The sequence below is a fragment of the Muntiacus reevesi genome, chromosome 5 (assembly GCF_963930625.1).
Source record: "Muntiacus reevesi chromosome 5, mMunRee1.1, whole genome shotgun sequence".
Classification (NCBI taxonomy): Eukaryota; Metazoa; Chordata; class Mammalia; order Artiodactyla; family Cervidae; genus Muntiacus; species Muntiacus reevesi.
The window spans coordinates 5,479,273-5,540,376 of NC_089253.1; the positions used below are offsets into that span (position 1 = coordinate 5,479,273).

General features: G+C 37.3%; 1 protein-coding gene across 1 annotated transcript; it reads left to right on the forward strand.

The window, feature by feature from the left end:
* Positions 1-33,813: 33,813 nt before the first annotated feature.
* CHORDC1 (cysteine and histidine rich domain containing 1) lies at positions 33,814-57,561 on the forward strand. Its single transcript, XM_065936828.1, has 11 exons — positions 33,814-33,999; positions 37,358-37,407; positions 40,068-40,124; positions 41,362-41,519; positions 44,751-44,854; positions 45,489-45,547; positions 49,126-49,196; positions 50,168-50,273; positions 52,006-52,125; positions 52,766-52,828; positions 53,112-57,561. Exons 1-11 carry the CDS (start codon positions 33,936-33,938, stop codon positions 53,256-53,258), a joined length of 999 nt encoding a protein of 332 aa, XP_065792900.1. The 5' UTR covers positions 33,814-33,935; the 3' UTR covers positions 53,259-57,561.
* The last annotated feature ends 3,543 nt before the right edge of the window (positions 57,562-61,104 follow it).

Below are 61,104 nucleotides of genomic sequence, written 5' to 3' on the forward strand. Positions count from 1 at the left end.
CTATCAAAAACAAAAATCTTCAATCCCTTAGGACTGTCAAAGCAAATATATATTTTAACATGAAAGTACTACTCTATTGAGTTGAGAGACATGGACTATAGCCCACCAAACTCCTCGGTTCATGGAATTCTCCAAGCAAGAATGTAGATTGGGTTGCCATTCTCTTCTCCAGGGAATCTTCTCAACCCAGGGATCAAACCCGGGTCTCCTGCATTGCAGGCAAACGCTTTACCATCACAGGGAAGCTGTGGCTTCCCTGGTGACTCAGATTATAAAGAATATGCCTGCAATGCAGAAGACATGGGTTTGATCCCTGGGTTGAGAAGATTCCCTGGAGAAGAGAATGGCAACCCAATCCAGTATTCTTGCCTGAAGAATTCCATGGTCAGAGAACTGGAGGACTCCAGTTCATGGAGTCACAAAGAGTCGGACATGACTGAGCAACTAACATTTTCACTACTTTATTATTATTCAGAAAGCTGTGTTTTCTGAAATGTCTATTCACTTGCACTGAGGAAAGGTTTCCAGTTGACCATTTGCTCCCAGAAAAAGAAAAAATTGCTATGATTCTGAATTCTTCAAAAAGCTACTGGACTTTTCAGCCCTGAAACTAATTTCCATTCATCTCGAGAGCAATGAGGGAAAGCCAAGGAGGGCTGTTACAAAGCAGAGGCCAATTTAGAGAGAAAATCATCAGTAAGTTGTCATACTTCCTCCACCTCCTTTCAAGTATAGCACATTTCAAGTAAAGAACATTTGGAAGAGCCAAATGTTCTTCCTTGCTGAGGACTAATAAAAAGAACAAAATGTATGAAGTTTCACTGAAAATAGTTCTGAATTTAGACTGAATATAATTATGTATACCATGGTACAACATAACCATGCTTAGTCATTCATCATGGTTCCAGTTTTTGTATCATAAGAAGGAGAAATTCAAAAGAGGAAATTGTACCAAGTAGTAGGCATTTAACAGCAGTATGAAATTTTTGAAAGACAAAATAACTTCACGATTAAACTGAGGAATAGCATCCTCCGAATTGTATATATCCCCTGGATTGAAAGGAATGGAGGATCTTCTCTGTTTAAAAAATAATGGTGACTGTCTAGGTGCTGTAGATGCTACAGTAAACAAGAGACAGAAGTGTTGCTTTTTGTTACTTCACATTCAATAAATAAGCAAACGAGAAAGTAAACCTTTCTCTGCCTGCAATGCAGGAGACATGGATTAGATCCCTGGGTCGGAAAGATCCCCCAGAGGAGGAAATGTAAACTCACTCCGGTATTCTTTTTTCTTTTTTTTTTTCTATTTCCTATTCTTTTTTTTTAATTGAAGGATAATTGTTTTACAGAATTTTGTTGTTTTCTGTCAAACCTCAACATGAATCAGCCATGTGAAGTGAGTGAAGTCGCTCAGTCGTGTCTGACTCTTTGTAACCCCATGGACTGTAGCCTACCAGGCTTCTCCATCCATGGAATTTTCCAGGCAAGAATACTGGAGTGGGTTGCCATTTACTTCTCCCGGAGATCTTCCTGACCCAGGGATTGAACCGAGGTCTCCCACACTGCAGGCAGACGCTTTACCATCTGAGCCACCAGGGAAGTCATAGGTATACATATATCCCCTCCCTCTTGAAACTCCCTCACATCTCCCTCCCCAAACCTCCCTCTAGGATGGTACAGAGCCCCTGTTTGAGTTCCCTGAGACATACAGCAAATTTACATTGGTCATCTATTTTACGCATGGTAATGAAAGTTTCCACATTACTCTCCATACATCTCACCCTGTCCTCCCCTCTCCCCATGTCCATAAGTCTATTCTCTATGTCTGTTTCTCCATTGCTGCCCTGCAAATAAATTCTTCTGTACCATCTTTCTAGATACCATATATATGTGTTAGTATACGATATTTATCTTTCTCTTTCTGACTTACTTCACTCTGTATAATAGGTTCTATGTTCAACCACTTCATTAGAACTGACTCAAATGCATTCCTTTTCATGGCTGAGTAATATTCCATTGTGTATATGTACCACGACTTCTTTATCCATTCCTCTGGCAGTGGACATCTAGGTTGCTTCCATGTTCTAACTATTTTAAATAGTGCTGCAATGAACATTGGGGTACATGTGTCTCTTTCCATTTTGGTTTCCTCAGGGTATATGCCTGATAGGCCTATATTCTACAAGAATACTCCAGTATTCTTGCTTGGGAAACCCCATGGACAGAGGAGCCTGGTGGGCTATAGTCCATAGGGTCACAAAGAGTCATACACAACTGAGCAATGACTTCTCTAGAAACAGAGAAACAATATTGATTAGGGGGATGGGTAGCTATATAAACTACATATGCATGGAAATTATAGTCAAAAACATCCTGTTCTACTTCCCTGAGAGTCAGTGTGGCTTGTGCTCATTTACCCAAAATCCCAGTCACATTTACTCTCACGACGACATCAGGAGGAAAGGAAATATTTCACCCCACTGCACACTTACAAGACTTACCTTCCTTCATGTATCACCCATGCATGAGTTCTGTAAGGCCAAAATATCTTTACTCTTTCAAAAAAGTGTTGGTACTAAATTCACTAAATGCCTCATATCCTTGTTTTTACTGCAGTTTCTGTTAGAGTTTGTGTGAATGATGTGCCATTGTGGTAGTGACTGTGACTTCTCGTTGTATTTATGAAGCCACAGGATCTTTAAGTTATTCCTAGCTCTATGCTCATCTTTGTGATACTCAGTATGTCTGATCCTTCACCTGCCATCCTACTCACACTTAAGTTTCCTTTCAAAACAACCCCACTGTCCTTTCTGGAACACTCCCAGTAAAACCAGCAAACCCCTACGATCCTGGCAGCTTCCCCAAATATTAGTTTAACTGAAACTGGATTACTAGTGAGAAACCTTCCACAGCTCTCTCAAGTAGAAATTGTCAAGCTTTCTAGAAAACAAGAGCCATAATAATAGTGTATACATTTAGTGTATACTTCCTATGTACGCCCTACTGTACATGGACTCAATTCATGATTTAATTTCAAAGCCATATTTCATATAATTATTGTAGCAATCCTATGAGGTAAGCATTTTATTCATATTTTAGGGATGTAAAGCTGAGACAGAGAGAGGTTAATCCAGGTCATAGAAGTAGAGGGCAATGAGGCCAGCAGTGGAACCCAGGCAGCCTGGACCCAAAGCTGGAACTCTCAGGCAATGTCTTCTCCTGACCGGTTAGAAGTGGGGTGCAAGTTCTCACTGTTCTCACTGCCTGTCTGGTTTCACAGAAGCTCTGCCAGCCACTTTTCAAAACTCCTGTTCTTTGTTGTTTTCATCTACCAACCCCCTGTGCAATTTGTCTCATTCACTAAAGATTTTGGTATCCAGCTCAGGGTATTCCATTCCTTCTCTATTCCTACCACCATCTCAGGAAATTCAATGTCCACATAGATAATCTATCCAGCATCATATTTTAATCATTTCCAGACTTTCTTACTGTTAATTGTATAGTTCAGACCAACTCCACCAATCCCTAATAATTTATTGAAAAAATGTCCACTTTCAAAATTATAAACATTTCATTCTCTTATGGAAATTTCCACTTGCCTGCTCAGAACCCCAATTCTCACTGTTTTTCAATCTCTGAGCCTTCAGCTCCATTGATCACTCCCTTTCTTCCAAATATCAAACTTCATACACCTTTCTAATCTTTCATATCAGTTGTTTTGGTGCCAATTCACTAACTTCCCTTGTCCATTTATCCTTTTAAAGTCTCCAGTGAGGAAAGTCCCAACCCCAAATCCATCCATCTTTGTCATCAGTGTCCGTATCTATTCTCAGATAACTAAGCACTCATAAACGGATTGGTAACACATAAATGGGTTGATCACTTCAATCAACAACCACCTACACACAGTCAGTGTAACTCTCTGATCATCTTGATCTAATTTCCATAACATATATTCCAAACGTCTATATTCTTTACAAACTCTCATACCTTGTCCATGCACTTCAGACTCAGCAGCTGATTGCATTGTATTTAAATAAAATGCCTGGAGCCATCAGACAGGGATTCCTTCAATATTAGGCTGCCAAATCTGTCGTTAATCTGCAAGTATAACAATCTCCTTGTGCCTTTCTGATACAAAGAGGTGCACATTTCTCTTCTTCTTGAAGGCCATTCTGCATGTAATCTGAGTCTCAGTTCATCCCACATTTTTCAGAATCTATGCTAACGTTTAATGCTTTTATTGTCAGAGTATTTTTTTTTCTTTACTAAGACTCACAACAAGGTATCATATTGCGACCCATTATAAACACATTATGTGTGTGCATGCTCAGTCATGTCCAACTCTTTGCGATCCAGTGGACTGTAGCCTACCAGGCTCCTCTGTCCATGGGATTCTCCAGGCAAGAAAACTGGAGTGAGTGGTCGCTCCTTTCTCTAGGGGATCTTCCTGACCTAGAGATCGAGCCCACATCTCCTGTGTCCCCTGCACTGGCAGACGGATTCTTTACCACTGCGCCACCTGGGAAGCCCATTCACATCATATATACACAATATATAAATATCATGTGTAAATATATAAAATCTATCTCATTGTGGCTTGCAATTGACAGTTTGTACCAAAAAATTTTTTTGCAAATTACCTTACTAGGCATGATACACTGATATTTTATCATTTTTTTTTAATTAATACTGGTCACCATTCACTGAATTAATGTTACAACACATTAACAAGTCATAACCTACAGTTCAAACCACAGTGAATTATTCTATTCCCATACAAATTTATGTTTAAATTCTTTCTATCTAAAAATTTTTTTAAAAACTTTTATCTCCAATATTCTTTCAGGTCATGTCCTTCACTCATTTAAACTTATCAGAAAAGTTATTTTAATCTTCATTTTCTTGGTCCAATTAACTTCTCAGATCAATTTAAGCTTTTACTGCCCTACTCCGTGTGAAAACCACTTTCTTGAGTTTCAGTTAACTCTCTGTAACTAAATTCAGTGGACACATTTCTGCCTCACACTACTCAGTATCTCCGCAGCTTTTAGTGACTGAATATTCCTTCTCTGAAACATTGATTTTGCGTTGCTTTTCTGACACGGCATTCCACTGGATTTCCTCCCTTCTCTCTGCCTACCTCCTTTCAGCCTGTTTTCAGGGGCTCCCCTTTCAGACTCTCAAGCACGGGAGGCCCTCTGTTTACTCTTCTCCCTCAGCATCTCCTCCTCACTCTTTGGGCTTCCCAGGTGGAGCCGATGGTAATGAGTCCCCCTGCCGATGCAGGCGATGCAAGAGACCTAAGTTGGATCCCTGGATCGAGAAGATCCCCTGGAGGAGGGCATGAAAACCCACTCCAATATTCCTGCCTGGAGAATCCTAAGGACAGAGATGCCTAGCAGGCTGCAAAGAGTTGGGGGTCACAAAGAGTTGAACATGACTAAAGTGACAGCACAGCACACTTCAGCCTTTGCTCTAGGTCTCCCTTTTATTGTTTGAATTACAATCTTGATTTAGGAGACAAGAGAAATGTCCTATTTATAGGCTAGAAGCCTTTGGACATTAGCTGTGAAATAAGTCTTCCTATCCCAGAGAATACAGGAATATTTACAATAATTCAGAATTCAAAGCTTCTCCTGAATCACTTCCAGGCACATCCAATTACAGAACACAGAAATGCTGCCTTTTCTATTCAGTGCTCATGAACCTGACTGCTTCAGCACACTTAAGACGGACTGTATAATTTCTGGCATATCAAAGAATATCAAGATTTTCTCTGCATTTCCAATTTAGTTAAATTCAAAGTTTCCTTTTCTCCCTATAGGACTTATGTGTCCCTGGAAGTTAACAGCTTCTTTTGGATGTCAGCTGGAAGCCTTTGAATGTTACATGTTCAGTATCTGAGGAATAGATTTTCATGATGTATGAGTCATCACACCAACCTTTCTTAGCTTTGAAAATTCTGTGATATGTTCCAAGAGATTTGGCAATTTCTCCTCTCTTTAATTGCATTGCCTGGAGTGTGACCAGAAACTCTTTTTTAAATGTCTCAATGACAAAACAAAACTCAGCTTTATCTTCTAGTGTATTTTCTAAGCAGGCTCTGTAAATTATTTGGTTGATACTTTAAAAATAGGCAGATAATGCTCTAGCAACAAATACTTGCTCAATTTGTAATAAATTTTCATCCTACAGATCTATGTTATGCTCTTTTAAATCTAATATTTTTCACTTAAGTGTTGCATCCCAATATAATAATTTGTATGAATTTGGGGCTACAATTATGGTTCCAAAGTAATTTAAAATTCAATCTTCTGTTTGAATTTCAATCCACTTACAAATATCCTAGCTGAGTAAACAACTAGATACACTTAGACCTACAGCCTTAGGTTCACAGGCAAGGTGGACCACACTGTTACTGAAAGATGTATGCTTTTGTGGGTCTGGCTGCTTGCCGCTCCAAAACCAAGAGATAGACCAGATTGGTGAAAAGGAAAGTTCGCTTTATTCAGATGCCAGCATCTGAGGAGGGCAGGGTGGTGGACATCAGTCCAAAGGCCAATAACCCCTGAGAGCTTTTAGTGACCGAGTTGGAGGGCGGGGGATTACATGCAGAAGCAGTACAGTCATCTCAAACAGTCATCTTCAGATTGGTCGTCAGTGGTCTGAACAGTGTCATCTGTTGTCTTAGGTACAGTTAATCTTCAGTTCCAAGGTACATTTGTTCCCATTTTTGGGGGGCCAGTTCTCAGAATTGTGGCAGCTCACGTCCTGGGTACAGTCTGATCATCAGGTAGTTAACTTTTCCACCTGGTATTTTGGTATCTATAAGACAGCTCCCAGGATGTGACTCGAAATATCATCTATAACCCTGAGAAAGAACTAAAGGTCCATGACTATGCTTAACGCTTAATGCTTACTTTAGTATTATTTAGTCTCCTTTGACTGTTTTCCTTTGTTTCAGCATTTCTTACTTCTTTGATTAAGGACATTTTTTAACTACAGTGTTTCACAGGCAAAAGGCAGACAGAAGACAGGGTGGGGGGTGGGGGTGTGTCAAGGACCATACGATCCTGCTCCGTTTCAGCGTGACAAATTATTTCTTTACCAAGTTCTGTCATTAGGCTGTGAATGAAACTGCGATTATACAACGCCCCTCAATTTCAAAATGTTAAAATGTGGGAAAAAAAGTTAAAATGTGGAGACAATGTTTCTCTGAATCAAATTAAATATGTCCCTTACTAAAATCTACTGATTAAATTACTAAAATTGCATAGAATAAAGAACGTTTTGAACAATTGTTCCTTAAGCTGCTATGTAACTTAAAGTCATTCACATGCATTACCTTGTGCGTGTATGTAGCAGGGACTTCCCTGGCGGCTCAGCAGTAAAGAACCCACCAGTGATGCAGGAGACATGGGAGCCAGTTTGGGTCGGGAAGATCCCCCGGAAGAGAGCATGGCAACCCACTCCAGTACTCTTGCCCGGAAAATCCCATAACAGAGGAGCCTGGTGGGCTACAGTCCACAACATCGCAAAGAGTCGGACACCACTGGAGCAACTGAATATACACATACACATGTGTGTGTGATTAGAACTTAGGTAATATTAGATAATTAGAGTTAGATAATACAGCTTTGGGCTGTAAACATACACATATGTATGTATATATATTTGTATATAAATATATAGATTTTATATATTTATATATATAAATTTTATATTCAGTTATAAGTGTTCACATTTTATTGAAATTCATTCTATTTCCACCAGTTTCATCACTCTGATTACTCCTTCTGCCCCCAGGCTATCATTCTTTTTGGTTTTAAAATCACTAAACAAGTAAATCTTTCAAAGGATCAAGTGTATGCCATTTCTTCTCTGAAGATTTTAATCAAACAAATCATATTTGTATATCCTCTCTGTTATATTAACATTTAAATAGGCATAACAAATAAGACTATAAAGTAACTAAGGTATTATTTTATTAAAATAAGGTATTATTTTATAAGCATTTGGTTTCTATGGTTTAGTAGTTATGGGGACAAGCAAATATAAAATTATAGTGACATGCTGTTAATTAAATGGTTCAGATTTGGAGGAAGAAAAAGCCTAAATTATCAAGTCATCACTAAAAAAAGGTTAACTAAATTTTATATTTGCAATTTTTTTACTAACTAGTATTGATAAAAATGCATTCAGTGAAAAATATTTCATCAAATTTAAGTTCTATTGATCTATTTTTTTTTTATTTTTATTGGAGTATAGTTGATTTATAATGTTGTATTAGTTTCAGATATACAGCAAAGTGAATCAGTTATACACATAAATACATTCACTTTCTTTTAGATTCTTTTCCCATACAGGCCATTACAGAGTGTTTACTGAAGTTCCCTGTGCTATGTAGCAGGCTCTTAATAGTTATCTACTTTATATATGGTAGTGTATATATGTCAACCCCAATCTCCCAATTTATTCCTCCTCTCCCACCCACTGAACACCGTAAGCTAGTTTTCTACATCCTTGACTCTCCTTCGGTTTTGTAATAAGTTCATTTGTACCTTTTTTTAGATTCCACATATATGTGATATCATAGACATATGTCTTTTTGCATCTGACTTACTTACTTCAGTATTACAATCTCTAGGTCCATCCGTGTTACTGCAAATGGCGTTATTTTGTTCTTTTCATGGCCAAGTAACACTCTGCTGTGTAAATGCGTCACGCCTCCTTTATCCATCTCTCTGTTGATGGACTTTTAGGTTGGTTCCATGGCTACTGTAAATGAAAGATACATGCACACATTGAACATCAGGGTGCGTGTATCTTTTTGAATTATGGATTTCTCTGGGTATATGCTCAGGAGTGGAATTGTTGAGTCATATAATAGTTCTATTTTTAGCTTTTTAAAGGAATCTGCATAGTGGCTATATCAATTTACATTCCCATCAACACTATGGGAGACTTTCTTTTTTTCCACACCCTATCCAGGATTTATTGTTTGCAGTTTTTTTGATGCTAGTCATTCTGACTGGTGTGAGGTGCTACCTCAGTGTATTTTCTGGATTCGCCTTTCTCCAATAAATAGTGATGTTGAGCTTCTTTTCATGTGCTTTTTGGTCATCTGCATGTCTTCTTTGGAGAAATATTTATTTAGATTTTCTGCCCATTTTTTGACTGGGTTATTTTTTTTTATACTGAGCTACATGAGCTGTTTGTATATTTTGGAGTTTGATTACTTATTGGTTGCTTTGTTTGCAAATATTGTCTCCCATTCTGAGGGTTTTCTTTTGTTTTGTCAATATTATTTTTGAAATTATTAAAAATCAAACAAACAAACAAAACTACTCTTATCCTCTTTGGAATAATTCATGAATGTTAAAAGTGTCAAGTGACCACTTAAATATATTTAGAAACAATCTTTAAAGTATATCAATATAAGTCAAATAATTTCCAACTCTAGTAGGTTTATTTGACTTCTATACATTTAACTCCTGATTCTTTTTATGTTCAACATGGCTAGACAGGAAATAAAATCTCTACATTAAATTCAATACTTTTTCCAGTCCAACCTAGGGAAATGCATAAAAAGGTCAGTCATCCTGAAAGAGCCTCTCAAAAAAAATTGAAAATGCTTAGGTAGTGGAGTTTTTCCCAAAAATGCATTCAAATTTAGTCATTATAATGACCAGATAATTTCCCCAATTATGTATAATTTCCAAAAATGGTTGTGTTAGTGTACTGACTGGATTGGCAAAGGCGTATTAGATGGTAAAATGCAACCTGTAGAATCAGTTGACTAAAAGGTTGGCTCTGACCAGCCAATTGAATGATACTAATTTCCTTTTGGAGGAAACAATACTGAGTAAGAATTAAAGTCACAGGCTATTGAGTTAGATTGATTGATTTGAATGGTTTGTTGTTTAATCACTCAGTCATGTCTGACTCTTTGTGATCCCATGGACTGCAGCACGCCAGGCCTCCTTGTCCATCACCAACTCCAGGAGTTTACTCAAACTCATGTCCATTGAGTCGGTGATGCCATCCAACCATCTCATCCTCTGTCATCCCCTTCTCCTCCCACCTTCAATCTTTCCCAGTATCAGGGTCTTTTCAAATGAGTTGGCTCTTTACATCAGGTGGCCAAAGTATTGAAACTTCAGCTTCAGCATCAGTCCTTTCAATGAATATTCAGGACTGATTTCTTTTAGGATTGACTGGTTTGACCTCCTTGCTGTCCAAAGTATTCTCAAGAGTCTTCCCCAGCATCATAGTTTGAAAGCATCAATTCTTCAGTGCTCAGCTTTCTTTATGGTCCAACTTTCACATTGATACACGACTACTGGAAAAACCATAGCTTTGACTAGACAGACCTTTGTCAGCAAAGTAATGGCTCTGCTGTCTAGGTTTGTCATAGCTTTTCTTCCAAGGAGCAAGTGTCTTTTAATTTCATGCCTGCAGTCACCATCTGCAGTGATTTGGAGCCCAAGAAAATAAAGTCTGTCCCAGCTTCCATTTTTTTCCCCATCTATGTGCTATGATTTGAATGGTAGCTTCACCAATTATTAGTGGTGAGATCTTGAGCAAATTACTTAAACTGTCTGTCTTTTAGTTACTTCTATAAAGGAAGGAAAATAATAAATAAAACTCACCTTGTAAGCTTATTTGTATGAGTAAATGATTTAACACATGTAAAGAACCTAGAATAGAATCTGGAAATTTTAATAGTAAGCTTTTGATAATTGTTAGCGACTGATACTACAAATTTAATATGAATGTCTTGTTTTCTAAACTGGTTAATAAACTGCTCCAGGGCAGGGACTAAGCATTACTTTTACTTTCATTTCCAGTACTAGCAGGCAGTAGATTTTCAACAAACATTTGTTAATGTGCATATGTGCAGTCGCTCAGTCATGTCCAGCTCTTTGCAACCCTATGAACTGCAGCCTGCCTGACAAGAATACTGGAGTGGGTTCCCATTTCCTCCTCCAGGAATGCCTGTTAAATAACAATACAAAAATGCTTTGTGTTATATCTCAGAAGAACATTATATTACTAATTAGAATTCAGAATCTGATGACAAGGCTTCCATGTAAATCCTTCAGAATAATTGTACAAAAGTGAACACCTGTAGGTAAATTACATGTACCCATTTCTCCAAAAGTCTGTAGAAAAGTGTAGGCAGATATTTTCATGAAAGATTGTGCCGACTTTAAACAGTAAGATTCAAGATCAGCATTCCCCAAATGATTTTTATGATGTTTTATGTATTTATAAGGATTATTGTCTATAAGATTTTTTTAACTCTGTGATTTAATTTTTATATGATATTTAATGTAAGTGTATTTCATGTCTTGTGAAAACCATCTTAAATGTAAGAATGGCTTTATAAACTCAGTACCACTTGATGTTTATGAAAATAGTATAACGAGAGAGCTTTTAATTGTCAGAGTATAATAAAAAAATGGCCATTTATATATAACTAGTAAGTTGTGCCAAGTAAAAGCCAATTACATCAGTGTATTGACTACAAAAAATATTCAAAGTAGCTCAACAGGAAAAAGTTATGGCGACTTGAGTCACCACATAGTCATTTCAAACTAAAAGTAGTCCTTGTTTAAAAGATTTCATACCATTTTCAACCTGGGAAAATTGTTTATTTTGAACAAGACATTCATTCATTACATCAAATGAATTGTGTTAATATTAGTTTTACTGGCTTCATAGTTTTGCTTATACAAATACACCAGAGTTTTTTTTTTTTTTTTTTTTTTTTGATGTGGACCATTTTTAAAGACCATTGTTATTAGGTTGGTGCAAAAGTAATTGTGGTTTCAGACCATGAATTTTAAATCACTATAACTAGGCTCAAACACATCTTTCTTAATGAAAATATGAATCATTATAATCAACACATTTTTGCCAATGAGACATAAGTTTGCTTATTCCTGTAGCATAAAAATCCGTGCTTCAGGATTCAGTGAACTCTTGGAAAGCATTTTCTGCCTCCTGCTGGTTGTTGAAGATTTTCCCTGCAAAAAGTTATTGAGATACTTGAAGAAGTGGTAGCCTGTTGGCAAGAGGTCAGGTGAATATGGTGGATCAGACAAAACTTCACAGCCCAATTCGTCAACTTTTGAAGCATTGGTTGTGTGACATGCAGTCAGGCGTTGTTGTGGAGAAGTGGGCCCTTTGTGTTGACAAATGCCCGCTATAGGCATTGCAGTTTTCAGTGCATCTTATTGATTTCCTAGCATACTTCTCAGATGTGATGGTTTCACTGGGATTCAGAAAACTGTAGTGGATCAGACGGGCAGCAGACCACCAAACAGTGACTGTGACCGTTTTTTGGAGCAAGTTTGGCTTTGGGAAGTGCTTTGGAGCTTCTCCTCCTTCCAGCCACTGAACCGGTCACCCCTGGTTGTCATATAAAATCCACTTTTCGTCACACATCACAATCCGATCCAGAAACGGTTCATTGTTGTTGTGTAGAATAAGAGAAGAAAGAAAGTGTGAATGTCTCTCAGTCATGTCTGACTCTTTGCGACCCATGGATATACAATCCATGGGATTCTCCAGGCCAGAATATTGGAGTGGGTATCCTTTCCCTTCTCCAGGGGATCTTCCCAACCCACCAATCTAACCCACGTCTCCAGCATTGCAGGCAAATTCTTTACCAGCTGAGTCACAAGGGAAGCCCGTAGAATAAGAGAAGACAACTTCAAAATGATGATTTTTTTTTTCAATCAGCTCAAGAGGCTCCCCCACTTATCGAGCTTTTTTTGCTTTTCCAATTTGCTTCAAATGCCCAACGACCATAGAATGGTTGACGTTGGGTTCTTCAGCAGCCTCTCATGTAGTTGTAAGAGGATCAGCTTTGACGACGCCCACAGTTTGCCATTGTCAACTTCAGATGCCCCTCGTCTTCAGGGCTCTCATCTCCTTTGCAAACCTCGAGCCACTATTGCCCTGTCCTTTCCTTAGCAGTTCCTGGCCAGAGGCCTGGTTGATGTTGTGAGTTGTTTCTGCTGCTGTGTGACTCAGTCTGAACTCGAATAAGAAAATCACTCAAATTTGCTTTTTGTCTAACATCATTTCCATGTGCTAAGTCGCTTCAGCTGCATCCAGTTCTTTGTGACGCTATGGACTGTGGCCTTGCAGGCTCCTCTGTCCATGGGATTTCCCAGGGAAGAATACTGGAGTGGGTTGTCATTTCTTCCTCAGGGGAATCTTCCTGATCCAGGGACTGAACCCACGTCTCTTACATCTCCTGTATTAGTAGGCAGGTTCCTTACTGCCAGTTTTACCTGGGAAGCCCCATCATTTCCATAGTCTAAAATAAACATAAAATAAACAGCAAGTAATGTTATTAGCAAAAAAAAGCAAGAAGTGTACATTAAAATGATGTATAACATAACTACATGTATTAAGAATGCATTCCAATATCAAATGGTTAATTTTAACAATGGAAAAACTGCAATTGCATTTGCACCAACCTAATACACCATTACAACATACAACAGAGTTTTTATGTTGGTTGTTTGACCATGAGGCATGTGGGATCATAGCTCTGTGACCAGGGATCAAACCCACATCTCCTGCATTGGAAAGGGAAGTCTTATCCACTGGACCACCAGGGAAACCTTTAAGAACTTTAAATAAAAGAAAATGTTACTTCTTCCTATGCTTTACATATTTAAGTAATACAGTAGTGAAGAGTAATTTAAATAACCATTAGCAATATACATGAGTGCTTTCTCTTTAAAATGGTTCCTTACATTTCTCATGTGAGAAACACTGATTAAGATGATAACAAGGCCATTAACATCAGAAACAGTGTAATGGCTAGAAAGAATTTAGCAGTATTTTTAAAATATTGAATTGTTTCTGGACAATGAGATTTTTACCTTGACTATTATTCTCTTCTTTATAAGAAACACTGGCAAATGCCACATCCCTCAAAAACCATAGCTTTTGGGCCAAGTCCAACCTGCTACTTATTTTTGTAAGTGAAGTTTAATTGGAACACAGCCACACCCCTTCATTTTGTATTATTTATGACAGGTTCTGCCTGAATAACAGAGTTAAGTAGTTCTGACTGACAGAGACTACAAAACCAAAAATCTTTACCGAAAATATTTGCTAACCACAACTCTAGAATTTTCTCTTGTTCTTGGTATTAAACATACCTAAAATATCTTCACATAGCTCCACAGAACAGAATGGAGAATTTTAAAGAATGATCAACATAAATTATGTCCAACAGGTTTTTAAGAAAGGTGGAGGAAAAAAAAAAACAACACACAGTTCAACAGAAGAAAGATAATCTTTTCAAGAAATGGTCTTGGATCAACTGAACATGCATAGTCCAAAAAACAAAACAAAAGAAAACAAAACTACAACCTAGACCTTAAATGTTATGTAAATTTTTTTCAATTAATTTAAAATTCATCACAAACTTAAATGTAAAATACATCTGTAAAACTTTTAGGAAAAAATCTTCAGGATCTTGAGCTATGGGAAGAATTATTATACTTTATCCAAATCCATGATCCATAAAACAAAAAAATGATAAATTGGATCTCATCAAAATTTAAAACTTTTTTCCTATAAAAAACTCTGTTAAGAAATTTAAAAGATGAACTGTGATCTGCGAGGAAATATTAGCAAAGCTTACACAAGGACTAGTATCTAGAATACATAAAAGGCCAAAAATAAGTATCTGGATTATATAAAGAACTCTCAAAACTCACCAGTAAAACACAGTCCAGTTAGAAAATAGGCAAAAGACAAACATTTCAAAAAAGAGGAGATGTAAATGGTAAATAAAATTTGCCCTCTATATACCACCAAAAAAGATAATTGATGGCATGGGAAAAGATCTTCAACATGGCTTGCCATTAGAGAAATGAAAATTAAAACTATAATGAGATGATATGACATATCTACCAGAATGGCTAATGTTTAAAATGATGACAATAGCAAATGGTTACAAGCAAGTAGAGAAACTGAATCACTCCTACATTTCCAGTGGAGAGGTAGAATAGCATAGCTACGGTGAAACAGTTTGTGGATTTCTAAAGACTAAATATCCAACTACCATGTGCAAAGTTCCTTGAGTCCTGACCAACTCTTTTTCAACCCCATGGACTACCTGGTGGGTAGGTAGCCCACCAGGCTCCTCTGTCCATGAAATTCTCCAGGCAAACATACTGGAGTGGGTTGCCATTTCCTTCTCCAACTACCATATGACCCACCAATTGCATGCTTGGACAACTATCCCAGAGAAATGAGTACTTAAACTCATGCAAAGATCTGTAGGCAGAAGTTCACAGTAGCTTCATTTGTAAATGGATAAAAACTGGAAACAACCTAGATGTTCTTCAGTGGAGAAAAATTAAATGGGCTATGGCACATACATATTATGGAGTGCTAGTCAGGCATAAAAAGTGAATGCTGCTATATGCAACAACTTGGATAAGTCTCCAAGGAACTTTGACGAGTTAAAAAAAAATCAGTGCAAAGAGATAGAGGAAAACAATAGAATGGGAAAGATTAGAGATCTCTTCAAGAAAATTAGAGATACCAAGGGAAGATTTCATGCAAAGATGGGCACAATGAAGGACAGAAATAGTATAGACCTAATAGAAGCAGAAGGTATTAAGAAGAGGTGGCAAGAATACACAGAAGAACTATACAAAAAAGATCTTGATGACCCAGATAATCACGATGGTGTGTGGTCACTCACCTAGAGTTAGACATTCTGGAACGTGAAGTCAAGTGGACCTTAAGAAGCATCACTAGTAACAAAGCTAGTGGAGGTGATGGAATTCCAGTTGAGCTATTTCAAATCCGAAAAGATGATGCTGTGAAAGTGCTGCACTCAATATGCCAGCAAATTTGAAAACCTCAGCAGTGGCCACAGGACTGGGAAAGGTCAGTTTTCATTCCAATCACAATGAAGGGCAATGCCAAAGAATGTTCAAACTACCACACAACTGCACTCATCTCACATGCTAGCAAAGTAATACTCAAAATTCTCCAAGCCAGGCTTCAACAGTACATGAACTGAGAACTTCCAGAGGTTCAAGCTGGATTTAGAGAAGGCAGAGGAACCAGAGATCAAATGGCCAACATCTGTTGGATCATCAAAAAAGCAAGAGAGTTCCAGAAAAATATCTACTTCTGCTCTATTGACTATCAGAGCCTTTGACTGTTTGGATCAAAACAAACTGGAAAGTTTTTAAAGAGATGGGAATGCCAGACCACCTTACCTGATTCCTGAGAAACCTGTATGCAGGTCAAGAAGCAACAGTTAGAACTGGATATGGAAATACAGACTGGTTCCAAATAGGAAAAGGAGTACATTAAGGCTGTATATTGTCACCCTGCCTATTTAATTTATATGCAGAGTACATCATGTGAAATGCTGGGCTGGATGAAGCACAAACTAGAATCAAGATTGCCAGGAGAAATATTAATACCTCAGATGTGCAGATGATACTACCCTTATGGCAGAAAGTGAAGAAGAACTAAAGAGTCTCTTGAAGAAAGTGGAGAGTGAAAAAGCTGGATTAAAACTCAACATTCCAAAAACTAAGATCATGACATTCAGCCCCATCAGTTCAGTTCAATTCATTCACTTCAGGAGCTCGGTTGTGTCCTACTCTTTGCTACTCCGTGAACTGTAGCCTGTCAGGTTCATCTGTCCATGGGATTCTCCAGGCAAGAACACTGGAGCGGGTTGCCATGCCTTCCGACTATATATAAAATAGATAACTAATAAGGACCTACTGTATAGCACAGGGAATTCTACTCAGTACTCTATAATGATCTACATGGGGAAAAAAATTCAGAAAACAGTGAAGGTGTGTATAACTGATTCACTTTGCTATACAGCAGAAACTAACACATAGTAAACCAACTGTATTCTAGTCAATTATTTTTCAAAAAGTACAGTTTCTACTAAATGCACATCCCCTTTGCACCATTGTCAAGGTGAAAAATCGTAAGTCAAATCATTGTAAGTCAGGGACCATCCGTACATGTAAAACTGGAAAATTCTGAATAAGATGAGTGGGATTGTATCCATATCAATTTCCTCATCATGGTATTTGTGCTATAGATTTCCAAGACATCATCATGAGGACAAACCAGGTAAAGGTACATGGGAGCTAGCAATATTGTTTTTTTCACGGCTTAATCTTCAATTATCACAAAATAAAATTTAAGTATCTTAAAAGCGTGCTCCATAGAATAAAAGTATCTTTCAAATATTGTTCCTCCCCCTCTTTTTTTTTGAGCAGCCTTCTCTGTGAAATTTTAATACATAGCTTATTCAACAAATATGCACTGTGTATCCCCAGACCTATGTAATGACATTGTACTAGGCATGTAGCAATGAAAGCAAGACTTAACTCCAGCAACAAGAGAACACGTACCGAGCAGCTAGTAATAGCCAATATCCATCTGAAAGTGTCTTCAAATTAATTATACAAGTGCTATAAAACATTTTAGAACTTTGCCGTGCTAACTCCATAACTCCTGGATACTGTAGAAGAAACTTATTCTAAATGCTTTAGACAAAGCCCCAGAATATGAGCTCTGGATTCAGAATGCATGAGTTTGAATCAAGCCTTTGAGATCTACCAGCTGTGATAACTTGGGCAAGTAAGCTAACTCCCTTATGCCTCATTTTCCTAATCTGAAAACTTGGGGTAATAAAATATTCATTGCAGTTTTCCTGAGGGTTATTTAATATAAAGAGCTTGGAGAAGAGTAAGTACTGAATTTTTCTTGTTGTTGGAGATGGCAATGAATGTAAAAGAACAAAGCAATCCCATGTTCTCAGCTTTTACTAAAAATTGAGAAATCATATTTGGATGGTTCAATTGAAGTATAAGCATGCACATATTTAGACCTTATTTAGTTGGCTTTTGGTATTTTTAAAGAACCATGATTTTAGAAAATAAATATGGAATGCTGTAAGTATTACGAAAATACATGCTGATTGAAATACTACTGACCTTTGAACAATGTGGGTTGGGGGTTAGGGCCTCTCATCCTCTGCATGGTCAAAAATCCAAATATAACTGAGAGTTGGCTCTCTGTACTTGGAGTCCCTCCATATCTATAGCTTCCCAATGAACGATGCAACCAATCTCAGACTGTGTAGTACTGTAGTATTTACTATGGAAAAATCTGCTAAGCGGACCTGCAAAGTTCAAACCCATGGTGCTCAATGGTCAGCTCTACTCAGCTCTTGGAGTTGTAGTTGTAGTCACTGTCTTTCAGATATACTTATTTTTAATGATGTAAAATGAACTGAAATATTATGAAACAGATATGCAAAAGTTTAACCAAAGAAATAGTTGTACATGAGATTTTGAAAATGACACTGCTGTCAGTAAAATATTTGCAAAAATAGAGAGTGTTAAGGTCTTTAACACACTGGGAAGAGAAATATCTGGATTTCTTTTCTATCTTAGTATGAATAAATATCCTTGAGCAGGTCCTATTGCAGCCTGACACCCACTAGGGTGCCTAGCAAATGTTTTCTGCTTTCCTTCTTATTTATTTTTTTTCCTCTTCGTTATATTAGTTCCCTTTCTTTCCCATTTTCCAGCTTATTGAATTATTTTTCCAGAGAAGCAATATGTGTCGATAGAATATGTAATAGAGTCTGACAATGCTTCATAACATTTTTTACTTGCAAGATTTTTTGAAGGTCATCATTACTCCTATTATTTTACAGGTTAGTAAAATGTGACTGCATTTTATTAACAGAATCGAGTTACCTGTGTTGGTCATGTTACTTTATAATTTCTATTTTGCAATGACAAGTACTATATAAACTTGCTATTTTACTTGTCACACCAAGTAGCTAGAGTAAGGGCCATTAGACTCCTATCTGGCTCAACCACTGTATAAAATTACTCCCTAGGGTATATTTTTTTAATGTTGTTTCCAGATTGCTTTTGAATAACTGATGTGTTCACATTTCCCATCGGAAGATATTTCATAGCATGATTTTAGTATTAGAATATTTTTCCTGAAACTCTATTTAAAACTTTCTGTTCTTATAATATTATCTCAGTTTTCATCAGTCCTCTAAACACATTCTGTTTTGATTTTTATGAATTCCTCACTCAATTATCTCATGACCAACTGAGTAGTTTATCACTAATATTTCTTATAAAATAATAAATATTAATTCAACTGCTAAAAGAAATGGAGAAAAGCATAAGGATATGTTACTCAGAATCACAGATAATTGATAGAACATATTATTTTTAAACGTCTACTTAAATGATATCTATTGATGACTCATTTTGCAGACTTTAAGAAAAGGTGTCATAAATATAGCAAAACATTGAGTTAGAAACATCACTAGGACACAGAACGATTGAAAAATTAAGGAAGAATTGGCTTATCCACACAATAAACCAGCCATGGACATTAGCTTAATCTTAAATTATCTGAAGGTAATTGTTCTCTATATTTTTTTCTAAGATTAGCCAAGAAATAAATACATACTTGCAGTCTTTGAAATTTTTATGATTATGACTGGTACAAATGAAAGAGAAATAAATTTGTAACAGATAAAACTCTGGTTATAACATTATGATATATAAAATTTAATGCAAGTACATTGGGTTGGTGGAAATAATGACGACCAAATAAAATTTCCAACAGTAGGAGTTATAAATGATAATATTTTATACAGACAAAAGCCAGTAAATGGATCAACTCTTAGTTTAAAACCTTTATTTTAAAAAATCACTGGACTTCCCTAGTGGTACAGTACATAACAACCTGCCTTCCGAGTCAGGGGACAGGAGTTCAGTCCCTGGTTCGGGAAGATTCAAACCCCTGTGACCCTGAGCCCACACGCGGGAGCCCCCGGAGCCCACGCGCCCTTGAGCCCGCACCATGCAGCGAGGGGAGCGGCTGCAGTGAGCACCCCTAAGAGCAGCCGCTGCCCCTCGCAGCTGGAGAACGCCCGAGCAGAGCAACAAAGACCAAACACCGCCCAAAATAAAATCCGTGCATCCACCTGAAAGGAAACGGCGGAACGCTGAAGGGTCAGCTGGATGTTGGTCAACAGATTAAACTGACAGAATGACAGCCACCCAGCCAAATATATTTTTATTTTCCTCCAAATATTTTTACCAAAAAAAAATCAATTTTTGTTATAACTCTGATTAAAATGTCTTACATTTATGAACAAAAGGCAAAATGATCTTAGGAGCAAAATCTAAAGTTATATTTGCTTAAACTATTTGCTTAAAATAGTAAATATAGATAATCATTATCTATATTTAAAACATACTAAAGATCTTCTGATTTTAAAAAATAAAAACAAATTATTTTGATAAGACTCAGGATATAACCAAATATTCACTATTAATTCATTTGACAAAAATTGCTGAGGGACTTTTAAATCAACTTGTGCTTCGATATAAGAAGCAAATGTTGTAAATATAAATATCAAAATCTGTAAAACTTAGAGAAAATTATATACAGTAATAATAGTAAAAATCCTTAAATAAAACTGTGATATAGTTTTACATGAATGCCTCTAAAAATTTACTAATATTTTTTCAAGACCTTATTATTCACAACACATTTTCAAAATTTTTTTCAAGTGGAACTCCTAACAAACTATTGTTAGGTTAGAAGCCATGTGAACCAGAGAAGTAAAGCAACATGCCCAAGACGATATGTTTGGATTCAATGCCGGGGCTTCTCACTCCAAATCTAAGCTCTTCGAATGACTAGTTTTTTGATTGCTATATTGTTATCCAGCTGCTTTTTATATATTCCTTAATTTTATTTTTCTTACAAATTGATAAAAACAAAAATATATGAATAATTTAACAAAATTTTAGAATTACCTTTGGGAAACTTTAAACAGAAACAAAACAAAAAGAAACATTTCCTTACTTTTTAGCAAATCAAATATACATTTTACATTTAACAAAAAAGAGAAACTACTGCACCAGATTAAAACAAAGAACACTTTCCACTACCTAAAAGATTCTCTGATGTTGTCAGACCATGAAAGATCATATACTGAAACATTTTCCCTTATCACTTCCCTTCCCAACACACACACACACACACACACACACACAAATGCGTGTCTTGTTTGCCTCCAGTGTTCTATACTGGTTGTGTTTCCTAAAGTAACATTGACTATTTAACCTGTAACTTTCAGATATGAGAAGTCACACTTGAACTGCTTTGTATAGTGAGGACAGCTCCAGGTAAGAAGTATAATTTTTACTTTTATTTTTTTTTTAATTTTAAGGATGTATCTGGTGACTCAGTGGTAAAGAATCTGCCTGCAATGCAGGAGAGGCAAGTTTGATCCCTAGGTGGGCAAGATCCCCTGGAGAAAGGAAATGCAACCCACTCTGGTATTTTGCCTGGAAAATCCCAATCCATGGGGTCACAAAAGAGTTGGACACGACTACTGTGACTAAACAACAACAAAGAATGTATAAGCTTTAAACAAGAGATTGGAAAAGAGCCAAAAGGAAATTAAACAAAGCCTTGCGGAAACTGCTGGACACCTCAGAACAAGAGGAAGGAATTCACTTTGATTCATGCGTAAGTCACACAAAGTGTAATCATAAACGATAGAGACCATGGTGTGAAGATCCTTGAATGTAAATTCTTCACCCTACACCTAAAAACTGAATTATACTTAGTCATTTTTACATCATTCCTTTCAGACTCTAAAAAATAAAAAAGCAATATTCTTTCCATGTATGAAAAAGTGCTTCCTCTATTAACAGATTAATAGATTTTGAGCACATCTGACAATTTCCAGAATCTTGCTTTTTTGGCAATTCCCTTTTTTTCTTATATTTTAGCCATTTCTTTGTCTACTGGGTTGTTTCTTCACAAATTATATTCTTGCTCTAATCTCCTCCATTTAAAACAAGCAAAACAATCAATCAATCCTCTTTCTCTGTTCAGACTTCCTATGAAGCTGCTATCCCATCCTGTCTTTTGGAAGGGACTTCTCTAGGGAATAGCTCATCCCTTCTTTCCATTGCATCCCTCCTGCTCCCACAGCAGATGAGCTGTTCCAGCAGAGGTCACCCACCAGGAAACTACTGGCCAAATCCACTCAATTGTTCAGAGGTCTCTTCTAAGCTCATCGCTCTACAGCATTTGATGCTAAATTATTCCATTCCTCAGAGCTGTTGCATTCTTTTGACGCATGTCACCATTCTCCCCATTCTCATACTGCTTCCTGACTGTTCCTCTTAGTCTCATTTGGCGTCCCGTCCAACTCCCCTTTCATGACTTGCTGTTAAGTGAATTGAAGGTACAAAAACAGAATGTATATTGTGACCCATTTATGATTCATTTGTATATTTAGATATTTACAGTATGCATATATGAGTGTGTCTGTGTAAGCCAAGTCTGTAAATATGTGTATATCAAAATGCTAGTAGGCAATAGAGAGATTCTGGGTGAATCTCACATTAATAATTTCTAGCTTTTAATGTGTAAATTTGCCAATGATATTTATGTGCTGTTTAATTATAGAAAGTGGAAAAAGTGAAGTTGCTTAGTCATGTCTGACTCTTTGCGACCCCATGGACGGCAGCCTACCCAAGCTCCTCTGTCCATGGGATTTTTCAGGCAAGAATACTGGAGTGGGTTGCCATTTCCTTCTCCAGGAAATCTTCCCAATGCAGGGATTGAACCCTGGTCTCCTGCATTGTAGGCAGATGCTTTACCATCTGAGCCACCAGGAAAGTCCTGTTTAATTATACTCACATGTTAATTATTCCCTAAAGCCCCAAATCTTCCCCTGAATTACAAACCTGGGTGACCTTAATCATACTCAACTCTCTCCCCTATTCTTCGTTTGTGCCTCAACAGTCCCCAGATAGTACTCTTCTCTAGGGAACTGCTTTCCTGCACCTATATCTTCACATATTTGCAATTCCCAACCTGGAAAGCTTCATGTAATATCCTGTTTCAAATCCTAGGACCTATTATGGTGCTTTGTAAATAAAATTTAGTTACTGAATTGACTGAATAAATAAACTAAAAGCAGTATTCTTTATTCTGTATCATTTATGGAATTGTTTTTATTTTAGTTAAGGAGTGACTTATTCAGATATATAAGCTAAGATTTATTGGGAAGTATATTAAAAATGAAAGGCAGGTGGAGTGTTTAAAAGAGAGGAGGTAAGTATAAGGAATCACAGAAACCTTAGCCACCAATACGAGGATCTTTTTGATGAAGTGGTGCCTCCAAGGAATAATAAAAAATATCCCCAACGTTCCTGATATGCTGTAGCTTTTAAAGATATACATTACTTGGTGTGATGACTGAGGATGTCCAGTGATTCTAAAATAAACCATTGATGCCATCTTGTGGAGAAAAACTTTATACTTTATACCACTTAAGTTTTGCCAAGACTCACTGAGAAGGCAATGGCACCCCACTCCAGTACTCTTGCCTGGAAAATCCCATGGACGAGGAGTCTGGTGGGCTGCAGTCCATGGGGTCACTAGGAGTCGGACACGACTGAGCAACTTCACTTTCACTTTTCACTTTCATGCATTGGAGAAGGAAATGGCAACCCACTCCAGCGTTCTTGCCTGGAGAATCCCAGGGACGGGGGAGCCTGGGGGCTGCCATCTATGGGGTCGCACAGAGTCGGACACGACTGAAGTGACTTAGCAGCAGCAGCAGCAGCAAGACTCACTGAACCTGCAATTATTCACTCTTTAATAACAAGCTTCAACTTTTTTTTAAAGTTATAACTTATCTTTTAAAAAGTAACCTTTAAAAAGATAAGCTGAAATAAATTTGTCTTTTAAAAAATAATAAATTTCAACTTAACCCTAATGTTTAAAACTATTTCTTCTTCTGCCTTTATGTAAACTGACTTTTCCATTTACATGGACATTTTAATCTATATCTTTTTTGGAATCTAATGCTGCCTTGTTGATTGTAATATAAATATTTCTAAATTAATTTTTGTATTTAAATTTTTTATTCATTTTTCCTCCAAATTCTACAAGCTAAATTGTCAGCTATAAACTAATTGTGAATTTATTGCCTTTTAGCTCCTTTCTAAGTGTATGAATTCATTCAATTTATTTAATAACTACATACTGAGTGCATATCTTGTGTCAGTAATGCTTTAAGTGTTCAAGATATGGTAGTGAATAAAAGACAAAATCTCTGCTTTCAAGGATTTTACATTTTAGACATATAAAGTGGATTTGTTGGTCTTGATGTTCTTTGAAAACATTTTTGTTATACAGTATAACAAACTGGATAAAGTTTCTAATTTGGAAGGAAGGAAAATATAGAAGAAACTGTCACTAAAATGGAATTTCTTCTTAGAAAATAGCATCTCACATGTGTACCCCAATGTTCATCACAGCACTGTTTATAATAGCCAGGACATGGAAGCAACCTAGATGCCCATCAGCAGATGAATGGATAAGAAAGCTGTGATACATATACACAATGGAATATTACTCAGTCATTAAAAAGAATTCATTTGAATCAGTTCTAATGAGATGGATGAAACCGGAGCCCATTATACAGAGTGAAGTAAGCCAGAAAGAAAAACACCAATACAGTATACTAACGCATATATATGGAATTTAGAAAGATGGTAATGATAACCCTATATGCAAGACAGAAAAAGAGACACAGATGTACAGAACAGACTTTTGGACTTTATGGGAGAAGGCGAGCATCGAAACAAGTATACTATCAAGGGTGAAACAGATCGCCAGTCCAGGTTGGATGCATGAGACAGGTGCTCGGGGCTGGTGCACTGGGAAGACCCAGAGGGATGGGATGGAGAGGGAGGCGGGAGGGGGGATCGGGATGGGGAACACATGTAAACCCATGGCTGATTCATGTCAATGTATGGCAAAAGCCACTATAATATTGTAAAGTAATTAGCCTCCAACTAATAAAAATAATTGGGGGGAAAAAAGAAAAGAAAAAAAAGAAAATGTAAAGTATGTATAAAATAGATGAGCAACAAGGACATATTGTGCAGCACAGGGAATTATAGCTATTATCTTGTAATGCCTTTTAATAGAGTATTATCTGTAAACGTACTGAACGACCAGGCTGTACATCTGAAACTAATATAATGTAAAGCAACAACACTGCATTTAAAAAATATTATTATAGAACCTACGTCACATTGAATGTAGAAGGTAAATAAAGCTAACTAAGAGGAATCAAATCTTGAAGACTGTTATTTGAAACAGTTTTAAGGAACTGAAAGAAAAATAAAAAATGTTGTAATAAATTAAAAAAAAATAGCATCTCAGTTCCATTCAGTTTAGTCACTCAGTTGTGTCCAACTCTTTGTGACCCCATGGATGGCAGCACACCAGGCCTCCCTGTCCATCACCAACTCCCAGAGCTTACTCAAACTCATGTCCATCAAGTCAGTGATACCATCCAACCATCTCATCCTCTGCCGTCTCCTTCTCCCCCTGCCTTCAACCTTTCCCAGCATCAGAATGAGTCAGTTATTTGCATCAGCTGGCCAAAGTATTGGAGTTTCAGCTTTAGCATCAGTCTTTCCAATGAATATTCAGGACTGATTTCCTTTAGGATAGACTGGTTGGATCTCCTTGCTGGCCAACGTACTCTCAAGAGTCTTCTCCAACACCACAGTTCAAAAGCATCAATTTTTTGGCTCTCAGCTTTCTTTATAGTCCAAGTCTCACATCCATACATGACTACTGGAAAAACCATAGCTTTGACTAGATGAACTTTTGTTGGCAAAGTAATATCTCTGATTTTTAATATGCTGTCTAGGTTGTTCATAGCTTTTCTTCCAAGGAGCAAGCATCTTTTAATTTCATGACTGTGGTCACCATCTGCAGTGATTTTGGAGCCCCCAAAAATAAAGTCTGTCACTGTTTCCACTGTTTCCCCATCTATTTGCCATGAAGTGATGGGACCAGATGCCATGATCTTAGTTTTCTGAATGTTGAGTTTTAAGCCAGTTTTTTCACTCTCCTCTTTCACGTTCACCAAGAGTCTCTTTAGTTCTTTGTTTTCTGCTAGAACACTTCAATATTAGGACCCTGCATACAAAATTTTGAAGTTTAGGAACTGGAAAAAAACTAGGAATAAAACCGCCATATGACCCAGCAATCTCACTCCTAGGCATATACCCTGAGGAAATCAAAATTGAAAGAGACTCATGTATCCCAGTGTTAATTGCAGCACTATTTACAATAGCTAGAAAATGGAAGCAACCTAAATGTCCATTGACAGATGAATGGATAAAGAAGTTGTGATACATATACACAATGGAATAATACTCAGCCATAGAAAGGGTCACATTTGAGTCAGTTCTAATGAGGTGGATGAACCTAGAGCCTATTGTACAGAGTGAAGCAAGTCAGAAAGAGAAAGATAAATATCATATACTAACACATATATATGGAATCTAGAAAGATGGTACAGAAGAATTTATTTGCAGGGCAGCAATGGAGAAACAGGCATAGAGAACAGACTTATGGGCATGGGGAGAGGGGAGGAGAGGGTGAGATGTAAGGAGAGTAACATGGACACTTATATCACCATATGTAAAATAGATAGCCCATGGGAATTTGCTGCATGTCTCAGGGAGCTCAAACAGCGACTCTGTATCAACCTAGGGGGTGGGATGGGGAGGGAGGAGGGAGGGAAGTTTAAGAGAGCAGGGATATATGTACACCTATGGCTCATTCATGTTGAGGTTTGACAGAAAACACCAAAATTCTGTAAAGCAATTATCCTTCAATTAAAAAATAAATTAATTTAGAAAATAAGGGGGAAAAAAAAGATATTCAGTGGGAATGCACACATTTCAGTTTGTTTCAGCCTGGGTCCTCTCCAAAAGGAGAGCTGGAGACAAAAGCTTGTAAAAAGTCTATTTTAGAAATTACTCCAAAGAAGACGAGTGGGAAACTGCAAAAAGGAGGAGAGGAAGAAAATTGAATCCTAGGATGTATTATTGAGCAGTAATGATTACTGTGATAAATAATTGGGGTCAATTCCTCCAAGAAGCCTCATAGGCTACATTTCAGAATCATCCACTTGAGACAGATTCAGGCGCACGTTTCCACTAGTCACCGACACTTGGTCAGTGTGGCACCCGTGCATGCTTATTCCTACCACTTAAGCATCAGAAGGGGTGACTGGATTCCCCTGGGCATTTCGCATATCAGCACCAGGGAAATCTGAGGTTACAGAACGAAACGTGATTCTGATGAAATAAGACATTAAGTTGCATCCACAATGACTAGAATAAAATGATGGGCCAGGAGAGTGTGTGGTGGGGCTTGAAACAGGCATGATTCTCACCTTTCATTTCAGGAAGCTGTTGAAACTAACAAGGGCACCACCCGAGGTGGGAGTTTAAAAAATAAAAACATAAGGGAGAATTTATTATAAGAAAAAATACTTTCAAATTTTGATAGGAGAATTTAATGTTACTTCCATCAAGAATTGCAGTCTATATGAAAATTCAAATATGGGTAATGCTAACACCAGTTCAAATAACTCACACACGCTAAAGAGTATAAACATAAAGCGATGATATTTAATATATGAAATTATCATTTCTAGTTTCTCAATATTTATTTCTATTTTGTTCCCTCCTTTGTTTTGTAGGGATGATTTCAATATATTTTTGTTTCTAATCTTCATTTTTTTTAATTGCAATTTTCAAAAGCCTTCAAAAGCTGAAGGGTTTCTGGGAATCCAAATTTTAAAACTATTTCAGTTAAAGATGTTCAGCTTCTTTTGAAAAATGTAACCAAATTTTGAAAGAATCATTTACAAAATATGCAATATAATTGTATGGTATTTATACTGGTTTACAAAGTAGTGAAATAACTTCAGGACATTTCTAAAAATGTGATTGATGCAGGGAAGCAAAAAGAGAAACAGATATTATAATAAGGTTGGCCTTTTTTTTTTTTTTTTGATTCAACATAGGCTTCATTACAAAAAAAGAATTCAATTATTCCATGTAAGAAAATTTGCAAATTCTGAAAATCAGTTTTCTAATTAATTAGTAAACCATCACAGCTTAAGTAAATAAAATTGTACACGCACAATCACTAAGTCCAAATACATTTGTGCTTCACAAATTTCTGAATTTGATAAGAACAGTGTTTGTGCTATGATGTTGTACTCCAACAAAACAGGTATTCATATTGTCACCGTTTAATCTATTGTATAAAATGTATATGCTATATTTAAAAGCTAGGTTATCATTGCAAATTTCAAGTTCCTAAACACCTAGACCTCATATTCTTGTGATATGTGATATGAAAATGTATATATAACCTCAGGTTACTTAGTAAAATAGCAAAATAATAACACCACATAATTTGTGAAATGGAGCTAAAATATGTGAATGCAAATTTACAGCCTTAAATTATTTCATCAGTGAACAAGAAAGAAAAATGAAATTAAAGCTTTTATCCTAAAAAAATAAAAAAAATAAAATTAAGGAAAACATGAAATAATACATGAAACAGAGAAGATAATAATTTAATAGAATTGAATAGAAAACCTAAAAATAAACCAGAGTAAGTATATCTGTGTTTTCATAAATAGCATTATGGGAGTAGTTGACTTAATGATCCTAAGTATGAAAACACTGGGGAAAAAAATAACACCAAGGAAAATATAAATAAATTTGACTGCCTAAAAATTAAATATTGCTCCATGTATCAAAAAGTGATAAATAAGAAAGGTCAACTGTGAATAAATTTTTTAATGTTTATTTTTATATTTTAAAATTATACAAAATTCTCTTTAAAACCAAAATAAAAATCTTCAGTTTTCCATAGATAACTGAGTAAATGATATGAGTAGTGAATTCACAAAACACAAAGAAAACAAAATTATTAATAGTTATAGTACTTAATGCTAGAAAGATGCTGTGAATTTAGGACTTTCATGTATTGTTGTTGGGAGTGTAAATGTGTATAATCTACCTAGAAAGTAACATAGGTGTATATTTCATCTTAAATATGTTCATATTGTATTGCTAGAAATTTCACTTTCATGAAACTAGGCTGAGAAAAAAGGAGATACAAATATTTGTATGTAAGGATGCTAATCATATTTTTATTTACAAGAAAGAAACATTGGAAACTACATTTATGCACAACTACAGAGACTGGCTATTGTCTACGAACATTGGTATTTGTGGGTGGCAGTAAAATCGGATGCCATTACGTCACACTGTTTCTGTATGTGATCCTCTCAGTCGCTTCAGTCGTGGGTGCCTTTGAGACCAGACTGTAGCCCGCCAGGCTCTCTGGTCCATGGGATTCTCCAGGCAAGAATACTGGAGGGGGTTGCCAACCCTCCTCCAGAGGATCCCACCCCAGAGATCAAACCCCTGTCTCCTACATCTCCTGCACTGCAAGTGGATTCTTACCCACTATTTCTGTAGAACATTTCTAAGTAAAAAGAGTTTTCATTTATTGAGCACCTACCATGGGCAAGGCAATGTACTAAAGAGTCTTACAAGTGATTCCCATGCTTTTAACATTTACATGATCTCTTTATAATTATTATTACTTCATTTGACAGAAGAGAAAATTGAAGTCGAGAGCTTTCCTGAAATGATTAGTCTTTTAGGTTTTATTTTGCAGAGCTAGGTCTGCCCCCAAAGTTCTACTTTTATCTATTTTATAGCACTGCTTTTGTAACATGGGAAAAATCTCAAGATAGTGTGTGAGAGTTAGTGTATGGAGGGTTGGGGAGGGAGGGGTAAAAGCTGGATTTAAAGCTATATAAATTATGCATGTTTACCACCACAAAGTTTCTTGAACCATTCCTGGCAGTGACCACTGGTGTGGAGGGGTGGAGACAGACGTGATTGGGGGTGGAGTGGAATGCACGGTCTCTAGAGTTTTCTTACTAAGAATAATTTAATTGTAGAGCTTATTAAAATACCCAGAAGAGGAACATAAATTTCCATATACATTATGAATCCAGCCTTTTATTGTTTCTTAACACTTACACCATTACTTGCCTGGGTGGGGGTGGGGAAGAAGGGGGAATCACTGGAAACAATTTTATCAGTTATTTTAATGATTTCACTACTTATTGCTAAGAAGTAGAATTATTGTTGATTTGTTTTTTGTACAGATGGTTTTTAGTACTTCTGTATTTTCAAACTATCTATTATAAGCATTTATTATTTTCTGACTGTAAAATGCTATAGTTGAAAACAACTGACAATAAGCATTAGAACCATTTAAATGAGTTAGCTTAATGATAGACCTTTCAATGTTATAATGATGCTGGTCAGTCAGTTCAGTGGCTCAGTCGTGTCTGACTCTTTGAGACCCCATGGACTGCAGCACTCCAGGCCTCCCTGTCCATCACCGGCTCCTGGAGTCTACCAAAACTCATGTCCATCAAGTCGGTGATGCCAGCCAACCATTTCCTCCTCTGTCATCCCCTTCTCCTCCTGCCTTCAATTTTCCCCAGCATCAATGATGCTAGGAAACTCAGAAAACAGATTTGTCCACAACCCAAACTTTTTAAACCCTTTTCATCTCTCCACTCACCCATGGCTGTTGAAAAAGCAAATTAATATTACCATTGGAAACAACTGACAGTAGATACTTTAAAGTTCTGAAGTTATTTTAAAAGGACTGTAAGTGCATGTGCACGTTCAGTTGCCTCCCACTCTGTGCGACCCCATGGACTATAGCCTGCCAGGCGGTTCTTTCCATGGGGTTTTGCAGGCCAGAGTGCTGGAGTGGGTTGCAATTTCCTCCTCTAGGGCATCTTCCCCACCCAGGGATTGAACCCAAGTCTCCTGTTTCTTCTGCATTAGCAGGTGGACCACTGAGCCACTTAGAAAGGCTTTTAACAGGCTTGTGCTGTGCTGTGCTTAGTCGCTCAGTTGTGTCTGACTCTTGGAGACCCTGTGGACTGTAGCCCACCAGGGCTCTCTGTCCATGGGGATTCTCCAGGCAAGAATACTGCAGTGGGTTGTGATGGCCTCCTCCAGGGCATCGTCCCAACTCAGGGATCAAACTCATGTCTCCCTCTTTGCAGATGTATTCTTTACCATCTGAGCCACCAAGGAAGCCTGTGGGTACCCTATCCCTTCTCCAGGGGATCTTCACGATCCAGGAATCGCACCAGGGTCTCATGAATTGCAGATGGAATATTTATCAGTTGAGCTACCGGGGAAGCTTAAGAGGCTTAAGCCCTTGCAAAACAAAGAATGTAGCCCACCATCCAGTTCTAGAAAGACCATGTCTTAGCCACTGCAGTCACTGACCAGCAGTATACCCTGAAAGGATTAAAGATAAGGAACAGGCTGAGGCACTCTGTGCTTTGGCAAAACACACCCACTAGATAGATAGGTGTCTCAGGAAGAATTTTAATGAAACCAAATTCTAGCATCTTTACATATATGGAAACGAAAAAGAAAAAAGAAAGCACTAAAATCATTAACTGAGATGCCTGTTCCTCCTGACTAGCAATTGTCTTTTGTTGAGATGGGGCTTCCCTGGTGGTTCAGCTGCTGAAGAATCCACCTGCAATGCGGGAGACCTGGATTCCATCCCTGGGTTGGGAAGATCCCCTGGAGAAAGAGAAGGTTATCCACTCCAGTATTCTGGCCTGGAGAATTCTATGGACTATATAGTTCATGGGATCACAGAGAGTTGGACATGACTGAGCAACTTTCACTTTCACTTTTATTGAGATATGTACCTGACTGCATGAATCCAAAATCATATATAGATATAGATATAGATATAGATATACGATACCCTACTTCTCCAGAGCAGTTCCTCAGTGGTGTTCTGGACTAAATAATCTTCTGTTAAGACCCTGAATAAAACTCAACTCAGTGGTCTTTTTTTTTTTTTTTCAACTCAGTGGTCTTATGTTGCAGAGATTTTTTTTTTTTCAGTTCATACACCTTACTGTCACTGCTGAAAAATCTATGATAAGAAAAACAACAAACAATAATCTCATTATTGAAGTTTATGTATAATAAAGTTGATATGACTAGAGGAAGAATGGTTATAGTGCATTTATTCATCAGAACTCTACTTCATCATTCATAATGTGATTAGTTAATAAAACACAAAAATACTCTGTAGGTAAAATAAAGGAGAATACAATATTGTATATGTCTATGTTGCAAAGAGTACACAAAAATTTTAAAATAAAAACGAGACGCCTTCTTTATTGGGGTAGGAGGACTGTGAGCTCATTTTGAACAGATTTGAGATCACTAGAAACATTGTATAGATTTTTGAAAGTGAAAGTTGCTCAGCCGTGTCTGATTCTAGGACACCATGGACTATAACCCACCAGGCTCCTCTGTCCATGGAATTCTCTAGGCAAGAATACTGGAGTGGGTTGCCATTCCCTTCTCCAGGGATCTTCCCAACTCAGGGATCGAACCCAGGTCTCCTGCATTGCAGGAGAATCACCTTTACTGTCGGAACCACACAGTTTGGCCACTTAGTTGGCCACTTAAGAAACACTGATATTAATTACTTGGGAATATCAACGTCACTTATTGATATTGACATTTTGATTGTTCAGTATATCTGTTATCAAGAAGAATTTGCTTTTATTTCAAATACACGAAGTTTGGGAAATATACAAGTTGGAGCATGTGCCCCTTAACGTATCACTACACTTTTGATACTCTTGATGAAGCGTACCAAAAGTCTTAGTAGAGGATCCTGGATTGGAAAATCCAGCGTTGCATACTGATTAAGCGGAAGTTAACATGAAGTAATAACAATCACCCCGGCATCTTAAAGCGATAGTGCCTCCCTGGCGGCTCACTGGTAAAACAAACCTGCATCTGCCTGCCAGTGCAGGAAACGCAGGTTCAGCCCCCGGGTCAGGAAGATCCCCTGGAGAGAGAAATGCAACCCAGTCCGGTATTTCCTGCCGGGAGAATCCATGGACAGAGGAGCCTGGCGGGCTACGGTCCTTGGGGTCGCAAAGGAGTCTGACACAGCTTAGCGACTAAACAACAATTTAGAACATAGTGACCATTTCAGCACTGTCACTGAACACTTTTCTTCGATATTCTGATTTTAAAGTGCTTTGTATTTTCCGTATGATTTGCCCTCAACTACTCCGTTATTGAAACCGCTCCCGATGCCTACACCTTCTCCACGCTTCCGAGATCGGAACAGTGGAGACGGAGGGGGATTCGTCCACCATCCCGGTCAGTTATTAAGGAAGCAGGTTCCGGCAAGAGGAGTCAGAAGGGCTGCACGACCCTCCGCTCGTTCTCAGACCGCTCAGGAGCGAACGTCCCGGCCGCGCGTAGACGCGTCACCCCGGTCCGAAGAGGAAGGAGGTTGCTGGGCGACGGCGGCGGGGAGCGGGGCGGTCCCTGCGCTGCGCCGAGGACGCGCGGCCCGCAGCGGCGAGGGAGGCGGGGCGCGCCCGGAGGCCCAGCTTCCGGCCTGCAAGACCTGTCCCGCGAGGCCCCGCGCCGCGCCTGCAGCCCCGCCGCGCCCCACCTGCGGGGCCCCCGACCTCCCGCCCGCTTCCCGCCGCGCCGCGGAGCCCCACCTGCGGGGCCCCCGACCTCCCGCCCGCTTCCCGCCGCGCCGCGGAGCCACACCTTCCGGATCCCTCCCGCTTCCCCCGCCGCTTCCCCCGCCGCTTCCCGTAGCGTCTGCAGCCCCGTCGCGCCGCCGAGCCCCACCTGCGGGGCCCCAGCCCGCCGCTTCCTATCGTCACTGCGCCTGCGCGGCCGGAACCTTCGCGAAGGTTCCCGAGGCGGAGCTGGCCGTTCCCGGAAGCCGGCAGCCTGTGCGCCCGCAGGCCCGGGTCGCGCGCCGGGGGTTGCAGAGGAGGCGAGTGGCGGTTCCGGCGTCCGGGAAGGAGAATGGCCCTGCTGTGCTACAACCGGGGCTGCGGCCAGCGCTTCGACCCCGAGACCAACTCCGACGGTGAGAGAGGCGCCGCCGCCCCCTCCCCTCCACCTCCTCCCGGGGACGCCCGGGGCCTCGCAGGCTGATCCCGCCGGGCCGCCGCATCCCCTCCCGGGGTGACCCCGCCGGGCCGCGTCCCGAACTGCCCCCGGGTGCGGGGCCGCTCCGCGGGACCCGGCGACGGGGTCCGCACCCGGCGCCCGCCCTCGGCACAGCACTCGGCGCACATGCTCCCCGGCCGTCCGCTCTCCCTCCGGGCCGGGTTGAGAGCATCGTTGTCCCCGCCCCGCGCCTCTCGGTGCGGTGAGAAGTTAGCCAGGTGCCCTGGGCTCGGCGTGCGGTGGGTGCGCGCGCGTCCGTGTCTGTGTCAGAGACAGACATGGACCGCAGGGTTGGGCCGCTGGCGGGTTATCCTATCATTCATTTGACTCACTGTTTTAACCATACTTAAAAAAACAAAAAAAACCTGTTCTTGGTTTAGATTATTTTGAATGGTTACGCTGTTAGGTTTTGATACATCTTTTCCAGTGGGAGATACATTCGTCATCCGTTACTTTGTAGCCGTCCGTGTTCCTTGGGTATTTTTGCATGGCCTTCCCGTCTAAGTACTGCGCCGTCTGCAGAATATTGTGCTTGAATGTCCTCTGTAGCAGAGGTCCCCGACCTCCAGGACCTCATGACTGATGATCTGAGGCGGAGCTGATGTAGTCATCGTGGAAATAAAGTGCACAATAAATGTAACGCTTCAGTCATCCTGAAACCATCCCCCACCGCACCCCCACCGCCGGCGGGTGGAAAAATTGCCTCCCGGCCCAGGTGCCCTAAAGCAGCTCTCCAGGACCCAGATGTAGAATTAAGGATGTAAACTTGAGAGTTACTAACTAGGTGAATGATAGAAACTGACCTGTGGATTTGAGTTTTGGTAGGTGAAAGAAGTAAAGGACTGACTTGATTCCCTGAAAACGGAGCAGTTACAACACTTTCTCATATTCCACTAGCATTTATTGTATGTTTTCTGTATGCCAGACATTGGTCTGTCACTTAATATATATTACGTTATCTCATTTAATCTTTACAACAACCCTGTGAAGTGTTTATTATACCCAGTTAATGAGAGAAGTACAGCAACAAGTTAGCAGCAAGGTTTCTCATTGTGTAGGGAATTAAAATCAATACTTTAGAATCATTTTTACAGTATTAATGTGAAGTTTTTCAGGGAGAAAATTATGAGTCTTCAGTGGATGAAAAAATCAAGGAATGAGTTTCAGAGCCCTTTACTGTTGGTAGCCTATGTAAAAAGTAAATTGCTTTAGTGGCTATACTTATTCTACTTTAATATTAAAGAGGAAAGTCGTTTGAATGGGATAATATGTTTGTTTATAGGGTGTTAGGTATCAGCCTAATTTTAAAGGGAGATACAGCCAATTTTTTGGAAGTCAGCTCTGTGTGTGTTTGTGAAATGATACAGTGCCTAGGAAAGAGATAGGGGAAGCCAGCGGAGTAGACGTCTCAAGGATTGAGCATCCACAGCACTGAATTAAGTAGGGAACGCCTTTAAGGTTGCTGAAAGTTTATTAGCTTTAACAAAATTAGTTGTTCAGTTGTGGCTGACTTTCTGCGACCCTGTGGACTATAGCCCGCCAGGCTCCTCTGTCCAGGGAATTCTCCAGGTAAGAATACTGGAGTGGTGCCATTCTCTTCTCCAGGGGATCTTTCTGATCCGGGATTTTCAAACAGCAGGTGGATTCTTTACTGTCTGAGCCACCAGGGAAGCCTGAGGTTATTGTAGGGACTTAAAATACTACCGGTAGGTTGATTGATGGAAAATGGAGATACAGAAGCTAAAGGAGTGTTTTGGTGTGGTAATTTGCATATGTTAAAACAGCTTCTCTAGAAGAAGCATTTCTTCACTAACAGTATTTTATTCAGTTCACACGTTTGAGGAAACAAATGGCTACCAAGAGGCAGAACCAAAATTTGAGCCAGGGTCAGACTCAATGTTAAAAGCCCTGGTTCTTAACCATTGCTGTCTTGTAGCTTCTTACCCATAAAATACTACCTTGAGCAAAAGTGTCAAACTTGATTTTTTTTTAAAAGGACTAGAAAGATGTCCATCTGCATGTTATTTAGCAATGATTTTCAAATAGTGTCTATACTAGTTGTATGGTTAAGACCTGACTCACTCTTGCTGCTCTGCTGCCAGAATGTCCATATAATAATATATGCCTGTGTCAGACATTACACGCTGTATACCTCTGACTGTATATACATTTGATATGAAACACGCTCTCTGTTCTCTTACTTTGATACTCCTCTCAAATTCCTATTCCTCTGCATATTCATTTCTACTTTGAATCTCCTTTTCCAGCTCTCAATTCCACTACTACCCTTAATTAGTAGATCTTCTGAATCTGGGCTTAGGTACTATACCATGAACCTGACACTTTCTCGCTTTATTAGCTAGTGTGGTGTCTGTGTAGTACCTGGTTACTAACCAAAGAAACCATACTGACTTAATACAGCGATAGGGAGATTTTTCTCTGAGTACCAGAAATTAATCATTTTAAGGTGATTCCAGGAATCAGTGGTTGTAGTCAATTGAGAGCTAACCAGACACGAAAGTTTGAGCAGAGACCCTTCTAAGAAAATTGCACAGGTATGGAGCTGACCTTTTTCTGCGCTCGTGGTTCTAACTAACTAGGGAGTAAGTGTGTCCATTTTCATTTTTTTTTTAAACGTAAGGCTCCATATTGCAGGCTATAAGAAGTCCATTTTCATAAGAGAGTTAAGTAAAAATTGATGGTGTAATGGTGAGGAGGTAGGGAATAATAGACTAACAATCAGTGTCAAACCTGAAAACATTGTAGAATTTAAGCCTCTTTTTAATGAGGTTTATATCTAGGAATTGACACCTACTTAGGAAAATTAAATTAGCAATTAGATATTACTGATATATCAGTTTTTAAAAAATTGAACCTATTCTTCAAAAAATGTCTTTTTAGAGCATCTCTTGGGCAACTTTTATGGATCAATACACATAAGAACATTTAAATTTGTTAGTATTTTTGTAAACACAACATTGAAATACAATACTAAAGTTTGGGTACTAAATAGATTTTACTATAAAGATTAGAAGAATACAAAAGTATTGGTTATACTTGAACTATGTGTATTTTTATTTATAGCTGTGATACTCAAATTAGAATTTTAACCTTTACTATTTTAACAATGTTATATTAAACATTGTGTGTCATGCATCAAACTCGAGCATTAGTGAAGTATTACCTGCATATGGAAAAAGGATTATATGTTAACACTGAAGGAAAATGGGTTTTCTTCATTATAAAGTGTTTTCTTTTTTTTTGCTTTTGACCAGATGCTTGTACATACCACCCAGGCGTTCCAGTCTTTCATGATGCATTAAAGGTAGGAGCTTGATACATTTCTGTCTAAACATTTATATAGTAAATTCAGAGGTATTATACTATATCTCCCCCCGCCCCCCGCCCCCCCCTTGGCTTATGCTTTGACCATTTTGGAGTGCTTTAAACAAGTGTTCCACTAAAGTCAAAGACAGTAGATGGCAATCTTAAGGGTTTTTCCAGTTATAAAATTATTGTTTTTTATCCCAACTCTCATTTTCTCTGTCCCCCATTTCTTCCCCTAACTTTGAGGGGAAATGAAAGCAGTTGTACTGATTCTTAATTTTTCAGCATATTGGGCAGTTATTGGCTCATAAGAGTAACTCTGAATTTTAGAGAAGATTGTTATAAACACTTAACAGTGCCACTCAGGACAGACGTCTAAGTTTAGAGTAATACAGTATAGAAACGAGATGCCACCAGTTTTTTCCTTTATGTTCTGAAGAATTAGAGACATAACAGAATGTTGTTTGATGAGGATTTTTGTGTTGGGTTTATTGGTCTTTTAAAATTTATGATAATGTGGTATATTTTCCATTGTGTATCTCAAAATAAAATGCTGCAACATGGCTGCTCTGGTTTTAGGTTTTCCTAGGAACATAAGCAGTCCTTCCTGTTTATATTTTTTGATGTCCTTTGAATTTCTAATTTTACCTTTCAGGAAGTAATTAGACCACCTTGGTGTTTAGCTGTTAGCCAAGTGTAAACAGTGATATATGAGCAAATAACAAGCCTATATTAATCTGTTTACGTCTAAGTGAGAAAAACAGCAAACGTTCATTACCACAAATTGTGACCTGACTCCTTACATCTTTTTGTTTTCCAGTGATATTTTTCCTTGTACCTTCTAACCATGGGCATACTTCACTTCACTTCTCAGTTTTGGCTTCCTCTTTTTCTCTTGTTCAGTTTATTTTGTCCTTCCTTCACTTCTACAATGTATTTGGCAACTACAGATGAGTTCTGAAGTGACCCCTTATTCCAAACATAGCCTGCCTTTGCTGCTGCTAATAATGATGCCACTAACTTTCTAGTCATTTAGTCCATTGCTCCTCTTTATATCCAACTGTTAGTTATTCTGATTAAACTTAATGATTTTACTTGGAAGTGTTTTTCTTTCTCTTTTCTAATCTTGTTCTGTTTGTTATTGTTTTTATAACATTTCTTGAAGACCTAGACTTCCCAGTAATAGGAATTTCACAGCCCAGTAGATTTTAAGCAAAATATATAAATCAGTAGGTTGTGTACTGTTGTCAGTTTTCTGTTTAGCCAAGTAAAAAATTAAACATTGCATGAGCAGAGGGAAAAACATTTTACTATTCAAATTGTGCATGCATGCTCAGTCATGTCTGACTCTTGATGGACTTGTAGCCCACCAGGCCCCTCTGTCCATGGAATTTTCCAGGCCAGAATACTGGAGTGGGTTTCCATTTCCTTCTCCAAACTATTCATACTAGAAGAGGTACATTGAGAGAAAAGACAGTTTGCAACCCTGTACTCGCACACTTAAATTTTAATTTCCTTTTCACATTTTACTGAGGACAACCATACCATCTCAGGTGGGCATTGGGAACAACTAATCTGTGTCATGTATATGTCCCAGTATTCCCAGAATACTTAATTCTTTATGTAGAATTAAGATAATAAAACTTTTTTTTCATGCAGAATAGCTTTACTGGTGACAATATTATCTGTACTATTTAAACCTTTAATTTTGTACTGGTTATTTTTCTTCTGTATTTCAATTCAGAGTAAAAGAAAATGAAATTTCAGAACAAAGGAAAATATGAATTGTAGAATATTTGGTATTTCTTTTTTAAAAAACTTTTAACTGCATATTGTGAAAAAAAGACACTGCCAAATTCTTCATGGATATATTGAGAGAAACAGTGAGGCCCAGATGGGCATGCGCAAAGCTGGCCCTTAGTCTGAATTTGAGGCGTCCCAAGCTTTGGGGCTACTGCATTTGTGTATCTTTTTTCTTTGTACTACATTGGAATTGTAGGTGACAATTAAACCCATGGTTTTAGTTAGCTACTTGATACTTTGTTTAGCAATCTCATACTACTTTACAGTTCTATATTTGTATGCCTCTAACTGAAAAGCTCATGTAACCTTGAAAGATCTAACAGTGCTTAAGCGGCTACATTAATTGTTTTTCTGAAAATAGAATGCTTATTGTTGAGAAACAACTATGCTGAGTTTGTTTAGAAACTGAATTATTATAATTATTATCTCTAACTTACTGGACTTTATTTTATTTTTTTTAACTTACTGGATTTTAATCTAACTTAGTTTTTAAAGTAAAGCACTTCCCTTGTACCCTAGATCCCTTAAAATGTCTAGTTTTATAAATTATAAAATGTTTTTGTTCTGAAAATCAAATGCTCTTCTAAAACAGAAGCAATTCTGTTTCCCTATTGTAAGGTGCTTCCTTTTATGATGGATCACAACAACATTGGTTAATTAATTTTCTTTTTAGTCAAAGACTAAGCATTTCGCTTGATTAGATTAATTATCTACAGCACTTCAATACTATAAAATTATATATATACAGGTCACTTTGCGACTCAAGGAGGTAAGTGCAAGTGGTATTTCAGTGAGGTGCGGTTCTTTTACAAGCAGAGTTTTCACTTTTCTTCTTTTGGCTCTTATGTTTCCTAGGGTTGGTCTTGCTGTAAGAGAAGAACAACTGATTTTTCTGATTTTTTAAGTATTGTAGTAAGTATTAAATTTTTTTCCTAGATTATTTCCCCCTAAAGTGCATATTACAGGAAGCTCCAAATTTGAGGAGTCTGATTTTGAACGCTATTGTCTAGTCCTTGTTAACTTACAGATGGTCCCTTTCTTTTAAAATAGAGGTCACCTCCCTTCTGTGGCACTTAAAGTGTTTATCTGTTTTAGAGATTAAAGTTTCAAGATGTTAATTAACTACTTGTCAGTTTATGTTTGTTTTTGATGTTAGTCTTTTTTTTTTTTTTTTCATTTCTAATGTACTTATATACATCACAATTACACTCTAGAATTTTTTCCTACTGCTTATTTTTTCTTTAGCTTTTTATTTTTTAGTTGAAGTACAGCTGATTTACAGTGTTATATTAGTTTTACATCTACAGCATAGTGACTCATTTATAGACATGTATACCTCTTCTTACTCAGATTCTTTGCCATTACAGGCTATTACAAGACATTAAATATAGTTCCCTGTGCTATACAGTAATGCCTTGTTATTTCATGTTAGTAGTCTTAAAAGAACTTCATGAAGAGGCAACAATTTAAATCATATTCAGTTAGGAACAATAAATTATCATATCTAAGATACCATTAAGTTGCACTGTTATTTTGTGTACCCTTAAGAAAGAAAACTAAAGTTGCTAATTAAATGATATATCTTTGACCTTATGATTTCAGGGACGTTAAAATGTATGTCAATGTTATATAGAAAAGGTAGCTAGCATTTATTGAATGTTTGCCACCTGCCAGATAAGGGAAGTATTGTATTTTTGTTGTTTAATCCTCAAAAATTGCCTCAATTTTACTGATGAGGAAACAAGTTTAAAAAGATTAACTTGTTCAATATCATATAGCTAGGAGCACAGCTGAGACTGAGATTGAGGCCCTTTTGTATAAATAATTTGTAGAATTCTCTGCAAAATTGCCAGAATTTGTTTCCTGTAAACAAGTTTATGCTAAACCTTTAATAGAATAATTAAAGTAGATATTTATTAGGTGTAATTTAGAGGCCTCTTTTTAATGCATTATTCACATGTAAGAACTCATTTGCAAATATATTAAGTTTGGAGTTCTGTTTTTGGTTTCTTAAAGTAAGTCAGTGTGTTAAAAGTGGAGAAAACATGAACTTGAATTTATGAACTAAGAATTGAACATTAGTATTTGTCACAGCATGTGAAATAGATAATAGGATCGTTCTCAGTGAATGAATACCTTTCACCAACAGGGCTGTACGAAAGGAAGGCATAACAGTGAGAAGCCACCTGAGCCAGTCAAGCCTGAAGTCAAGACTACTGAGAAGAAAGAGCTTTCTGAATTGAAACCCAAATTTCAGGAGCACATTATTCAGGCCCCTAAGCCAGTAGAAGCAATAAAAAGGCCAAGGTACACTCTATATAGCTATATACTGGTGTTGCACTTAATAACAGCATTTGTTCCTGGTATTACCTCTTACAGTTTTGAATCATATCATTCGTAGCCATTGTGTAATTCACCAACTTTTGGACCATTTTGTTTTCTCTTCTGTTCAGTCACTCAGTTCAGTTCAGTCACTCAGTCGTGTCTGACTCTTTCTGACCCCATGAACTGCAGCATGCCAGGCCTCCCTGTCCGTCACCAACTACCGGAGTCTACCCAAACTCATGTCCATTGAGTCGGTGATGCCATCCAACCATCTCACCCTCTGTCGCCCCCTTGTCCTGCCTTCAGTCTTTCCCAGCATCAGGGTCTTTTCCAATGAGTCAGTTCTTCGCATCAGGTGGCCAGAGTATTGGAGCTTCAGCTTCAGCATCAGTCCTTCCAATGAATATTCAGGAATGATTTCCTCTAGGATGGACTGGTTGGATCTCCTTGCAGTCCAAGGGACTCTCAAGAGTCTTCTCCAACACCACAGTTCAAGAGCATCAATTCTTTGGTGATCAGCTTTCTTTATAGTCCAACTCTCAAATCCATACGTGACTACTTTAGAAACCATAGCTTTGACTAGAAGTAATGTCTGTATTTCTTAATATGCTGTCGAGGTTGGTCATAGCTTTTCTCCCAAGGAGCAAATGTCTTTTAATTTCATGTCTGCAGTTACCACCTGCAGTGATTTTGGAGCCCAAGAAAATAAAGTCTGTCACTGTTTCCATTGTTTGTCCATCTTGCTATGAAGTGATGGGACCAGATGCCATGATCTTAGTTTTTTGAATGTGGAGCTTTAAGCCAACTTTTTCACTCTGCTCTTTCACATTCCTCAAGACACTCTTTAGTTCTTCTTCACTTTCTGCCATAAGGGTGGTGTTATCTGCATATCTGAGGTTATTGATATTTCTCCCGGCAATCTTGATTCCAGCTTGTGCTTCATCCAGTCTGGCATTTCTCATGATGTACTCTGCTTATAAATTAAATAAGTTTTCTCTTAGATAATACCTTTTTGCTTCTGTTCCCTTGAGGGCATACACACAGCAAAGCTCCAGGGTGGGTTGGTTCACTGTATGCAGTTAAGCTCAGGCTGAGGGAGCCACACGTCTTTCTTGTGCCTTGGCATGTACCGTTTGCACTGTGGCACAGTGGAATTCTCTAAGGGAATCGTCCTTGTCAGGGAGTCAGTTTGAGTTGAAAAAGAACTTGGAGACTTTCCTTTCCATTCTACCACTGTTTGTTGAATATTTTTTAAGACATTCTTCATAGAAAAACTTCATTTCCTTTCAAAAGTTCTAATGAATTTTAAAGCAGCTCCTCTTATCATTGCTAATTGAGTATATAATTCTTCCTTGCATCAGGTCAAATTCTATTTATTTGTCCATATTTTGCCAGTTAGAATAAGCCTAGTCACTTATCTTTTACCCCCCAGTTATCTGAAAACTGTTTGTCTCATTACTGATCAATTTTTAATGTGTTTGATTTACATGGCATATCTGTTAAAGTACTTTTAAAATACATTTTGCTCATTTTGCAGTAGAATTACAGATTCTTCGTATTCACTTTCTGACCCACTATATTTTATAATCCCAGGAGTGCTGGGATTATTGTTGGATATCACTGTTATACCAGGTCTTCTTCACATAGCACTTGAGTACTTAATTGTTTCAGAATCAAAATACAGGACTTAAAAAAAAAACAGATGGTTTTTGGCCTCAAACATGACCTTTGTTGATATTCATATTATGGATTCATGATTTCCCCAATTTTTTCTTTATTGATCTTAAGTAAATAAGTTTATAGCATCTTGACTAATATCCAACAAAGAAAAAACCCTCAGGGACTTTTTGATGTTTACTTTGTTTATTTAACCAGACTACTTAGGGTGATTTTTTTTTTATATTCACCTTATTCATAATCATGAGAAATTTTATCAAATGTCTTAACTGACTGATTTGCCAGTTGTGGGGGGGAGTCATAAAACGACAAGAATTTTGACATGGATCATTATTAAATATTATAGTTGAGTCTACTGTAATTGACAGTATGAGGTAATATTTTAAAAATAATGGATTACTAATAAATTCACTTAAGAGAAAGAGAAATTAAGTATTTTATCCTAAATTCATTGGATGGTATTAAAGAGATTACGAGGATACGAGTTTTTATGTACTTTGTTAATGCTTTCTATACAGTAGGTTTTTCATTAAGTATGTAGAATGAATAACCTAGGATTTTTCATTTCATTGCTGCATTTATTAGTATTCTTAATATTTATTGAATGCCTTAAATTCTACATATAGCACTTTACAAAATGTTAGGGGACATTGTTGTTACTGTTTTTTTTTAACACTACTAGAGCCGCCTTGTGATATAACTGTCTGAATTAATAGGTGCGTGTACTAGTGTCCACGTGAAGTGAACCATCTCCACTGGTAGGGATATGGATTCACTTCCTACATAATTATTGCCTAAGTACGTAATTATTCAGTTATGTACTGATGTAATGATAAAATGAGCTGCTTTAAAATAAAATTTTTCATTAGAATTTTTGAAAGGAAATGTTTTGCTATGAAGAATGTCTTAAAAAATATTCAACAAACAGTGGTAGAATGGAAAGGAAAGCCTCCAAGTTCGTTTTCAACTCAAACTGACTCCCTGACAAGGACGATTCCCTTAGAGAATTCCACTGTGCCACAGTGCAAACGGTACATGCCAAGGCACTAGAAGGACGTGTGGCTCCCTCAGCCTGAGCTTAGCTGCATGTACAGTGGACAGACCTGCCCTGGGGCTTGGCCGTGTGCGCGCCCTGCTGAGTGAATCACTTCGCACATAATTGTTCACGTTGTCCGTGCTTGCTGCTCGGTGTTTGCCTTGGGTGTGGAATGTGAAGGTACTACACAGTCCCTTCCTTGGAGTTGCTCATCTTGCAAATTTGGATTCTTGGTCTTTGTGTCCTTCCCGTTAGCCCTACTGATTCATAAATTGTGTTGAAAGTATCATGATTATTTGATATTTAGTATCAACTTTTTTCTGCTGAAACTTAGAAATGTAACTGTGTTATAGCAGTTATTGTAAAATACTTTTTTAATTAGAAAAACTTGATTCACAAAGCTTTTGGCTTATCATAAGTAGGCTCAAGTATATTTAATTTTAGTACAAAGAAATATTTTTGTACCTCAATAATGGTAATAAAGTTTCCAAAATCTCTAGCCCGGATGAACCAATGACAAATTTGGAATTAAAGATATCTGCCTCCCTAAAACAAGCACTTGATAAACTTAAACTGTCATCAGGGAATGAAGAAAATAAGAAAGGTAAGATTTTGCTTTTTATATTTTTCTATTTAGTTAGCCAATTAGCTAAAAGAAGCAGGAGCAGTATAGTTTACAGCATATAAATATAAAAAAGTAGTACTTTGCAGTAAAGAACTTTTTTGTTTATTGAATGCCTTTTAAACCACAGAATAAATTTGTGATTCATTTCATTTTGTCTTTATTAAAAAGGAGAACCGGTTAATTTTTTTTCTTCTGTTACTCATTACTTATTAACAATGAGTTAAGCTTTTTTGTAAATGTTTCATTGTGCATGATATAAAATATATTCAGCATTCTCTGATCCATACCTGTTATCTGGGGGAAAAATCATGAAATGATTTCTCTTTTACATAAGGTAAATTTACTGGATATAGGGTGCATTGTAAAATAGAAGTGCACCATGTCATGTGTCATTTTGGGATTATAGGCAAGACTTAATCACAGTAGTTGGCTTCTGATTCATTTTTACTGAATGATGTGTATTACATGAAAGGTCACACAGATTGTAAAATAGCAGTTTTTTTGTATTTAGACTATTATTTTAAATACTCATTTTAAGAAAATGGTACTTTTTAAGAATAGCACTATAGTAGAAGTGTTCTATTTTAATGTTTTTATTTTTTCTTTCTTTTAGAAGAAGACAGTGATGAAATTAAGATTGGAACCTCATGTAAAAATGGAGGGTGTTCAAAGGTATATATTATAAAATTTGTGCTAAATCTGGAAGTAAAATTTTAATTTTGAGAAAAGAGTAATTTACTGACTCAATTGGATACGAACGTTTATGTGCCTGTTATGTGTTGGGCACTGTTCCATGGAGCAGGACTATGAGCATGGACAAGTGCCTGTCCCTGAGGAGCATGTCTGAGAGGTCACAGGAATAAACAGGTCTAATTCTGTCAGCATTCACTGAGCACTTCCTGTGTGCCAGAGATGGTTTTGGGGGCTGGGAATGGGGTATAAAGCAAAAGTCCCTGTTCTCGTGGAGCTGATACTCTGATTCTGGGGGAGGACAACAAATAAGTTATTAAGTGCTGTGAATTTAGGTAGACTTGAAAAGAATAACGCTGACAAGGAGATACAGAGGGAGGTCCTTTTCGATATGGTGACACTGGGTTGGAAATTGAATGATGTAGCAGATGCGCTATATAAACCTTGGAGTAGGTGTGGGAGCAGCATGTGTAGAGGCTCTAGAGCTTGGCTACTCAGGAAATTATAGGAGAAGTCAGTGGAGGGTTGATACGGTGTGAAACAGGGTATGAAAGGCAGGCAGGGTTATAGAGGTCCTTGTATGTCACGGTGAGGCGTTCAGGCTTTGGTCTAAGTGTAACATAAAGCTGTTGTCTTGTTTAAGGAGGGACTTTAAAAGGATATCTTTGGCTGATAAGTGGTAAATTTAATGGCGCAGGAGTGGAATCAAGGGAAGGAAAACCAGCTAGGGTGCTGTTTTGAAAGACCAGGCATTGGCGTATGTTTTAGAGTAGTAGTTACATGTAAGATGCCATCAGACATCTCACTGAGGCTTCTTTCTGCCTACTCTCTAATATCACACCCTCTTCACCATTCCCATACTCTCCTGATTTCCCCACAGCACTTACCCCTTATTGCATACTACTTACTTTACAGATTTTGCTTCCCTTCTTCACTCACGTAGCATTTAAAAGGAAACCATTTTCTCTTTGCTTCTCCTGAGTGCTTAGAACAGTGCCCAGCACGTGACAGACGTGTTAGAGTGACTGACACCTGCAAGTATTGGCAGGACTTGCTGATAAACTAGAAGTGAAGCATCTCAACTGAGGAGGAGAGATGGGAGTTCGGGTTGGGAGCAGGTTTGCAGTCTTCTCTCATGCTGAGTTTGGGATCACCTTGTTCATTTAGAGATGGAGATACAGATGCATTCCCGTGTATTTAAGGTAGACGTGGTAGATAACGATTAATTCTTTGGGTGCGGGAGGTGCGTGCAGGTGGTGGGGTCTGTAGGCATGTCAGAGCAAAGGTATCCCCAGATGAATTTTGAGAAGTGAATGACAGTTCTGTAAATGAACAAAATGGGAAAGGATATTCCAAGCAGAGAGAGCAATAATGTACAAAAATAAAAAATAGTCAATGATAATGGTACAGAATTTGCTGATGTAAAGTTGAGATTAGAAGAAAAGTCGGACTAGATCCTGAAAGGCTTGCTGCTCACAGCTTAGGCCTTCCTTTAGGTCACAGTGGCCATCGAAGAAATGTTTTTAGAGTGTTTTCATTGAAATACAGCATTGACTATATAAATATAAGTTTACTAAGCAGAGTGCACATGCTTCCTCTCATTCATTATTTCGTCTTCCAAAGGTAACTACTTTTTTCTCTCAACATTGATTAGTTTTGCCTACTTCTGAACTTACTGTAAATAGAATCATAGAACAGGTACTTAAGTCTGTCTTCCTTTGCTTAACTGTTTTTTGTTCTTTTGGTTTCAGCTGTAATTTGTTCGTTTTCATAGCTTTAAAGCATACCATTGTTTAAATGTGCCAATCAGTTTATCCTTTCTACTGTCCTGTGAAGTTTTTTGACTCATGTTACTATGGACATATTTGTGCATGACTTTGGGGATACGTTTACACATTTCTTTTAGGTAGATGACTAGAAATAGTGTTGCTTGTTCAGTGTGTGTGCGTGTGTGTGCAGCTTTAGGAGGTACTCCCACCTAATTTTACAAAGTGGTTGTGTTTATACTCTTCCCAGTGATATATGAGGCTGGGTCCATTTGTTCTACACCTTGGTAACACTTTTGTAATATCAGTCTTATATTTAGCCATTCTGGTGAATATGGACTGTTCCCATTGTGATTTTAATTTGTACTTTCCTGATGATGATGTTGACTACGTTTTTGTATGCCTATTGGCCATTTGGATGTCTTCTGTGATGCTGTCCCAAATCTGTATCTGGTTTTCTATTAAGTTGACTTTTTCTTAATGATTTTAGGAATTCTTCATATGTTTTACCGGCACATCCTTTGTCAGAGAGACTATACTTTTTCACTGTCTTAATAATGGCTTCTGATAAATGGTCTCTTTAAATTTAATGAAACTCACTTTCTTCATCTTTTCCTTCATGACGGGCTTTCTGTGTCCTCTTTAAGAAATCTGTTTCTTTTAGGGCTTAGAGGCACATTTAAATGTGCAGACCACTGGCTCTGATTATTGTATATGGTTTGAGGTAGCGGTATTTAAAGGACTTTAAACAAAAAAGTGGAGCATGTTTAAGTAGATGGTAGACTCAAGAAACTGAAGGCAGAGAAATTCATCAGACTCTTTTAGCAGAGTTTCATTGCCTGGAATCTGCTAGTCATCTTGAGAAAGTTTAGCAATTTAAACTGGTAAGATTTTTTCTAATTCAGGTTGACAGGATTTTGTGATAGACTGTATGAGGGTAGAAGGTAAAGGGACACTGAAGAGAACTTGGAGAATCTCTCCTTTGAGAGACTCAGTGGATATGGAGCCATCAGATAAGATTGGGAAGAAGAGGAGGAGGTCTGGGGAACAGTGATAGATGTTCAGAATCTTATACACACCCTGTAATCTGAATTTGCAAAAAGTGAATGTACAGAATTTTATTTTCTGTAACTATAGGATGGTTGCTGTAAATAGCAAAGTAGACAGAAAATATACTACTGGCTGCGTCTATGTTTTATTAACATAACTTTTTGTGAATTCATCTGTAGAGCCTTCATCTACAGCAGCAATGGGGCCCGGATCTTCCAGCCAAACCCTGGATATATATATAGGTCTGCAGCTCATTTTACCTTTGTAGGGATAAGAAGTCATCTCTCTGGACTTCAGAATTGCTTATTAGATTTTCCGTATTAATTCGTAATGCTCACAGAGTTTACTGTGCACATAGTCATGCTATAACTATGTTTCTGATGAGAACTCTAATCTCTTGGTCTCAGTATTGTCCTGTAAATTTATAGAACACGCCTGAATATGTTCGGAATATGTTGGGATGTGTCCTCATACCCAAAAGTCTAAAAACATCTGATACATCCTGTTGCCTACTTTAATATTTACCTTTTTCACAGGGAACTGAAATTTAAGCATATCCAAACAGGAATCTTTTTTCATTCCTTATTGGAATGGCCTGAGGTGAATTTATGAATGTTCTAGGTAATTGTTACCTCTTGGGCATTTTCATAATTCATAGAGGTCACCAGTACTTACAAATACATGTGAAGTGTAACGCTGAGATATGAAACTAATTTTTTCCCTCTTTTTTTTTTTCTCTTGTAGACATACCAGGGTCCACAGAGTCTAGAAGAAGTCTGTGTATATCATTCTGGAGTACCTATTTTCCACGAAGGGTAACTAATGAAAACTTTATGGTAGATGTTAGAAATGTTAATATGCCTTTAAACATTATTTGCCATGCAACAATATTAGGTGTTTTACTTACATTGTCATATAAACTGTGCAATAATGTAGAAATGTGAATTTTGTCTTCTTTCTACACATGGGAAAACTGAAACAAGTTTACAGTTGAAGTGACCATTGTGATTCATACCTCATGTTTTTTATATTCCTTTATATTACAATATAGGATACTTTTTTTCTTTAAGATGAATAGGTGTTTTGTGTTTTAAAGGGCTTTCCTGGCCATTGGTAGGGCATTTGGAATTTTGGGCCCTGGGACACTGAGACACCAACACTGTGGTATCTGAGAAAACCAGTACTTTTCCACAGCCCTCAGCTGAGAACCTCTCTCATTATGTTACACTGTACTTTATAGAAACACAGTACTGTGAAAATCTTCCACTCTGTTTCCCTATCTTCAGGACTCAAACCCAAAGTTTTACTGTAATTTTTGTCTTCCAGTGTTAGATCTTTCTTAAGTAAATAGTGTTACATTTTTCTCAAGTTAATTTTTCACTTACTTTGGGATTGACTATCACAGGTTATGTAAACATTAGTTTTTAGTTTGTTTGCATGTTCTCACTTTCTTGGTGTTTTAAAATATGAAGGTCTTCAACCTTTGATCATTACTATTTCATAGTAGCTTAATGAGGAAACTGAAATGCAAACTATCAGTGAAAAGCTAATTTTGGATTTTGTGATGGTTTTAAGCATCTTCATTCAGGAATGCCAGAATTGTTATACTAAATGGCATTCTGGTTATTAGTCTTCTGGTAGTTTTAACTGTTTAGCAGCTAACTTAGACACTTGTAAAATACTAAAGTTACATGCTTGTTTTTTTAAGTTACTTACCACTATAACACTTCCAAATTTAATTTATTGTCAGATTTTATTTCTGAAATTTTTATATGATAATTTAAAGGATGAAATACTGGAGCTGTTGTAGAAGAAAAACTTCTGATTTTAATACATTCTTAGCCCAAGAAGGCTGTACAACAGGGAAACACATGTGGACTAAAAAGGATGCTGTAAGTAATGTTTTAAAAATAGCCTACTGGGGTGTGTTTATCTGAGTCATTTTGAAGACATTTGAGATTACTCTGTCTTTAGATTTAAGAAAAAAAAAAGTTCCTCACAGTAAAGTTTGATGAACCTAACTAAAATCTAAAATTAATCTGAGTCAAGCTCTTAACGCACTACTCTGATCCGAATAACGATTGTGTGGTTGATTGCAAATATGTAGATTTTTGTGAAATACGTAAGCTAGTCTAAATTGAAGCATATTTTTCTGTAATTGCATACTTTGTTTCTACTTTTTCTGTTAAAAATCACTTTTCTGCTCATTTGAGTTACCATTGAGACCTCTGATGCTCTTTTGGCCCCTTACTGTCATTCAACCATTTACACATTACAGACACGCCATCTAGTGGCCAAACAGTAGAATTGTAGCATTGTTTCTTTGGGGTTGTTTTTGTGTTTTTAAAATTAATTAATTTATTTTAATGGGAGGCTAATTGCTTTGCAATATTGTGGTGGTTTTTGCCATACATTGACATGAATCAGCCTCTGCTTGCTACGAAGAAACTTATCAAAAGAAAAGAGAAAGCATCAGTTCCTACTTGCCTAACAGCATTTTAAAATGACTTGTAGCTGTGCAAATAATCTCTGAAAATCCCATTAAACTGTAAGATGGCAAGCAATTCTTGCTAAACACATATTTATTAGCTATTATTAACGTGTCTTGTGATACATTAAATTAATTTTATATGCTGTATTGGCACTAAAAACCCGAGACAATGAATGTTTTCAGTGTGTGCATCTCTATGTTCAGATTACTTTAGGAATTCATTTAGTGTATATTATCATATATTATGTCTGTTTTTTAATTACACATGGGTTAGATATTGTAAATGTACCATTAAGTTATAATAATTTGTCTACCATAAAACTTCTAGGAGTGTTTTATTAGTAAAAAGTGAAATCTCCCTGTATTTTTTCCAAGGTACAAAAATTTGAAAGTTTTGCTTTGAAAAAATAAAATGTTGTTTTGTGTGCTTAAGTTTTCATAGTATGACCCTTGGTGAAAAACACTGTTTTATTTTTTAATGCATATAGTTGTCAACTATTTAGTGACTAAGCCAGGTGTTTAAGGGCAGAAAAGTTTAAGTGGTGTAAATAATTTAAATTCAGTTGGCATAATTACACAAAAATATAAATATTGCTTTTTCAAACAATAGTGTCTCTCAGTCTCATGCATTAAGTTACCCTCAGTTACAAGACACATCACACTTCATCTTTCAAGTAGTTATTGTTATAGCAATTTATCATTCTAGGTAATAATTTATTTCCATAATAGTAATCAAAAGATTACTTCCACAAATTCTTACGTTTTTTTCATGTTATTGTAAGAGGAAAGTATTCAATAAGAACAACAGACAGTTACAACTAGTCAATTATTTTTTCTCAAATTTCAGTCTGTAGAAAATAACTGGAAAGTTATTATGCATGAGGTTAAGATATTATCCGGTTTATATTGTTAAGCAAATATCTCTAGTCTAAAAGTATGTTCTCAAGTCATAAAACTAGTATTTTGTTTCATTGGTTAAACGTCTTGATGGGGGCTTTAGAATTTGTTTATGCTTAAAAATATTAAGGGCTCGATTTATGTGGTGTTTTTCTCAATTTTAATGGGTCAAATTACTCTTTTTAAGAGGTTAATTAAGACACTTTGTAAATTCATAAAGTTTTCTTACACTGCAGGGGAAAAAGGTTGTTCCGTGTAGACATGACTGGCATCAGACTGGGGGTGAAGTCACCATTTCGGTATATGCGAAAAATTCACTTCCAGAGCTTAGCCAAGTAGAAGCAAATAGCACATTGGTGAGTACACTCGGTGTCTCTGGCTTGTGCGTTGCTCCATCCTAAGTGTGTGTGTTTTCCGTGGCTGCGCCAGGTCGCGGCTGCAGCGTGCAGAGCCCCTGGTGCTGCTTCGCGGGCACGAGGCGCGCGGGCCCTCTCCACGCGGCCTGTGTGTCTTAGCTCCCAGCCAGGGCGCGAACCTGCGTCCCTGCACGGGAGGCGGGTTCTTCCAGTGGTGTTCCCTGGAACACGAGGGAAGTCACTAAACGTTATTCTTACTGTATTATAAAATGTTGATCTTGCTTGAGCTGTTTTAAGATTTAAAAAGTCTCTCCCATTTGAAAAATTAATTTGAAATTACTTTCATAGTAACTACTTTAAGTGAACGTTCTCAGCGAGTTATTTCTGAAGCACCCTGGAAGTACTGTAGTGGCTTAGATTTATCAGATAATAATGATACTTAGTTCTCAATATGAAACTCCATGTTAATATTTTTTTCACTGTTAATGGTATTCTCAAACAAAGTGTAACGTTGGCAGTTCCTTAAAATAACTTAAATGGTTTTTATCCGTGTCTTTATTTTTATAATCACTGTTTTAATATTGTAAATCTTTACTTTGGTTTTGATCAATTAATCAACTTTTTTTTTTTTTTTTTTCAGTTAAATGTACACATTGTATTTGAAGGAGAGAAGGAATTTCATCAAAATGTGAAATTATGGGGAGTAAGTATTATAAATCCAGCAGAATTTTTTCTTAGACTTTAAAATGCCATTTTATAATAAAAGACAGTACTTTAGGTAAGCGTTGATGCAGAGTAGATGTATCACTTACCATCATTTCTTACCCAGGAGTTTACATCTAAGGCTAGAGACGACCTTAGAAGCTTGGAGTTTTGACTGTTAGCAGCTGGCATAGACATGAAGTCTTACTTATCATTTAAACATACTTGCCTCTAAAATTAGTAAAACCATCCAGAATACTGTCATTCTCTTTGATATGTTACAGGTGATTGATGTAAAACGAAGCTACGTGACCATGACTGCAACAAAGATTGAGATCACCATGAGAAAAGCTGAACCCATGCAGTGGGCAAGCCTTGAACTGCCTGCAGCAAAAACCCAGGAAAAACAAAAGGAGGAGACAACAGAATGAGTTGGGAAGGGAAAGAAATGTCACCGGCTGTTTCAGAATTCTTGCTGCGTGAAGTGGTGACTTGCTGCTGTACTCTTCGTTTTCTTGTTATTGTTGTTGAATCTGGCATTTCAGGGTCTGCAGTAGGTTCAAGCCAAAGTCGGTTTATCTTTTTGTGCCTCCCATATCGCTTTTGAGTTACCTAAATTAATTATTCATTTCTCCTCACTAATAGAACTGTAGTTGTGTCCTGTACTTGAAGAAGCTAGAAAATAGCTCATAACAGTTACAATATTTCTTAGCCTAATACTGCGTTAATCAGAGAAATGTAAAGAAACATTTGTTTTTCCATCTCCTCCTTTTATCCTATAATTAATCACTAAAGCAAGATGGAATGTCAGATTTTTAATTAGCTTTTTCATGAATTTGTGTTCCTATGATACTTGAAAATCTTTAAGGAAGAGATGAAGCTCTGCATTGCTTTTCCACTCAACAATAACATTTTGTAGGGGGATTAACTATGTAGTGTAGTACATAAGTAGTAGCAAGGAAATACAAACATTGACTAACAAATCAGAATTCATTTACAGCTAATTGGATTAAAAATTACATCAGTACCTGTATACTTGCCAAGCAATATGATCTTAAGAGTATAGAAAACATCATAAATAAGAATAAAAAGGTATCAATTTGATTAAAATTCACCATTTGTAAGACTAAACAGTAGTGTTAAACATCTCTTTCCTAATTATTCATAAGGTCTCTGGATGGTGTTATGACTGAATTGTACCTAATTTATAGTCTGTGCCCTCTTAGAATCTTTTATTAGTTATAAAGATAAATTATATATATTATCTGGCCTCCCTGGTGGAAAACTGTCTGTAAAATTCCAGGCTAAAAGACTTTTGGAAATACATTAGGGTATTAGAAAAGTAAATATTTAAACTTTGCTTTATGACAGCTATTACATGTGAAATAAACAAAATAGCTTATTCTTTTGAAGTTTTTTTTTTTTTTACATTTTCACAAACAGCTTGACAATTCTAGGTGATACAGTGTTGATTATATATTGTACTTGATTAAACATAGGTAGCACAGAATTAGATAGTTTATGCTAATTGAACCCTTTAAAGGATAATTAGTTTCTGAGGCAGTGCAGAATTCACAAAGGAAACTGAAATTAAGACATGTTATGAAGGCAGAAACTATGGCAAAACTTAATACATTTGAATATGAATTATGTTTATGTAGATTAAAATAATTATTTCTTAAGCTTCTTGAGTGTTTTTCTTTCTTGGTAGTAATGGACTTAAAAAGAAAAGTTTCCAGAAGTACAGTTTTAGTTAATAGTATTTCTCAAGTCTATTACCCTTAACAAACAACTATTAGATGTAGTTAAAATAATTATGAAATGGTTTGGTTGTGTTACATATAAAGACAGAAAAATTGGCAGCCAGCTTTTATGACACTAAAATACCATGGCAAGAAATTTTTGCAGTGGTGATTGGACCCAAACGAAATATATATTTCTAGCACTTGGGGTTGTATTTAAATTTTTTTAACTTTTCATAGTTTTGGAACCTGAGTTCTTTTAGAGCCATGAAATCTAGTTTATTATTGAGTAAGGATTGATAATTGATTTGATTTGAGGTAATGTTTACTAGGCCCTTTACTGATGATTCCTTCTTGAGATTTTTCCCCCTAAGCAATACGTAATAAAGCAAGAGTATTATTCATGTAAGAGTTAGTTACAAACCACTCACCTTTATATATAATGTATTATCTATACATTATATACTCACAATTTTTGTATTTAGTCTGGTTATACTAGGGACCATTCTATTTCCTTTGTTATTCCTATGAACCTCTGAATTTGTTGCATAAATAAAAATCTAAATATAAACAATTATCTTAAACTCATACATAACAGTTAAAATTAAGTAGAATGAGTTTTAATTATCTATCTGGATCAAAATGCTTGTTAACTTTATTCAGTTATTTCTGTAGAAAAGCTTCATCTATCTAAGTGTATTCATAATAATTACTGTAGCAAAATAAAGCTAGGTTTATTGTACACTTGATAACTAATCTGATGGCTAAATCAACATTTTAGGGAAACCTACAATAGCATTTTTTCTTGTTTGGCAGGTTCGCTAATATAAAGGAAGAAAAGTGCTGAGAATTTGAACTTTTACTACTTTTTAACCTCTTATTTTGGTATAATTTTAGATTTACAAAAGTTGCAAAACAGTACAGGTTTTTTTATGTCCTATATTAATCTCCCCCAACTGCTAAAACATTACATATCATTAGAACATTTACAAAACTAAGAATTAGCCTTGCTAAAATACCATCAACTAACATTGAACCTTAGTTTTGATTATTTGTTTTTAGTGGAACACTATTTTCAGAGTAGTTCTTGAGACCTAGTATTTTGATAGTAATTAAAACCAGTAATTTGTGAGCCATTAAAAATATAAATTGAAATCAACCTATCATAGACAAAACATTGTAACCAAATACTGGCACAGTACTGCAGTGATCTGTTTTATTAAAATTTATCTTTTATGCTAGAGATTTTAATTCTTATTAAGTAAAACTTGTTTAGTTTTCATTAGACAATTCTTTAGCAATCTAAGGGTCAACAGAACCTTAAAGAGCTCTTGCCAGTATCTTAAGATGACTTTGGGTTATTGCTCTACTGCCCCTTACTTTGGGGGAAAAAAATCATTACCCACATTGAAAATTATGTTATACATACACCTGTAATAAGTAAATTAATGGAAAATCTTGAAAGTGAAAATTCCCTGGTGGTCTAGTGGATTGGGCTCTGTGCTTCTACTGCAGGGGTCGGGTTTGGCGCAAAGAAAAAAAGGATTAAAAGCTCACTTAGGAAGTCTGTAACCTTTGTTTTTCTTTGTAATAGCCAGGTACTTTTTGTTATCAGAAAGTTAAGTAGTTTTTTGGTTTGTTTTATTCAAATTACTTTGACCTGGTATTCATTTTTGATACTTATTTTCATTCTTTTGCCTATGTTATAATTCTTTAGCCTCAGTTCTGGAATGCAAACTAAGTCCTGCTTCTTCCTAGGTTTCTAACTAAGTTTCTAAGTTTCATTTCTTTTGTTTTTTGGGTAGCTGGGAAGTTGGTGTTTTACCCGATTGCTTTCCTTTCTACCCAAATCTTTTACAAGTTAAACTCCTCTGGAGTTGTTGTGTGGCTTGGTTTTTTTTTTTTAAGGTGCTTTATACTTTATGCCTTTGACATTATCTCTAAAATATTGGACTTGCAAAGGTTGCTTGTTTTTTTATTTTTACTTTTTGCATAGTTTGATTTTACCTTTTTTTTAAGTTTTTGTATAGCTCTTAGTTGTGAAGAATTCCGTAAAAAACAGTTACTTTTAAAGAGCATGATTTTATTAAATGCCAATTAATGCCTTTTCTTATTTTTCCAATATAGTAGGCCACCTTTAATGTCTACTGAAGTGAAGTAAAACTTCCAGCCTTAAACATTTTTATGTTGCTTAAAGATTATGTGGCAAAATAATTTTATTTGCTAATCCTTTTTGACTCAGCAGATAACAGTGTCCAGATGATTGTGTTGTTAAACTATGCTTTTAAGACTGCTAAGAAAGATTAAGCCTGGAGGAGGGAATTATCAATCTGTCAAAATGCTTGTTACTCCCTGAACCTATAATTCTTTCTGTTCCAAAAATGAGACTAGATGAGTGTATTAATGTTAAACACTGTCATCCTTCATGTTGCTCATTTCAGTTTAGAGTTCCATATTTATTAATTATTTATTTGTATGATTAATTTGTTAATGTTTGTATCCTTTTATAGACCACATATAACCTTGACTGTGTCTAGGCCAACTGTTATATCCCTGTTTTCTAGTATAGTACTTGGCATGTTGGTTGGCTCTTAGAAATATCAAGGCAAGGCATGTAGCACTTGTTACGGGCCAGTCTTAGGACTTTTAGGGATATGGACTTAACCCTCAGGACACCCTGTGAGGTATATTCTCTTGTTACAGGCAAGGAAGCTGATTTAAGGCACAAGTTAAGTAACTTGCCCAACGGCGAAACTAGTGAGCTGTGGAGTAGAGATTTCAGACGCAGGCCCCTGGCTTTGTGTTCTGTGCTCCTGACTGTTTCATGCAGCTTGTGTCTGTCAGTTGAATTAATGGGTTCCATGAAACATTGGCATATACTGCATGGAAAACTAGTACCATTGTGTCTAGCTACCAGGAAAAATCTTACTTTTTCATATGTTTTGTTAGAAAATAAATTTATAAAATAAAGTATGTAGTCTTTTTGTTTGTATGGTTTTGGTTCTAATGATAGCTGGGTTAAAAACTTATCATTTATGATTTAACAACTCTTAAGGTCTCTAGTTTCTTTTAAACAGCTTCCAAAGAAATTTCAGAGTCCTCCTCAGTTCAAAAAAGTTGCCATTGTCATTTTGATTGTCATGTATTTTGCATATAGCTTGTAGACAGGAATTTATACCTGTGTGTTGGATAGAATATATCATGAAACAGCATTAAACTTACCTTAGTTTTGCCCATTAGTATAAGAATTGGCTGAAGCAGTTTAGGTCTGGAGCATAACATATGCAGAGAAAGATGGATAAGACTGTAAATATGGGATAAGTAGCAAAGGAATTGCTGGGTTTTGACTCTGAGTAGTTGGTGTTCATCTTCTAGTCCGAGTTGCTGGTCATCAGAATACCACTTCTAGTCTAGCAGTGTCAGCATCTTGGAATCTGTTACCAATGGAAATTCTTGGTCCCCAACGTGTCAGACCTACTAAATCAGAAGCTCCGGGAGTGGTATCCAAAAGTTTGTGGAAGAATTTCCGTTTTACTCTATAATGGGAAAACACTAGCAGTGTGGATGTCTAATTAGGCTTGCGTTTTTTTCTTTTCATCAGCTTCATTTGTTTTAAATTAACTTTTTGTTTAAGAACCGTTTTGGATTTAAAGAAAAGTTGCGAAGATAGTACAGAGTTCCCATATATTCCACTATTTTTAACATCTTGCATTCTATGGTACATTTTTACAGTTAATGATCCAGTATTGATCCATTATTATGAACAAAGTCCATACTTCATTCCGATTTCCTTAGTTTCACCTAATGTCTTTCTTTCTGTTCCAGGATACCATCCAGGACACCACATTGCATTTAGTCATCATGTGTCCTTGGTCTCTTCTTTTTGACAGTTTCTCAAACTTTCTTGAAAACCTTAACAATTTGGAGAAGTACTTGTCAGGTATTTTGTAGAATGTCTGTCAGTCGGGAATTGTCTGATGTTTTCCTTAGGATTAAACGTTATGTGTTTTGAGAAGGGAAAACCACAGAGGTAAAGTGCTGCTCTCATTGGCGGTGGTGAGCAGGTGTCAAGAGTAGGTACTGTCAGCGCAGCTTACCATTTTAATCTGGCCCAGGTGTTTGTCAGACTTGTAAGTGTGAAGTGAACTCTGTCCTGTCTTCTTTTAGTCATGTGCAGCCCACACTTAAAAAGGGTAGGGAGTTATGCTCCATCTCTGAAGGGTAGAGTATCTACATACATTATTTAGGATTTTTGTGCACTGGAAGATTTGTTTCCTCCTGATCTATTTAATCATATATATATACACCTGTATAGACTCGTGTTTAGACTCTGAGTTATAGTCCCTGTTGCTTTGTTTCTCAGATTGCCCGGCGTTGGTTATTGTAGCCTTTCATTGCCTCTGCGTTCCTTTGCCACGCCCCTGGCCCGTCACTGTGGGTTTGCTTTCGGTTTGGCTTGGTTTTGGTTTTATGTGTTAGCACATTCTTTCGTCACTTAAGCTTGCTCCAGTCAGTCGTTTCCCCAAAGATTCTATGTTCTTCTTCTTGGGAAATGGTGTTAGAAACCAGTATCTGGGTGTTAGCTGTACTCATTGCTGACATAATCTAGGTAAACTCAAGCGGATAGCAAGGAAGTAAATTTGTATATACTAACGTGTCTAATTATTTCTATAAGTAGCTATTTGTATCTATATGAAGGTAAACGAGTTCATAGTTCTCCAACACTAATCCTTTACCACAGGTATCACTGCAGCCTCCTCCCCTAGCTTATCTGTATCTTCCCATTCCTTCAGCAAAAAACCCTGGCTTCTAGCATCCACTGTCCATTTACTTGTTCAGTTTCAGCATACATGTACAGGAGTATCTCAATTTTTAACCTAATATCCCATACAAAACAGATCTATCACTTGGAGCAGTGCTTAGCTAGTTTTCTGTCTGTAGACTACATTCATTTCTAGATTCCTGCAGTCTCAGAGTTGGTTGGACAGTTTTTTCCCCTCACTTCTTTCTTTGAGGTTTTTTTCATGTATTTGAGATTTTTTTTTCATTAACTTGTAATAAGATATTTTATTTTAGAAAGATCATTGTACGGAATTCCCTGGCACTCCAGTGGTTAGGACTCCCAAGTTTCCAACGGCAGGGGACCCAGTTTTAATCCCTGGTCAGGGAACTCTGATCTCCCAGGTCAAGTGGCACAGCCAATGTATATATATATATATAAAAGTTATCTAAATAGATCATTGTAATGAAAGGTACAATTAGAAGTGGTTTAAAGAGAAAGACCCTTTAGGATGAAGGCATGAAATACAACAGAAGCAGTAGGAAGAGAAAAGAATAGATTTAACTTGAACACAAAGGAGTTAGAGATTAGAGGGTGAGATTTTAAGAATAATTCCTAGGTTTATTTCCTTCTCCAGGGGATCTTCCCGACCCAGGGATTGAACCCACATCTCCTCCCTTGGCAACCACATTCTTTCCCACCGAGCCACCAGGTAAGTCCATCTAAACGAGATAGGGATTATATAAAAAAGCTTTTGTAAGAACTGATTTTTCACACAGGACCCTTTGAGTCCAAGGAACCTATGTCCTTGACCCTTGAGTCCAAGGACCAAGTCCCGGTAAGGGCTTCCATTGTGGCTCAGCTGGGAAAGAATCCACCTGCGATGCGGGAGACCTGGGTTCGATCCCTGGGATCTTCTCTAGAAGATCCCCTGGAGAAGGGAAAGGCCACTCCCTCCTGTATTCTGGCCTGGAGAATTCCATGGACTATATCGTCCATGGGGTTGCAAAGAGTCAGACACGACTGAGTGACTTCCACTTTCAAAGTAGTCCAAGCCATTGGTAAGTCCCAGTGTGAGCCCGTATCTGGCTCAGGATTTGAAAGTCCTAAATAAATAGGCGGTAGTGCAAATAACACCATTTTGCTAACTTTAAGGATGCAAAGTTGATGCTATTCTGAACTTTGGAGGTCATCTGACTTGAATTCAAAAACAGTGACAATTCATGTTCTTTGTGTCATGTAGGGATACACAGGCATTGAAATAAATAAGCTGAAAAAGTGTTGAGGCTTACACACTTGAATAGGCAGAATGTGCCACCTAAACCACCTATAGTGGCTCTCCTCGATGAGAGTTCTTTACCAGAGACTGGAAGGAAGGCTTGGTGGAGAAATCACCATGAATTCTGTCAGTACAAGCACTAATAATTTTAGTGTTAGGCATGATACACCCTTACGGTAGAGGAAAATGTAAAGGTTATTTGTCGACAAATATGGTGAGGCGTGCGTACTCAGTCATGTCCTACTCTGTGACCCCATGGAAGGGGCCTGCCCAGTTCCTGTCCGTGGGGTTTTGCAGGCAAGAATACTGGAGTGGGTTGCCATGTTTGTTAGAATTGGTGGGTTCATTATAGTTAATGTTAAATTTATAAAGTTCTAAAAGGCATCCGAATAATGGATTTCATTAACAGACAGATCCTAGACAAACCATAGTAGTGACTGGGTTGGACTGTTTTTGTCACTTTAATGATTCCTTCC

Excerpts from the sequence above, each read along its gene's own strand:
- CHORDC1 (XM_065936828.1), top strand. The coding sequence starts at position 33,936 with ATGGCCCTGCTGTGCTACAACCGGGGCTGCGGCCAGCGCTTCGACCCC. Across the intron at positions 40,125-41,361 it reads CTGATTTTTTAAGTATTGTA|GGCTGTACGAAAGGAAGGCA; the intron begins GTAAGTATTAAA and ends TTTCACCAACAG. Across the intron at positions 44,855-45,488 it reads GAATGAAGAAAATAAGAAAG|AAGAAGACAGTGATGAAATT; the intron begins GTAAGATTTTGC and ends TCTTTCTTTTAG.